Source organism: Somniosus microcephalus, chromosome 15 (assembly GCF_052327205.1).
Source record: "Somniosus microcephalus isolate GS21.2 chromosome 15, FLI_Smic_1.0, whole genome shotgun sequence".
Taxonomy (NCBI): domain Eukaryota; kingdom Metazoa; phylum Chordata; class Chondrichthyes; order Squaliformes; family Somniosidae; genus Somniosus; species Somniosus microcephalus.
The window spans coordinates 3,744,267-3,816,355 of record NC_141001.1 but is presented as its reverse complement, the minus strand read 5'-3'; positions in this window follow the sequence as shown (position 1 = coordinate 3,816,355).

Genomic DNA, 72,089 nt, shown 5'->3' with positions numbered 1-72,089 from the left:
TGGATTCTGCTTACTACGAGACATTGGTCTGGATTCTCCTTATTACCAGAGATTGGTCAGATTCTACTTATTACCAGACATTGGTCTGGATTCTGCTTATTACCAGATATTGGTCTGAATTCTGCTTATTACCAGAAATTGCTCTGGATTTTCTCCTTATTACCAGACATTGGTCTGGATTCTGCTTATTACCAGATATTGGTCTGGATTCTGCTTATTACCAGACATTGGTCTGGATTCTGCTTATTACCAGACGTTGGTCTGGATTCTGCTTATTACAAGATATTGGTCTGGATTCTGCTTATTACCAGACGTTGGTCTAGATTCTGCTTATTACCAGAGATTGGTCTGGATTCTGCTTATTACCAGACGTTGTTCTGGATTCTGCTTATTACCAGACATTGGTCTGGATTCTACTTATTACCAGACATTGGTCTGGATTCTGCTTAATACCAGACGTTGGTCTGGATTCTGCTTAATACCAGACATTGGTTTGGATTCTGCTTATTACCAGACGTTGGTTTGGATTCTGCTTATTACCAGACGTTGGTCTGGATTCTGCTTAATACCAGACATTGGTTTGGATTCTGCTTATTACCAGACGTTGGTTTGGATTCTGCTTATTACCAGACATTGGTCTGGATTCTGCTTATTACCAGACATTGTTCTGGATTCTACTTATTACCAGACGTTGGTCTGGATTCTGCTTTTTACAAGATATTGGTCTGGATTCTGCTTATTACCAGACGTTGGTCTAGATTCTGCTTATTACCAGAGATTGGTCTGGATTCTGCTTATTACCAGACGTTGTTCTGGATTCTGCTTATTACCAGACATTGGTCTGGATTCTACTTATTACCAGACATTGGTCTGGATTCTGCTTAATACCGGACATTGGTCTGGATTCTGCTTATTACCAGACGTTGGTCTGGATTCTGCTTAATACCAGACATTGGTTTGGATTCTGCTTATTACCAGACATTGGTCTGGATTCTGTTTATTACCAGACGTTGGACTGGATTCTGCTAATTACCAGACATTGGTCTGGATTCAGTTCATTACCAGACGTTGGTCTGGATTCTGTTTATTACCAGACATTGGTCTGGATTCTGTTTATTACCAGACATTGGTCTGGATTCTGTTTATTACCAGACATTGGTCTGGATTCTGTTTATTACCAGACATGGGTCTGGATTCTGCATATTACCAGACATTGGTCTAGATTCTGCTTAATACCAGACATTGTTCTGAATTCTGCTTATTACCAGACATTGGTCTAGATTCTGCTTAATACCAGACATTGTTCTGGATTCTGCTTATTACCGGACATTGGTCTGGATTCTGCGTATTACCAGACGTTGGTCTGGATTCTGCTTATTACCAGACATTGGTCTGGATTCTGCTTAATACCAGACATTGGTCTGGATTCTGCTTATTACTAGACATTGGTCTGGAATCTGTTTGTTACCAGACGTTGGTCTGGATTCTGCTTATTACCAGACATTGGCCTGGCTTCTGTTTATTACCAGACATTGGTCTGGATTCTGCTTATTACCAGACATTGATCTGGATTCTGCTTATTACCAGACATTGGTCTGGATTCTGCTTATTTCCAGACATTGGTCTGGATTCTGTTTATTACCAGACATTGGTCTGGATTCTGTTTATTACCAGTCATTGGTCTGGATTCTGCTTAATACCAGACATTGGTCTGAATTCTGCTTAATACCAGACATTGGTCTGGATTCTGTTTATTACCAGACACTGGTCTGGATTCTGTTTATTACCAGACGTTGGTCTGGATTCTGCTTAATACCAGACATTGGTCTGGATTCTGCTTATTACCAGATGTTGATCTGGATTCTGTTTATTACCAGACTTTGGTCTGGATTCTGTTTATTACCAGACGTTGGTCTGGATTCTGCTTATTACCAGACATTGGTCTGGATTCTGTTTAATACCAGACATTGATCTGGATTCTGCTTAATACCAGACATTGTGTGGATGATGCTTATTACCAGATATTGGTCTAGCTTGCTGCTTAATACCAGACATTGGTCTGGAGTCTGCTTATTACCAGACATTGCCTGGATTCTGCTTATTACCAGACATTGGTCTGGATTCTGCTTAATACCAGACGTTGGTCTGGATTCTGCTTATTACCAGACATTGGTCTGCATTCTGCTTATTAACCGACATTGGTCTGGATTCTGCTAATTACCAAATATTGGTCTGGATTCTGCTTATTACCAGACATTAGTCTGGATTCTACTTATTACCAGACATTGGTCTGGATTCTACTTATTACCAGACATTGGTCTGAATTCTGCTTATTACCAGACATTGGACTGGATTCTGCTTATTACCAGATATTGGTCTCGATTCTGCTTATTACCAGACATTGGTCTGGATTCTGCTTATTACCAGACGTTGGTCTGGATTCTGCTTATTACAAGACATTGGTCTGGATTCTGCTTATGACCAGACGTTGGTCTAGATTCTGCTTATTACCTGAGATTGGTCTGGATTCTGCTTATGACCAGACGTTGTTCTGGATTCTGCTTATTACCAGACATTGGTCTGGATTCTGCTTATTACCAGACATTGGTCTGGATTCTGCTTAATACCGGACATTGGTCTGGATTCTGTTTATTACCAGACATTGGTCTGGATTCTGTTTATTACCAGACGTTGGTCTGGATTCTGTTTAATATCAGACTTTGGTCTGGATTCTGTTTATTACCAGACGTTGCTCTGGATTCTGTTTAATATCAGACTTTGGTCTGGATTCTGTTTATTACCAGACGTTGCTCTGGATTCTGTTTAATATCAGACATTGGTCTGGATTCTGTTTATTACCAGACGTTGCTCTGGATTCTGTTTAATATCAGACTTTGGTCTGGATTCTGTTTATTACCAGACGTTGGTCTGGATTCTGCTTATTACCAGACATTGGTCTGGATTCTGTTTATTACCAGACATTGGTCTGGATTCTGTTTATTACCAGACGTTGGTCTGGATTCTGTTTATTACCAGACATGGGTCTGGATTCTGCATATTACCAGACATTGGTCTAGATTCTGCTTAATACCAGACATTGTTCTGAATTCTGCTTATTACCAGACATTGGTCTAGATTCTGCTTAATACCAGACATTGTTCTGGATTCTGCTTATTACCAGACATTGGTCTGGATTCTGCTTATTACCAGACATAGGTCTGGATTCTGCTTAATACCAGACATTGGTCTGGATTCTGCTTATTACTAGACATTGGTCTGGAATCTGTTTGTTACCAGACGTTGGTCTGGATTCTGCTTATTACCAGACATTGGCCTGGATTCTGCTTATTACCAGACATTGGTCTGGAATCTGCTTAATACCAGATATTGGTCTGGATTCTGCTTATTACCAGACATTGGTCTGGATTCTGCTTATTACCAGACATTGGTCTGGATTCTACTTAATACCAGACATTGGTCTGGATTCTGCTTATTACCAGACGTTGTTCTGGATTCTGCTTATTACCAGACATTGGTCTGGATTCTGCTTATTACCAGACATTGGTCTGGATTCTGCTTATTACCAGACATTGGTCTGGATTCTGCTTATTACCAGACATTGGTCTGGATTCTGCTTATTACCAGACGTTGTTCTGGATTCTGCTTATTACCAGACATTGGTCTGGATTCTGCTTATTACCAGACGTTGGTCTGGATTCTGCTTAATACCAGACATTGTTTTGGATTCTGCTTATTACCAGACATTGGTCTGGATTCTGCTTATTACCAGACATTGGTCTGGATTCTGCTTATTACCAGACGTTGTTCTGGATTCTGCTTATTACCAGACGTTGGTCTGGGTTCTGCTTATTACCAGACATTGGTCTGGATTCTGCTTATTACCAGACATTGGTCTGGATTCTGCTTATTACCAGACATTGGTCTGGATTCTACTTATTACCAGACATTGGTCTGGATTCTACTTACTACCAGACATTGGTCTGGATTCTGCTTATTACCAGAGATTGGTCTGGATTCTGCTTATTACCAGAGATTGGTCTGGCTTCTGCTTATTACGAGACGTTGGTCTGGATTCTGCTTATTACCAGACATTGGTCTGGATTTTACTTATTACCAGACATTGGCCTGGATTCTACTTATTACCAGACATTGGTCTGGATTCTGCTTATTACCAGAAATTGGTCTGGATTCTCTCCTTATTGCCAGACATTGGTCTGGATTCTGCTTATTACCAGACATTGGTCGGGATTCTACTTAATACCAGACATTGGTCTGGGTTCTGCTTAATACCAGATATTGGTCTGGATTCTGCTTATTACCAGACATTGGTCTGGATGCCGCTTATTACCAGACACCGGTCTGGATTCTGTTTATTACCAGACATTGGTCTGGATTCTGTTTATTAGCAGACATTGGTCTGGATTCTGCTTAATACCAGACATTGGTCTGGAATCTGCTTATTACCAGATATTGGTCTGGATTCTACTTAGTACCAGACATTCGTCTGGATTCTGCTTAATACCGGATATTGGTCTGGATTCTGCTTATTACCAGACATTGGTCTGGATTCTGCTTATTATCAGACATCAGTCTGGATGCCGCTTATTACAAGACATCGGTCTGGATTCTGCATATTACCAGACATTGGTCTGGATTCTGTTTATTACCAGACATTGGTCTGGATTCTGTTTAATACCAGACATTGGTCTGGAATCTGCTTATTACCCGACATTGGTCTGTATTCTGCTTATTACCAGACATTGGTCTGGATTCTGTTTATTACCTGACGTTGGTCTGGATTCTGCTAATTACCAGACATTGGTCTGGATTCAGTTCATTACCAGACGTTGGTCTGGATTCTGTTTAATATCAGACTTTGGTCTGGATTCTGTTTATTACCAGACGTTGGTCTGGATTCTGCTTATTACCAGACATTGGTCTGGATTCTGTTTATTACCAGACATTGGTCTGGATTCTGTTTATTACCAGACGTTGGTCTGGATTCTGTTTATTACCAGACATGGGTCTGGATTCTGCATATTACCAGACATTGGTCTAGATTCTGCTTAATACCAGACATTGTTCTGGATTCTGCTTATTACCAGACATTGGTCTAGATTCTGCTTAATACCAGACATTGTTCTGGATTCTGCTTATTACCAGACATTGGTCTGGATTCTGCATATTACCAGACATTGGTCTGGATTCTGCTTATTACCAGACATTGGTCTGGATTCTTCTTAATACCAGACATTGGTCTGGATTCTGCTTATTACTAGACATTGGTCTGGAATCTGTTTGTTACCAGACGTTGGTCTGGATTCTGCTTATTACCAGACATTGGTCTGGCTTCTGTTTATTACCAGACATTGGTCTGGATTCTGCTTATTACCAGACATTGATCTGGATTCTGCTTAATCCCAGACATTGGTCTGTATTCTGCTTATTACCAGACATTGGTCTGCATTCTGCATATTACCAGGCATTGGTCTGGATTCTGTTTATTACCAGACGTTGGTCTGGATTCTGCTTAATACCAGACATTGGTCTGGATTCTGCTTATTACCAGATGTTGATCTGGATTCTGTTTATTACCAGACTTTGGTCTGGGTTCTGTTTATTACCAGACATTGGTCTGGATTCTGCTTATTACCAGATATTGGTCTGGCTGCTGCTTAATACCAGACATTGGTCTGGAGTCTGCTTATTACCAGACATTGCCTGGATTCTGCTTATTACCAGACATTGGTCTGGATTCTGCTTATTCCCAGATGTTGGTCTGGATTCTGCTTATTACCTGACATTGGTCTGCATTCTGCTTATTACCAGACATTGGTCTGGATTCTGCTTATTACCAAACATTGGTCTGGATTCTGCTTATTACCAGACATTAGTCTGGATTCTACTTATTACCAGACATTGGTCTGGATTCTGCTTGCTACCAGACATTGGTCTGGATTCTCCTTATTACCAGAGATTGGTCTGGATTCTGCTTACTTCCAGACATTGGTCTGGATTCTGTTTATTACCAGACATTGGTCTGGATTCTGTTTATTACCAGACATTGGTCTGGATTCTGCTTATTACCAGACGTTGGTCTGGATTCTGCTTATTACCAGACATTGGTCTGGATTCTGCTTATTACCAGACATTGGTCTGGATTCTGCTTATTACCAGACATTGGTCTGGATTTTACTTATTACCAGACATTGGTCTGGATTCTGCTTATTACCAGAAATTGGTCTGGATTCTCTCCTTATTACCAGACATTGGTCTGGATTCTACTTAATACCAGACATTGGTCTGGATTCTGCTTAATACCAGGCATTGGTCTGGATTCTGCTTATTACCAGATATTGGTCTGGATTCTGCTTATTGCCAGACATTGGTCTGGATTCTGCTTATTACCAGACATCAGTCTGGATGCCGCTTATTACCAGACATCAGTCTGGATTCGGTTTATTACCAGACATTGGTCTGGATTCTGTTTATTACCAGACATTGGTCTGGATTCTGCTTAATACCAGACATTGGTCTGGATTCTGCTTAATACCAGATATTGGTCTGGATTCTGCTTATTACCAGACATTGGTCTGGATTCTGCTTTATACCAGACATTGGTCTGGATTCTGCTTATTACCAGACATTGGTCTGGATTCTGCTTATTACCAGACATTGGTCTGGATTCTGCTGCATACCAGACATTGGTGTGGATTCTGCTTATTACCAGATGTTGGTCTGGATTCTGCTTAATACCAGATGTTGGTCTGGATTCTGCTTATTACCAGACGTTGGTCTGGATTCTGCTTACTACCAGACATTGGTCTGGATTCTGCTTATTCCCAGAGATTGGTCTGGATTCTGCTTATTACCAGAAATTGGTCTGGATTCTGTTTATTACCAGACATTGGTCTGGATTCTGCTTCTTACCAGACGTTAGTCTGGATTCTGCTTATTACCGGACATTGGTCTGGATTCTGCTTATTTCCAGACATTGGTCTGGATTCTGCTTATTACCAGACATTGGTCTGGATTTTACTTATTACCAGACATTGGTCTGGATTCTACTTATTAACAGACATTGGTCTGGATTCTGCTTATTACCAGACATTGGTCTGGATTCTACTTATTACCAGACATTGGTCTGGATTCTGCTTCTTACCAGATGTTAGTCTGGATTCTGCTTATTACCGGACATTGGTCTGGATTCTGCTTATTTCCAGACATTGGTCTGGATTCTGCTTATTACCAGACATTGGTCTGGATTTTACTTATTACCAGACATTGGTCTGGATTCTACTTATTAACAGACATTGGTCTGGATTCTGCTTATTACCAGACATTGGTCTGGATTCTACTTATTACCAGACATTGGTCTGGATTCTGCTTATTACCAGACATTGGTCTGGATTCTACTTATTACCAGACATTGGTCTGGATTCTGCTTATTACCAGACATTGGTCTGGATTCTACTTTATACCAGACATTGGTCTGGATTCTACTTATTAACAGACATTGGTCTGGATTCTGCTTATTACCAGACATTGGTCTGGATTCTACTTATTACCAGACATTGGTCTGCATTCTGCTTATTACCAGACATTGGTCTGGATTCTGCTTATTACCAGACATTGGTCTGCATTCTGCTTATTACCAGACATTGGTCTGGATTCTGCTAATTACCAGACATTGATCTGGATTCTGTTCATTACCAGGTGTTGAGCTGGATTCTGTTTATTACCAGACTTTGGTCTGGATTCTGTTTATTACCAGATGTTGGTCTGGATTCTGCTTATTACCAGACATTGGTCTAGATTCTGTTTAATACCAGACATTGGTCTGGAGTCTGCTTATTACCAGACGTTGGTCTGGATTCTGCTTATTACCAGACGTTGGTCTGGATTCTACTTAATACCAGACATTGGTCTGGGTTCTGCTTAATACCAGATATTGGTCTGGATTCTGCTTATTACCAGACATTGGTCTGGATTCTGCTTATTACCAGACATCAGTCTGGATGCCGCTTATTACCAGACATCGTTCTGGATTCTGTTTATTACCAGACATTGGTCTGGATTCTGTTTATTAGCAGACATTGGTCTGGATTCTGCTTAATACCAGACATTGGCCTGGAATCTCCTTATTACCAGAGATTGGTCTGGATTCTACTTAATACCAGACATTCGTCTGGATTCTGCTTAATGCCGGATATTGGTCTGGATTCTGCTTATTACCAGACATTGGTGTGGTTTCTGCTTATTATCAGACATCAGTCTGGATGCCGCTTATTACAAGACATCGGTCTGGATTCTGATTATTCCCAGACATTGGTCTGTATTCTGCTTATTACCAGACATTGGTCTGGATTCTGTTTATTACCAGACGTTGTTCTGGATTCTGCTGATTACCAGACATTGGTCTGCATTCAGTTCATTACCAGACGTTGGTCTGGATTCTGTTTAATATCAGACTTTGGTCTGGATTCTGTTTATTACCAGACGTTGGTCTGGATTCTGCTTATTACCAAACATTGGTCTGGATTCTGTTTATTACCAGACATTGGTCTGGATTCTGTTTATTACCAGAAGTTGGTCTGGATTCTGTTTATTACCAGACATGGGTCTGGATTCTGCATATTACCAGACATTGGTCGAGATTCTGCTTAATACCAGACATTGTTCTGGATTCTGCTTATTACCAGAAATTGGTCTGGATTCTGCATATTACCAGACATTGATCTGGATTCTGCATTTTACCAGGCATTGGTCTGGATTCTGATTATTACCAGACATTGGTCTGGATTCTGCTTAATACCAGACATTGGTCTGGATTCTGCTTATTACCAGACATTGGTCTGCATTCTGCTTATTACCAGACATTGGTCTGCATTCAGTTCATTACCAGATGTTGGTCTGGATTCTGTTTAATATCAGACTTTGGTCTGGATTGTGTTTATTACCAGACGTTGGTCTGAATTCTGCTTATTACCAAACATTGGTCTGGATTCTGTTTATTACCAGAAGTTGGTCTGGATTCTGTTTATTACCAGACATGGGTCTGGATTCTGCATATTACCAGACATTGGCCTAGATTCTGCTTGATACCAGATATTGTTCTGGATTCTGCTTATTACCAGACATTGTTCTGGATTCTGCTTATTACCAGACATTGGTCTGGATTCTGCTTAATACCAGACATTGGTCTGGATTCTGCTTATTACTAGACATTGGTCTGGAATCTGTTTGTTACCAGACGTTGGTCTGGATTCTGCTTATTACCAGACATTGGTCTGGCTTCTGTTTATTACAGACATTGGTCTGGATTCTGCTTATTACCAGACATTGGTCTCGATTCTGCTTTTTACCAGACATTGGTCTGGATTCTGCTTATTTCCAGACATTGGTCTGGATTCTGTTTATTACCAGACATTGGTCTGGATTCTGTTTATTACCAGTCATTGGTCTGCATTCTGCTTAATACCAGACATTGGTCTGTATTCTGCTTATTACCAGACATTGGTCTGCATTCTGCTTATTACCAGACATTGGTCTGGATTCAGCTTATTACCAGACGTTGGTCTGGATTCAGCTTATTACCAGACGTTGGTCTGGATTCTGTTTATTACCAGTCATTGGTCTGCATTCTGCTTAATACCAGACATTGGTCTGTATTCTGCTTATTACCAGACATTGGTCTGCATTCTGCTTATTACCAGACATTGGTCTGGATTCAGCTTATTACCAGACATTGGTCTGGATTCTGCTTATTACCAGACGTTGGTCTGGATTCTGCTTAATACCAGACATTGGTCTGGATTCTGCTTATTACCAGATGTTGAGCTGGATTCTGTTTATTACCAGACTTTGGTCTGGATTCTGTTTATTACCAGATGTTGGTCTGGATTCTGCTTATTACCAGACATTGGTCTAGATTCTGTTTAATACCAGACATTGGTCTGGAGTCTGCTTATTACCAGACGTTGGTCTGGATTCTGCTTATTACCAGACGTTGGTCTGGATTCTACTTAATACCAGACATTGGTCTGGGTTCTGCTTAATACCAGATATTGGTCTGGATTCTGCTTATTACCAGACATTGGTCTGGATTCTGCTTATTACCAGACATCAGTCTGGATGCCGCTTATTACCAGACATCGTTCTGGATTCTGTTTATTACCAGACATTGGTCTGGATTCTGTTTATTAGCAGACATTGGTCTGGATTCTGCTTAATACCAGACATTGGCCTGGAATCTGCTTATTACCAGATATTGGTCTGGATTCTGCTTATTACCAGACATCAGTCTGGATGCCGCTTATTACCAGACATCGTTCTGGATTCTGTTTATTACCAGACATTGGTCTGGAATCTGCTTATTAGCAGACATTGGTCTGGATTCTGCTTAATACCAGACATTGGCCTGGAATCTGCTTATTACCAGACATTGGTCTGGATTCTGTTTATTAGCAGACATTGGTCTGGATTGTGCTTAATACCAGACATTGGCCTGGAATCTGCTTATTACCAGACATTGGTCTGGATTCTGCTTATTACCAGACATCAGTCTGGATGCCGCTTATTACCAGACATCGTTCTGGATTCTGTTTATTACCAGACATTGGTCTGGATTCTGTTTATTAGCAGACATTGGTCTGGATTCTGCTTAATACCAGACATTGGCCTGGATTCTGCTTATTACCAGAGATTGGTCTGGATTCTACTTAATACCAGACATTCGTCTGGATTCTGCTTAATGCCGGATATTGGTCTGGATTCTGCTTATTACCAGACATTGGTGTGGTTTCTGCTTATTATCAGACATCAGTCTGGATGCCGCTTATTACAAGACATCGGTCTGGATTCTGATTATTCCCAGACATTGGTCTGTATTCTGCTTATTACCAGACATTGGTCTGGATTCTGTTTATTACCAGACGTTGTTCTGGATTCTGCTGATTACCAGACATTGGTCTGCATTCAGTTCATTACCAGACGTTGGTCTGGATTCTGTTTAATATCAGACTTTGGTCTGGATTCTGTTTATTACCAGACGTTGGTCTGGATTCTGCTTATTACCAAACATTGGTCTGGATTCTGTTTATTACCAGACATTGGTCTGGATTCTGTTTATTACCAGAAGTTGGTCTGGATTCTGTTTATTACCAGACATGGGTCTGGATTCTGCATATTACCAGACATTGGTCGAGATTCTGCTTAATACCAGACATTGTTCTGGATTCTGCTTATTACCAGAAATTGGTCTGGATTCTGCATATTACCAGACATTGATCTGGATTCTGCATTTTACCAGGCATTGGTCTGGATTCTGATTATTACCAGACATTGGTCTGGATTCTGCTTAATACCAGACATTGGTCTGGATTCTGCTTATTACCAGACATTGGTCTGCATTCTGCTTATTACCAGACATTGGTCTGCATTCAGTTCATTACCAGATGTTGGTCTGGATTCTGTTTAATATCAGACTTTGGTCTGGATTGTGTTTATTACCAGACGTTGGTCTGAATTCTGCTTATTACCAAACATTGGTCTGGATTCTGTTTATTACCAGAAGTTGGTCTGGATTCTGTTTATTACCAGACATGGGTCTGGATTCTGCATATTACCAGACATTGGCCTAGATTCTGCTTGATACCAGATATTGTTCTGGATTCTGCTTATTACCAGACATTGTTCTGGATTCTGCTTATTACCAGACATTGGTCTGGATTCTGCTTAATACCAGACATTGGTCTGGATTCTGCTTATTACTAGACATTGGTCTGGAATCTGTTTGTTACCAGACGTTGGTCTGGATTCTGCTTATTACCAGACATTGGTCTGGCTTCTGTTTATTACAGACATTGGTCTGGATTCTGCTTATTACCAGACATTGGTCTCGATTCTGCTTTTTACCAGACATTGGTCTGGATTCTGCTTATTTCCAGACATTGGTCTGGATTCTGTTTATTACCAGACATTGGTCTGGATTCTGTTTATTACCAGTCATTGGTCTGCATTCTGCTTAATACCAGACATTGGTCTGTATTCTGCTTATTACCAGACATTGGTCTGCATTCTGCTTATTACCAGACATTGGTCTGGATTCAGCTTATTACCAGACGTTGGTCTGGATTCAGCTTATTACCAGACGTTGGTCTGGATTCTGTTTATTACCAGTCATTGGTCTGCATTCTGCTTAATACCAGACATTGGTCTGTATTCTGCTTATTACCAGACATTGGTCTGCATTCTGCTTATTACCAGACATTGGTCTGGATTCAGCTTATTACCAGACATTGGTCTGGATTCTGCTTATTACCAGACGTTGGTCTGGATTCTGCTTATTACCAGACATTGGTCTGGATTCAGCTTATTACCAGACGTTGGTCTGGATTCAGCTTATTACCAGACGTTGGTCTGGATTCTGTTTATTACCAGTCATTGGTCTGCATTCTGCTTAATACCAGACATTGGTCTGTATTCTGTTTAATACCAGACATTGGTCTGGATTCTGTTTATTACCAGACATTGGTCTGGATTCTGTTTTTTACCAGACGTTGGTCTGGATTCTGTTTATTACCAGACATGGGTCTGAATTCTGCATATTACCAGACATTGGTCTAGATTCTGCTTAATACCAGACATTGGTCTGGATTCTGCTTAATACCAGACATTGTACTGGATTCTGCTTATTACCAGACATTGGTCTGGATTCTGCTTAATACCAGACATTGGTCTGGATTCTGTTTATTACCAGACATTTGTCTGGATTCTGCTTATTACCAGACATTGGTCTGGAGTCTGCTTATTACCAGACATTGGTCTGGATTCTGCTTATTTCCAGACTTTGGTCTGGATTCTGTTTATTACCAGACATTGGTCTGGATTCTGTTTATTACCAGTCATTGGTCTGGATTCTGCTTAATACCAGACATTGGTCTGGATTCTGCTATTACCAGACATTGGTCTGGATTCTGTTTATTACCAGATGTTGGTCTGGATTCTGCTAATTACCCGACATTGATCTGGATTCTGTTCATTACCAGATGTTGAGCTGGATTCAGTTTATTACCAGACTTTGGTCTGGATTCTGTTTATTACCAGATGTTGGTCTGGATTCTGCTTATTACCAGACATTGGTCTGGATTCTGTTTAATACCAGACATTAGTCTGGAATCTGCTTAATACCAGACATTGTCTGGATTCTGTTTATTACCAGACATTGTGTGGATGATGCTTATTACCAGATATTGGTCTGGCTGCTGCTTAATACCAGACATTGGTCTGGAGTCTGCTTATTACCAGACATTGCCTGGATTCTGCTTATTACCAGACGTTGGTCTGGATTCTGCTTATTACCAGACGTTGGTCTGGATTCTACTTAATACCAGACATTGGTCTGGGTTCTGCTTAATACCAGATATTGGTCTGGATTCTGCTTATTACCAGACATTGGTCGGGATTTTGCTTATTACCAGACATCAGTCTGGATGCCGCTTATTACCAGACATCGGTCTGGATTCTGTTTATTCCCAGACATTGGTCTGGATTCTGTTTTTAGCAGACATTGGTCTGGATTCTGCTTAATACCAGACATTGGTCTGGAATCTGCTTATTACCAGACATTGGTCTGGATTCTGCTTATTACCAGGCATTGGTCCTGGATTCTACTTAATACCAGACATTCGTCTGGATTCTGCTTAATACCGGATATTGGTCTGGACTCTGCTTATTACCAGACATTGCTCTGGTTTCTGCTTATTATCAGACATAAGTCTGGATGCCGCTTATTACAAGACATCGGTCTGGATTCTGCTTATTACCAGACATTGGTCTGGATTCTGTTTATTACCAGACATTGGTCTGGATTCTGCTTATTACCAGACATTGGTCTGGATTCTGTTTATTACCAGACGTTGGTCTGGAATCTGCTAATTACCAGAGATTGGTCTGGATTCAGTTCATTACCAGACGTTGGTCTGGATTCTGTTTATTATCAGACTTTGGTCTGGATTCCGTTTATTACCAGACGTTGGTCTGGATTCTGCTTATTGCCAGACATTGGTCTGGATTCTGTTTATGACCAGACATTGGTCTGGATTCTGTTTATTACCAGACGTTGGCCTGGATTCTGTTTATTATCAGACATGGGTCTGGATTCTGCTTAATACCAGACATTGTTCTGGATTCTGCTTATTACCAGACATTGGTCTAGATTCTGCTTAATACCAGACATTGTTCTGGATTCTGCTTATTCCAGACATTGGGTCTGGATTCTGCATATTACCAGACATTGGTCTGGATTCTGCTTATTAACAGACATTGGTCTGGATTCTGCTTAATACCAGACATTGGTCTGGATTCTGCTTATTACTAGACATTGGTCTGGAATCTGTTTGTTACCAGACGTTGGTCTGGATTCTGCTTATTACCAGACATTGGTCTGGATTCTGTTTATTACCAGACATTGGTCTGGATTCTGCTTATTACCAGACATTGGTCTGGATTCTGCTTATTACCAGGACATTGGTCTGGATTCTGCTTATTTCCAGACATTGGTCTGGATTCTGTTTGTTACCAGACATTGGTCTGGATTCTGTTTATTACCAGACGTTGGTCTGGATTCTGCTTATTACCAGACATTGATCTGGATTCTGCTTAATACCAGACATTGTCTGGATTCTGTTTATTACCAGACATTGTGTGGATGATGCTTATTACCAGATATTGGTCTGGCTGCTGCTTAATACCAGACATTGGTCTGGAGTCTGCTTTTTCCAGACATTGCCTGGATTCTGCTTATTACCAGACATTGGTCTGGATTCTGCTTATTACCAAATATTGGTCTGGATTCTGCTTATTACCAGACATTAGTCTGGATTCTGCTTATTACCAAATATTGGTCTGGATTCTGCTTATTACCAGACATTAGTCTGGATTCTACTTATTACCAGACATTAGTCTGGATTCTCCTTATTGCCAGACATTGGTATGGATTCTGCTTAATACCAGATATTGGTCTGGATTCTGCTTATTACCAGACATTGGTCTGGATTCTGCTTATTACCGGACATTGTCTGGATTCTTCTTATTACCAGACATTGGTCTGGATTCTGCTTATTACCAGACATTGGTCTGGATTCTGCTTATTACCAGACATTGGTCTGGATTCTGCTTATTTCCAGACATGGGTCTTGATTCTGCTTATTACGAGACGTTGGTCTGGATTCTGTTTATTACCAGACATTGGTCTGTATTCTGCTTATTACCAGACATTGGTCTGGACTCTGCTTTTAACAGACATTGGTCTGGATTCTGCTTATTACCAGACGTTGGTCTGGATTCTGCATATTACCTGACATTGGTCTGGATTCTGCTTAATACCAGACATTGGTCTGGATTCTGCTTAATACCAGACATTGGTCGGGATTCTGCTTATTACCAGACATTGGTCTGGATTCTGCTTAATACCAGACATTGGTCTGGATTCTGCTTATTACCAGACATTGGTCTGGATTCTGTTTAATACCAGACATTGGTCTGGATTCTGCTTAATACCAGACATTGTCTGGATTCTGCTTATTACCAGACATTGGTCTGGATTCTGCTTATTACCAGACATTGGTCTGGATTCTGCTTATTACCAGACATTGGTCTGGATTCAGCTTATTACCAGACGTTGGTCTGGATTCTGCTTATTACCAGACATTGGTCTGGATTCTGCTTATTACCAGACATTGGTCTGGATTCAGCTTATTACCAGACATTGGTCTGGATTCTGCTTATTACCAGACATTGGTCTGGATTCTGCTTATTACCAGACATTGGTCTGGATTCTGCTTATTACCAGACATTGGTCTGGATTCAGCTTATTACCAGACATTGGTCTGGATTCTGCTTATTACCAGACGTTGGTCTGGATTCTGCTTATTACCAGACATTGGTCTGGATTCTGCTTATTACCAGACATTGGTCTGGATTCTGCTTATTACCAGACATTGGTCTGGATTTTACTTATTACCAGACATTGGTCTGGATTCTACTTAATACCAGACATTGGTCTGAATTCTGTTTATTACCAGACATTGGTCTGGATTCTGCTTATTACCAGACATTGGTCTGGATTCTGCTTATTACCAGACGTTGGTCTGGATTCTGCTTAATACCAGACGTTGGTCTGGATTCTGCTTAATACCGGGCATTGGTCTGAATTCTGTTTATTACCAGACATTGGTCTGGATTCTGCTTATTACCAGACATTGGTTTGGATTCTGCTTATTACCAGACGTTGGTCTGGATTCTGCTTATTACCAGAGATTGGTCTGGATTCTACTTAATACCAGACATTGGTCTGGATTCTGCTTAATACCAGATATTGGTCTGGATTCTGCTTATTACCAGACATTGGTCTGGATTCTACTTAATACCAGACATTGGTCTGGATTCTGCTTTATACCAGACAATGGTTTGGATTCTCTGCATGTTACCAGACATTAGTCTGGATTCTGCTTATTACCAGCCATTGGTCTGGATCCTGCTTATTACCAGACATTGGTCTGGATTCTGCTTATTACCAGACACTGGTCTGGATTCTGCTGAATACCAGACATGTGTCTGCATCTAGTTTATTATCAGACATTGGTCTGGATTCTGCTTATTACCAGACATTGGTCTGGAATCTGCTTAATACCAGACATTGGTGTGGATTCTGTTTATTACCAGACGTTGGTCTGGATGCTGCTTATTTCCAGACATTGGTCTGGATTCTGTTTAATACCAGACATTGGTCTGGATTCTGCTTAATACCAGAAATTGTCTGGATTCTGTTTATTACCAGACATGTTGTGGATGATGCTTATTACCAGATATTGGTCTGGCTGCTGCTTAATACCAGACATTGGTCTGGTGTCTGCTTATTACCAGACATTGCCTGGATTCTCCTTATTACCAGACATTGGTCTGGATTCTGCTTATTACCAGACGTTGGTCTGGATTCTGCTTATTACCAGACATTGGTCTGGATTCTGCTTATTACCAGACATTGGTCTGGATTCTGCTTATTACCAGACGTTGGTCTGGATTCTGTTTATTACCAGACATTGGTCTGGATTCTGCTTATTACCAGACATTAGTCTGGATTCTACTTATTACCAGACATTGGTCTGGATTCTGTTTATTACCAGACATTGGTCTGGATTCTGCTTATTACCAGACGTTGGTCTGGATTCTGCTTATTACCAGACAATGGTCTGGATTCTGCTTATTACCAGACATTGGTCTGGATTCTGCTTATTACCAGACAATGGTCTGGATTCTGCTTATTACCAGACATTGGTCTGGATTTTACTTATTACCAGACATTGGTCTGGATTCTACTTATTACCAGACATTGGTCTGGAATCTGCTTAATACCAGACATTGGTCTGGATTCTGCTTAATACCAGACATTGGTCTGGATTCTGCTTCTTACTAGACGTTGTTCAGGATTCTGCTTATTACCAGACATTGGTCTGGATTCTGCTTATTACCAGACATTGGTGTGGATTCTGCTTATTACCAGACATTGGTCTGGATTCTGCTTATTACCAGACATTGGTCTGGATTCTGCTTAATACCGGACATTGGTCTGGATTCTGCTTATTACCAGACGTTGGTCTGGATTCTGCTTAATACCAGACATTGGTTTCGATTCTGCTTATTACCAGACATTGGTCTGGATTCTGCTTATTACCAGACATTGGTCTGGATTCTGCTTATTACCAGACATTGGTCTGGATTCTGCTTATTACCAGACGTTGGTCTGGATTCTGCTTATTACCAGACATCGGTCTGGATGCTGCTTATTACCAGACATTGGTCTGGATTCTGCTTATTACCAGACATTGGTCTGGATTCTGCTTATTACCAGACATTGGTCTGGATTCTGCTTATTACCAGACATTGGTCTGGATTCTGCTTATTACCGGACATTGTCTGGATTCTTCTTATTAACAGACGTTGGTCTGGATTCTGCTTAATACCAGACATTGGTTTGGATTCTGCTTATTACCAGACGTTGGTCTGGATTCTGCTTATTACCAGACATTGGTCTGGATTCTGCTTATTACCAGACGTTGGTCTGGATTCTGCTTATTACCAGACTTTGGTCTGGATTCTGCTTATTACCAGACGTTGGTCTAGATTCTGCTTATTACCAGACATTGGTCTGGATTTTACTTATTACCAGACATTGGTCTGGATTCTGTTTATTACCAGACATTGGTGTGGATTCTGTTTATTACCAGACGTTGGTCTGGATTCTGTTTATTTCCAGACATTGGTCTGGATTCTGTTTAATACCAGACATTGGTCTGGATTCTGCTTATTACCAGACATTGGTCTGGATTCTGCTTATTACCAGACATTGGTCTGGATTCTGCTTATTACCGGACATTGTCTGGATTCTTCTTATTAACAGACGTTGGTCTGGATTCTGCTTATTACCAGACGTTGGTCTGGATTCTGCTTATTACCAGACTTTGGTCCGGAATCTGCTTAATACCAGACATTGGTCTGTATTCTGCTTATTACCAGACATTGGTCTGGACTCTGCTTCTTAACAGACATTGGTCTGGATTCTGCTTATTACCAGACGTTGGTCTGGATTCTGCATATTACCAGACATTGGTCTGGATTCTGCTTAATACCAGACATTGGTCTGGATTCTGCTTAATACCAGACATTGGTCGGGATTCTGCTTATTACCAGACATTGGTCTGGATTCTGCTTAATACCAGACATTGGTCTGGATTCTGCTTATTACCAGACATTGGTCTGGATTCTGTTTAATACCAGACATTGGTCTGGATTCTGCTTAATACCAGACATTGTCTGGATTCTGCTTATTACCAGACATTGGTCTGGATTCTGCTTATTACCAGACATTGGTCTGGATTCTGCTTATTACCAGACGTTGGTCTGGATTCTGCTTATTACCAGACATTGGTCTGGATTCTGCTTATTACCAGACATTGGTCTGGATTCTGCTTATTACCAGACATTGGTCTGGATTTTACTTATTACCAGACATTGGTCTGGATTCTACTTAATACCAGACATTGGTCTGAATTCTGTTTATTACCAGACATTGGTCTGGATTCTGCTTATTACCAGACGTTGGTCTGGATTCTGCTTAATACCAGACGTTGGTCTGGATTCTGCTTAATACCGGGCATTGGTCTGAATTCTGTTATTACCAGACATTGGTCTGGATTCTGCTTATTACCAGACATTGGTTTGGATTCTGCTTATTACCAGACGTTGGTCCTGGATTCTGCTTATTACCAGAGATTGGTCTGGATTCTGCTTATTACCAGACATTGGTCTGGATTCTGCTTATTACCAGACATTGGTCTGGATTCTGCTTATTACCAGACATTGGTCTGGATTCTGCTTATTACCAGACATTGGTCTGGATTTTACTTATTACCAGACATTGGTCTGGATTCTATTATTACAGACATTGGTCTGGATTCTGCTTAATACCAGATATTGGTCTGGATACTGCTTATTGCCAGACATTGGTCTGGATTCTGCTTATTACCAGACATCAGTCTGGATGCCGCTTATTACCAGACATCAGTCTGGATTCTGTTTATTACCAGACATCGGTCTAGATTCTGTTTATTACCAGACATTGGTCTGGATTCTGCTTAATACCAGACATTGGTCTGGATTCTGCTTAATACCAGACATTGGTCTGGAATCTGCTTATTACCAGACATTGGTCTGGATTCTACTTAATACCAGACATTGGTCTGGATTCTGCTTAATACCAGATATTGGTCTGGATTCTGCTTATTACCAGACATTGGTCTGGATTCTACTTAATACCAGACATTGGTCTGGATTCTGCTTTATACCAGACAATGGTTTGGATTCTCTGCATGTTACCAGACATTAGTCTGGATTCTGCTTATTACCAGCCATTGGTCTGGATCCTGCTTATTACCAGACATTGGTCTGGATTCTGCTTATTACCAGACACTGGTCTGGATTCTGCTGAATACCAGACATGTGTCTGCATCTAGTTTATTATCAGACATTGGTCTGGATTCTGCTTATTACCAGACATTGGTCTGGAATCTGCTTAATACCAGACATTGGTGTGGATTCTGTTTATTATCAGACATTGGTCTGGATGCTGCTTATTTCCAGACATTGGTCTGGATTCTGTTTAATACCAGACATTGGTCTGGATTCTGCTTAATACCAGAAATTGTCTGGATTCTGTTTATTACCAGACATGTTGTGGATGATGCTTATTACCAGATATTGGTCTGGCTGCTGCTTAATACCAGACATTGGTCTGGTGTCTGCTTATTACCAGACATTGCCTGGATTCTCCTTATTACCAGACATTGGTCTGGATTCTGCTTATTACCAGACGTTGGTCTGGATTCTGCTTATTACCAGACATTGGTCTGGATTCTGCTTATTACCAGACATTGGTCTGGATTCTGCTTATTACCAGACATTGGTCTGGATTCTGCTTATTACCAGACGTTGGTCTGGATTCTGCTTATTACCAGACTTTGGTCTGGATTCTGCTTATTACCAGACGTTGGTCTAGATTCTGCTTATTACCAGACATTGGTCTGGATTCTGCTTATTACCAGACGTTGGTCTAGATTCTGCTTATTACCAGACATTGGTCTGGATTCTGCTTATTACCAGACATTGGTCTGGATTCTGCTTATTACCAGACATTGGTCTGGATTCTGCTTAATACCGGACATTGGTCTGGATTCTGCTTATTACCAGACGTTGGTCTGGATTCTGCTTAATACCAGACATTGTTTTGGATTCTGCTTATTACCAGACATTGGTCTGGATTCTGCTTATTACCAGACATTGGTCTGGATTCTGCTTATTACCAGAGATTGGTCTGGATTTTACTTATTACCAGACATTGGTCTGGATTCTGCTTACTACCAGACATTGGTCTGGATTCTGTTTATTACCAGACATTGGTCTGGAATCTGTTTAATACCAGACATTGGTCTGGATTCTGCTTATTACCAGACGTTGTTCTGGATTCTGCTTATTACCAGACATTGGTCTGGATTCTGCTTATTACCAGACATTGGTCTGGATTCTACTTATTAACAGACATTGGTCTGGATTCTGCTTATTACCAGACGTTGTTCTGGATTCTGCTTATTACCAGACATTGGTCTGGATTCTGCTTATTACCAGACATTGGTCTGGATTCTACTTATTAACAGACATCGGTCTGGATTCTGCTTATTTCCACACATTGGTCTGGATTCTACTTAATACCAGACATTGGTCTGGATTCTGCTTAATACCAGACATTGGTCTGGATTCTGCTTAATACCAGATATTGGTCTGGATTCTGCTGATTACCAGACATTGGTCTGGATTCTGCTTATTACCAGACATTGGTCTGGATTCTACTTAATACCAGACATTGGTCTGGATTCTGCTTATTACCAGACATTGGCCTGGATTCTGCTTATTACCAGACATTGGTCTGGATTCTGCTTATTACCAGACATTGGTCTGGATTCTGCTGAATACCCGACATGTGTCTGCATCCAGTTTATTATCAGACATTGGTCTGGATTCTGCTTATTACCAGACGTTGGTCTGGATTCTGCTTATTACCAGATATTGGTCTGGCTTCTGCTTATTACCTGACATTGGTCTGGATTCTGTTTATTACCAGACATTAGTCTGGATTCTGCTTATTACCAGACGTTGGTCTGGATTCTGCTTATTACCAGACATTGGTCTGGATTCTGCTTATTAACAGACATTGGTCTGGATTCTGCTTATTACCAGACATTGGCCTGGATTCTACTTATTACCAGACATTGGTCTGGATTCTGCTTATTACCAGACATTGGTCTGGATTCTACTTAATACCAGACATTGGTCTGGGATCTGCTTAATACCAGATATTGGTCTGGATTCTGCTTATTACAAGACATCGGTCTGGATTCTGCTTATTACCAGACATTGTTCTGGATTCTGTTTATTACCAGACATTGGTCTGTATTCTGCTTATTACCAGACATTGGTCTGGATTCTGTTTATTACCAGACGTTGGTCTGGATTCTGCTAATTACCAGACATTGGTCTGGATTCAGTTCATTACCAGACGTTGGTCTGGATTCTGTTTATTACCAGACATTGGTCTGGATTCTGTTTATTACCAGACATTGGTCTGGATTCTGTTTATTACCAGACGTTGGTCTGGATTCTGTTTATTACCAGACATGGGTCTGGTTTCTGCATATTAGCAGACATTGGTCTAGATTCTGCTTAATACCAGACATTGTTCTGAATTCTGCTTAATACCAGACATTGTTCTGGATTCTGCTTATTACCAGACATTGGTCTGGATTCTGCATATTACCAGACATTGGTCTGGATTCTGCTTATTACCAGACATTGGTCTGGATTCTGCTTAATACCAGACATTGGTCTGGATTCTGCTTATTACTAGACATTGGTCTGGAATCTGTTTGTTACCAGACGTTGGTCTGGATTCTGCTTATTACCAGACATTGGCCTGGCTTCTGTTTATTACCAGACATTGGTCTGGATTCTGCTTATTACCAGACATTGGTTTGGATTCTGCTTATTTCCAGACATTGGTCTGGATTCTGTTTATTACCAGACATTGGTCTGGATTCTGTTTATTACCAGTCATTGGTCTGGATTCTGCTTAATACCAGACATTGGTCTGTATTCTGCTTTTTACCAGACATTGGTCTGCATTCTGCTTATTACCAGACATTGGTCTGGATTCTGTTTATTACCAGACATTGGTCTGGATTCTGCTTAATACCAGACATTGGTCTGGATTCTGCTTATTACCAGATGTTGATCTGGATTCTGTTTATTACCAGACTTTGGTCTGGATTCTGTTTATTACCAGACGTTGGTCTGGATTCTGCTTATTACCAGACATTTGTCTGGATTCTGTTTAATACCAGATATTGATCTGGATTCTGCTTAATACCAGACATTGTCTGGATTCTGTTTAGTCCCAGACATTGTGTGGATGATGCTTATTACCAGATATTTGTCTAGCTTGCTGCTTAATACCAGACATTGGTCTGGAGTCTGCTTATTACCAGACATTGCCTGGATTCTGCTTATTACCAGACATTGGTCTGGATTCTGCTTACTACGAGACATTGGTCTGGATTCTCCTTATTACCAGAGATTGGTCAGATTCTACTTATTACCAGACATTGGTCTGGATTCTGCTTATTACCAGATATTGGTCAGATTCTACTTATTACCAGACATTGGTCTGGATTCTACTTATTACCAGACATTGGTCTGAATTCTGCTTATTACCAGATATTGGTCTGGATTCTGCTTATTACCAGATATTGGTCTGGATTCTGCTTATTACCAGACATTGGTCTGGATTCTGCTTATTACCAGACATTGGTCTGGATTCTGCTTATTACCAGACATTGGTCTGGATTCTGCTTATTACCAGATATTGGTCTGGATTCTGCTTATTACCAGACATTGGTCTGGATTCTGCTTATTACCAGACGTTGGTCTGGATTCTGCTTATTACAAGATATTGGTCTGGATTCTGCTTATTACCAGACGTTGGTCTAGATTCTGCTTATTACCAGAGATTGGTCTGGATTCTGCTTATTACCAGACGTTGTTCTGGATTCTGCTTATTACCAGACATTGGTCTGGATTCTACTTATTACCAGACATTGGTCTGGATTCTGCTTAATACCAGACGTTGGTCTGGATTCTGCTTAATACCAGACATTGGTTTGGATTCTGCTTATTACCAGACGTTGGTTTGGATTCTGCTTCTTACCAGACGTTGGTCTGGATTCTGCTTAATACCAGACATTGGTTTGGATTCTGCTTATTACCAGACGTTGGTTTGGATTCTGCTTATTACCAGACATTGGTCTGGATTCTGCTTATTACCAGACGTTGGTCTAGATTCTGCTTATTACCAGAGATTGGTCTGGATTCTGCTTATTACCAGACATTGTTCTGGATTCTACTTATTACCAGACGTTGGTCTGGATTCTGCTTTTTACAAGATATTGGTCTGGATTCTGCTTATTACCAGACGTTGGTCTAGATTCTGCTTATTACCAGAGATTGGTCTGGATTCTGCTTATTACCAGACGTTGTTCTGGATTCTGCTTATTAGCAGACATTGGTCTGGATTCTACTTATTACCAGACATTGGTCTGGATTCTGCTTAATACCGGACATTGGTCTGGATTCTGCTTATTACCAGACGTTGGTCTGGATTCTGCTTATTACCAGACATTGGTCTGGATTCTACTTATTACCAGACATTGGTCTGGATTCTGCTTAATACCAGACGTTGGTCTGGATTCTGCTTAATACCAGACATTGGTTTGGATTCTGCTTATTACCAGACGTTGGTTTGGATTCTGCTTATTACCAGACGTTGGTCTGGATTCTGCTTATTACCAGACATTGGTCTGGATTCTGCTTATTACCAGACATTGGTCTGGATTCTGCTTATTACCAGATATTGGTCTGGATTCTGCTTATTACCAGACATTGGTCTGGATTCTGCTTATTACCAGACGTTGGTCTGGATTCTGCTTATTACAAGATATTGGTCTGGATTCTGCTTATTACCAGACGTTGGTCTAGATTCTGCTTATTACCAGAGATTGGTCTGGATTCTGCTTATTACCAGACGTTGTTCTGGATTCTGCTTATTACCAGACATTGGTCTGGATTCTACTTATTACCAGACATTGGTCTGGATTCTGCTTAATACCAGACGTTGGTCTGGATTCTGCTTAATACCAGACATTGGTTTGGATTCTGCTTATTACCAGACGTTGGTTTGGATTCTGCTTCTTACCAGACGTTGGTCTGGATTCTGCTTAATACCAGACATTGGTTTGGATTCTGCTTATTACCAGACGTTGGTTTGGATTCTGCTTATTACCAGACATTGGTCTGGATTCTGCTTATTACCAGACGTTGGTCTAGATTCTGCTTATTACCAGAGATTGGTCTGGATTCTGCTTATTACCAGACATTGTTCTGGATTCTACTTATTACCAGACGTTGGTCTGGATTCTGCTTTTTACAAGATATTGGTCTGGATTCTGCTTATTACCAGACGTTGGTCTAGATTCTGCTTATTACCAGAGATTGGTCTGGATTCTGCTTATTACCAGACGTTGTTCTGGATTCTGCTTATTAGCAGACATTGGTCTGGATTCTACTTATTACCAGACATTGGTCTGGATTCTGCTTAATACCGGACATTGGTCTGGATTCTGCTTATTACCAGACGTTGGTCTGGATTCTGCTTATTACCAGACATTGGTCTGGATTCTACTTATTACCAGACATTGGTCTGGATTCTGCTTAATACCAGACGTTGGTCTGGATTCTGCTTAATACCAGACATTGGTTTGGATTCTGCTTATTACCAGACGTTGGTTTGGATTCTGCTTATTACCAGACGTTGGTCTGGATTCTGCTTAATACCAGACATTGGTTTGGATTCTGCTTATTACCAGACGTTGGTTTGGATTCTGCTTATTACCAGACATTGGTCTGGATTCTGCTTATTACCAGACATTGTTCTGGATTCTACTTATTACCAGACGTTGGTCTGGATTCTGCTTTTTACAAGATATTGGTCTGGATTCTGCTTATTACCAGACGTTGGTCTAGATTCTGCTTATTACCAGAGATTGGTCTGGATTCTGCTTATTACCAGACGTTGTTCTGGATTCTGCTTATTACCAGACATTGGTCTGGATTCTACTTATTACCAGACATTGGTCTGGATTCTGCTTAATACCGGACATTGGTCTGGATTCTGCTTATTACCAGACGTTGGTCTGGATTCTGCTTAATACCAGACATTGGTTTGGATTCTGCTTATTACCAGACATTGGTCTGGATTCTGTTTATTACCAGACGTTGGTCTGGATTCTGCTAATTACCAGACATTGGTCTGGATTCAGTTCATTACCAGACGTTGGTCTGGATTCTGTTTATTACCAGACATTGGTCTGGATTCTGTTTATTACCAGACATTGGTCTGGATTCTGTTTATTACCAGACATTGGTCTGGATTCTGTTTATTACCAGACATGGGTCTGGATTCTGCATATTACCAGACATTGGTCTAGATTCTGCTTAATACCAGACATTGTTCTGAATTCTGCTTATTACCAGACATTGGTCTAGATTCTGCTTAATACCAGACATTGTTCTGGATTCTGCTTATTACCGGACATTGGTCTGGATTCTGCGTATTACCAGACGTTGGTCTGGATTCTGCTTATTACCAGACATTGGTCTGGATTCTGCTTAATACCAGACATTGGTCTGGATTCTGCTTATTACTAGACATTGGTCTGGAATCTGTTTGTTACCAGACGTTGGTCTGGATTCTGCTTATTACCAGACATTGGCCTGGCTTCTGTTTATTACCAGTCATTGGTCTGGATTCTGCTTATTACCAGACATTGATCTGGATTCTGCTTATTACCAGACATTGGTCTGGATTCTGCTTATTTCCCGACATTGGTCTGGATTCTGTTTATTACCAGACATTGGTCTGGATTCTGTTTATTACCAGTCATTGGTCTGGATTCTGCTTAATACCAGACATTGGTCTGAATTCTGCTTTTTACCAGACATTGGTCTGCATTCTGCTTAATACCAGACATTGGTCTGGATTCTGTTTATTACCAGACACTGGTCTGGATTCTGTTTATTACCAGACGTTGGTCTGGATTCTGCTTAATACCAGACATTGGTCTGGATTCTGCTTATTACCAGATGTTGATCTGGATTCTGTTTATTACCAGACTTTGGTCTGGATTCTGTTTATTACCAGACGTTGGTCTGGATTCTGCTTATTACCAGACATTGGTCTGGATTCTGTTTAATACCAGACATTGATCTGGATTCTGCTTAATACCAGACATTGTGTGGATGATGCTTATTACCAGATATTGGTCTAGCTTGCTGCTTAATACCAGACATTGGTCTGGAGTCTGCTTATTACCAGACATTGCCTGGATTCTGCTTATTACCAGACATTGGTCTGGATTCTGCTTAATACCAGACGTTGGTCTGGATTCTGCTTATTACCAGACATTGGTCTGCATTCTGCTTATTAACCGACATTGGTCTGGATTCTGCTAATTACCAAATATTGGTCTGGATTCTGCTTATTACCAGACATTAGTCTGGATTCTACTTATTACCAGACATTGGTCTGGATTCTACTTATTACCAGACATTGGTCTGAATTCTGCTTATTACCAGACATTGGACTGGATTCTGCTTATTACCAGATATTGGTCTCGATTCTGCTTATTACCAGACATTGGTCTGGATTCTGCTTATTACCAGACGTTGGTCTGGATTCTGCTTATTACAAGACATTGGTCTGGATTCTGCTTATGACCAGACGTTGGTCTAGATTCTGCTTATTACCTGAGATTGGTCTGGATTCTGCTTATGACCAGACGTTGTTCTGGATTCTGCTTATTACCAGACATTGGTCTGGATTCTGCTTATTACCAGACATTGGTCTGGATTCTGCTTAATACCGGACATTGGGCTGGATTCTGTTTATTACCAGACGTTGGTCTGGATTCTGCTTAATACCAGACATTGGTTTGGATTCTGCTTATTACCAGACGTTGGTCTGGATTCTGCTTATTACCAGACATTGGTCTTTATTCTGCTTATTACCAGACATTGGTCTGGATTCTGTTTATTACCAGACATTAGTCTGGATTCTGCTTATTACCAGACGTTGGTCTGGATTCTGCTTATTACCAGACATTGGTCTGGATTTTACTTATTACCAGACATTGGTCTGGATTCTACTTATTAACAGACATTGGTCTGGATTCTGCTTATTTCCAGACATTGGCCTGGATTCTACTTATTACCAGACATTGGTCTGCATTCTGCTTATTACCAGACATTGGTCTGGATTCTACTTAATACCAGACATTTGTCTGGGATCTGCTTAATACCAGATATTGGTCTGGATTCTGCTTATTACCTGACATCAGTCTGGATGCCGCTTATTACCAGACATCGGTCTGGATTCTGTTTATTACCAGACATTGGTCTGGATTCTGCTTATTACCTGACATCAGTCTGGATGCCGCTTATTACCAGACATCGGTCTGGATTCTGTTTATTACCAGACATTGGTCTGGATTCTGTTTATTAGCAGACATTGGTCTGGATTCTGCTTAATACCAGACATTGGTCTGGAATCTGCTTATTACCAGATATTGGTCTGGATTCTGCTTAAAACCGGATATTGGTCTGGATTCTGCTTATTACCAGACATTGGTCTGGATTCTGCTTATTATCAGACATCAGTCTGGATGCCGCTTATTACAAGACATCGGTCTGGATTCTGTTTATTACCAGACATTGGTCTGGATTCTGTTTATTACCAGACATTGGTCTGGATTCTGTTTAATACCAGACATTGGTCTGCAATCTGCTAATTACCAGACATTGGTCTGTATTCTGCTTATTACCAGACATTGGTCTGGATTCTGTTGATTACCAGACGTTGGTATGGATTCTGCTAATTACCAGACATTGGTCTGGATTCATTTCATTACCAGACGTTGCTCTGGATTCTGTTTAATATCAGACTTTGGTCTGGATTCTGTTTATTACCAGACATTGGTCTGGATTCTGTTTATTACCAGACATTGGTCTGGATTCTGTTTATTACCAGACGTTGGTCTGGATTCTGTTTATTACCAGACATGGGTCTGGATTCTGCATATTACCAGACATTGGTCTAGATTCTGCTTAATACCAGACATTGTTCTGGATTCTGCTTATTACCAGACATTGGTCTGGATTCTGCTTATTACCAGACATAGGTCTGGATTCTGCTTAATACCAGACATTGGTCTGGATTCTGCTTATTACTAGACATTGGTCTGGAATCTGTTTGTTACCAGACGTTGGTCTGGATTCTGCTTATTACCAGACATTGGCCTGGATTCTGCTTATTACCAGACATTGGTCTGGAATCTGCTTAATACCAGATATTGGTCTGGATTCTGCTTATTACCAGACATTGGTCTGGATTCTGCTTATTACCAGACATTGGTCTGGATTCTACTTAATACCAGACATTGGTCTGGATTCTGCTTATTACCAGACGTTGTTCTGGATTCTGCTTATTACCAGACATTGGTCTGGATTCTGCTTATTACCAGACATTGGTCTGGATTCTGCTTATTACCAGACATTGGTCTGGATTCTGCTTATTACCAGACGTTGTTCTGGATTCTGCTTATTACCAGACATTGGTCTGGATTCTGCTTATTACCAGACGTTGGTCTGGATTCTGCTTATTACCAGACGTTGGTCTGGATTCTACTTAATACCAGACATTGGTCTGGATTCTGCTTATTACCAGACGTTGTTCTGGATTCTGCTTGTTACCAGACATTGGTCTGGATTCTGCTTATTACCAGACATTGGTCTGGATTCTGCTTATTACCAGACATTGGTCTGGATTCTGCTTATTACCAGACGTTGTTCTGGATTCTGCTTATTACCAGACATTGGTCTGGATTCTGCTTATTACCAGACATTGGTCTGGATTCTGCTTATTACGAGACGTTGGTCTGGATTCTGCTTATTACCAGACATTGGTCTGGATTTTACTTATTACCAGACATTGGTCTGGATTCTGCTTATTACCAGAAATTGGTCTGGATTCTCTCCTTATTGCCAGACATTGGTCTGGATTCTGCTTATTACCAGACATTGGTCGGGATTCTACTTAATACCAGACATTGGTCTGGGTTCTGCTTAATACCAGATATTGGTCTGGATTCTGCTTATTACCAGACATTGGTCTGGATGCCGCTTATTACCAGACATCGGTCTGGATTCTGTTTATTACCAGACATTGGTCTGGATTCTGTTTATTAGCAGACATTGGTCTGGATTCTGCTTAATACCAGACATTGGTCTGGAATCTGCTTATTACCAGATATTGGTCTGGATTCTACTTAGTACCAGACATTCGTCTGGATTCTGCTTATTATCAGACATCAGTCTGGATGCCGCTTATTACAAGACATCGGTCTGGATTCTGCATATTACCAGACATTGGTCTGGATTCTGTTTATTACCAGACATTGGTCTGGATTCTGTTTAATACCAGACATTGGTCTGGAATCTGCTTATTACCCGACATTGGTCTGTATTCTGCTTATTACCAGACATTGGTCTGGATTCTGTTTATTACCTGACGTTGGTCTGGATTCTGCTAATTACCAGACATTGGTCTGGATTCAGTTCATTACCAGACGTTGGTCTGGATTCTGTTTAATATCAGACTTTGGTCTGGATTCTGTTTATTACCAGACGTTGGTCTGGATTCTGCTTATTACCAGACATTGGTCTGGATTCTGTTTATTACCAGACATTGGTCTGGATTCTGTTTATTACCAGACGTTGGTCTGGATTCTGTTTATTACCAGACATGGGTCTGGATTCTGCATATTACCAGACATTGGTCTAGATTCTGCTTAATACCAGACATTGTTCTGGATTCTGCTTATTACCAGACATTGGTCTAGATTCTGCTTAATACCAGACATTGTTCTGGATTCTGCTTATTACCAGACATTGGTCTGGATTCTGCATATTACCAGACATTGGTCTGGATTCTGCTTATTACCAGACATTGGTCTGGATTCTTCTTAATACCAGACATTGGTCTGGATTCTGCTTATTACTAGACATTGGTCTGGAATCTGTTTGTTACCAGACGTTGGTCTGGATTCTGCTTATTACCAGACATTGGTCTGGCTTCTGTTTATTACCAGACATTGGTCTGGATTCTGCTTATTACCAGACATTGGTCTGGATTCTGCTTAATCCCAGACATTGGTCTGTATTCTGCTTATTACCAGACATTGGTCTGCATTCTGCATATTACCAGGCATTGGTCTGGATTCTGTTTATTACCAGACGTTGGTCTGGATTCTGCTTAATACCAGACATTGGTCTGGATTCTGCTTATTACCAGATGTTGATCTGGATTCTGTTTATTACCAGACTTTGGTCTGGTATCTGTTTATTACCAGACATTGGTCTGGATTCTGCTTATTACCAGATATTGGTCTGGCTGCTGCTTAATACCAGACATTGGTCTGGAGTCTGCTTATTACCAGACATTGCCTGGATTCTGCTTATTACCAGACATTGGTCTGGATTCTGCTTATTCCCAGATGTTGGTCTGGATTCTGCTTATTACCTGACATTGGTCTGCATTCTGCTTATTACCAGACATTGGTCTGGATTCTGCTTATTACCAAACATTGGTCTGGATTCTGCTTATTACCAGACATTAGTCTGGATTCTACTTATTACCAGACATTGGTCTGGATTCTGCTTGCTACCAGACATTGGTCTGGATTCTCCTTATTACCAGAGATTGGTCTGGATTCTGCTTATTACCAGATATTGGTCTGGATTCTGCTTACTTCCAGACATTGGTCTGGATTCTGTTTATTACCAGACATTGGTCTGGATTCTGTTTATTACCAGACATTGGTCTGGATTCTGCTTATTACCAGACGTTGGTCTGGATTCTGCTTATTACCAGACATTGGTCTGGATTCTGCTTATTACCAGACATTGGTCTGGATTTTACTTATTACCAGACATTGGTCTGGATTCTACTTATTACCAGACACTGGTCTGGATTCTGCTTATTACCAGAAATTGGTCTGGATTCTCTCCTTATTACCAGATATTGGTCTGGATTCTGCTTATTACCTGACATTGGTCTGGATTCTACTTAATACCAGACATTGGTCTGGATTCTGCTTAATACCAGGCATTGGTCTGGATTCTGCTTATTGCCAGACATTGGTCTGGATTCTGCTTATTACCAGACATCAGTCTGGATGCCGCTTATTACCAGACATCAGTCTGGATTCGGTTTATTACCAGACATTGGTCTGGATTCTGTTTATTACCAGACATTGGTCTGGATTCTGCTTAATACCAGACATTGGTCTGGATTCTGCTTAATACCAGATATTGGTCTGGATTCTGCTTATTACCAGACATTGGTCTGGATTCTGCTTTATACCAGACATTGGTCTGGATTCTGCTTAATACCAGATATTGGTCTGGATTCTGCTTATTACCAGACATTGGTCTGGATTCTGCTTTATACCAGACATGTGTCTGCATTCAGTTTATTATCAGACATTGGTCTGGATTCTGCTTATAACCAGACATTGGTGTGGATTCTGCTTATTACCAGATGTTGGTCTGGATTCTGCTTAATACCAGATGTTGGTCTGGATTCTGCTTATTACCAGACGTTGGTCTGGATTCTGCTTACTACCAGACATTGGTCTGGATTCTGCTTATTCCCAGAGATTGGTCTGGATTCTGCTTATTACCAGAAATTGGTCTGGATTCTGTTTATTACCAGACATTGGTCTGGATTCTGCTTCTTACCAGACGTTAGTCTGGATTCTGCTTATTACCGGACATTGGTCTGGATTCTGCTTATTTCCAGACATTGGTCTGGATTCTGCTTATTACCAGACATTGGTCTGGATTTTAATTATTACCAGACATTGGTCTGGATTCTACTTATTAACAGACATTGGTCTGGATTCTGCTTATTACCAGACATTGGTCTGGATTCTACTTATTACCAGACATTGGTCTGGATTCTGCTTCTTACCAGATGTTAGTCTGGATTCTGCTTATTACCGGACATTGGTCTGGATTCTGCTTATTTCCAGACATTGGTCTGGATTCTGCTTATTACCAGACATTGGTCTGGATTTTACTTATTACCAGACATTGGTCTGGATTCTACTTATTAACAGACATTGGTCTGGATTCTGCTTATTACCAGACATTGGTCTGGATTCTACTTATTACCAGACATTGGTCTGGATTCTGCTTATTACCAGACATTGGTCTGGATTCTACTTATTACCAGACATTGGTCTGGATTCTACTTATTAACAGACATTGGTCTGGATTCTGCTTATTACCAGACATTGGTCTGGATTCTACTTATTACCAGACATTGGTCTGGATTCTGCTTATTACCAGACATTGGTCTGCATTCTGCTTATTACCAGACATTGGTCTGGATTCTGCTAATTACCAGACATTGATCTGGATTCTGTTCATTACCAGGTGTTGAGCTGGATTCTGTTTATTACCAGACTTTGGTCTGGATTCTGTTTATTACCAGATGTTGGTCTGGATTCTGCTTATTACCAGACATTGGTCTAGATTCTGTTTAATACCAGACATTGGTCTGGAGTCTGCTTATTACCAGACGTTGGTCTGGATTCTGCTTATTACCAGACGTTGGTCTGGATTCTACTTAATACCAGACATTGGTCTGGGTTCTGCTTAATACCAGATATTGGTCTGGATTCTGCTTATTACCAGACATTGGTCTGGATTCTGCTTATTACCAGACATCAGTCTGGATGCCGCTTATTACCAGACATCGTTCTGGATTCTGTTTATTATCAGACATTGGTCTGGATTCTGTTTATTAGCAGACATTGGTCTGGATTCTGCTTAATACCAGACATTGGCCTGGAATCTGCTTATTACCAGACATTGGTCTGGATTCTGCTTATTACCAGAGATTGGTCTGGATTCTACTTAATACCAGACATTCGTCTGGATTCTGCTTAATGCCGGATATTGGTCTGGATTCTGCTTATTACCAGACATTGGTGTGGTTTCTGCTTATTATCAGACATCAGTCTGGATGCCGCTTATTACAAGACATCGGTCTGGATTCTGATTATTCCCAGACATTGGTCTGTATTCTGCTTATTACCAGACATTGGTCTGGATTCTGTTTATTACCAGACGTTGTTCTGGATTCTGCTGATTACCAGACATTGGTCTGCATTCAGTTCATTACCAGACGTTGGTCTGGATTCTGTTTAATATCAGACTTTGGTCTGGATTCTGTTTATTACCAGACGTTGGTCTGGATTCTGCTTATTACCAAACATTGGTCTGGATTCTGTTTATTACCAGACATTGGTCTGGATTCTGTTTATTACCAGAAGTTGGTCTGGATTCTGTTTATTACCAGACATGGGTCTGGATTCTGCATATTACCAGACATTGGTCGAGATTCTGCTTAATACCAGACATTGTTCTGGATTCTGCTTATTACCAGAAATTGGTCTGGATTCTGCATATTACCAGACATTGATCTGGATTCTGCATTTTACCAGGCATTGGTCTGGATTCTGATTATTACCAGACATTGGTCTGGATTCTGCTTAATACCAGACATAGGTCTGGATTCTGCTTATTACCAGACATTGGTCTGCATTCTGCTTATTACCAGACATTGGTCTGCATTCAGTTCATTACCAGATGTTGGTCTGGATTCTGTTTAATATCAGACTTTGGTCTGGATTGTGTTTATTACCAGACGTTGGTCTGAATTCTGCTTATTACCAAACATTGGTCTGGATTCTGTTTATTACCAGAAGTTGGTCTGGATTCTGTTTATTACCAGACATGGGTCTGGATTCTGCATATTACCAGACATTGGCCTAGATTCTGCTTGATACCAGATATTGTTCTGGATTCTGCTTATTACCAGACATTGTTCTGGATTCTGCTTATTACCAGACATTGGTCTGGATTCTGCTTAATACCAGACATTGGTCTGGATTCTGCTTATTACTAGACATTGGTCTGGAATCTGTTTGTTACCAGACGTTGGTCTGGATTCTGCTTATTACCAGACATTGGTCTGGCTTCTGTTTATTACAGACATTGGTCTGGATTCTGCTTATTACCAGACATTGGTCTCGATTCTGCTTTTTACCAGACATTGGTCTGGATTCTGCTTATTTCCAGACATTGGTCTGGATTCTGTTTATTACCAGACATTGGTCTGGATTCTGTTTATTACCAGTCATTGGTCTGCATTCTGCTTAAAAGCAGACATTGGTCTGTATTCTGCTTATTACCAGACATTGGTCTGCATTCTGCGTATTACCAGACATTGGTCTGGATTCAGCTTATTACCAGACGTTGGTCTGGATTCAGCTTATTACCAGACGTTGGTCTGGATTCTGTTTATTACCAGTCATTGGTCTGCATTCTGCTTAATACCAGACATTGGTCTGTATTCTGCTTATTACCAGACATTGGTCTGCATTCTGCTTATTACCAGACATTGGTCTGGATTCAGCTTATTACCAGACATTGGTCTGGATTCTGCTTATTACCAGACGTTGGTCTGGATTCTGCTTAATACCAGACATTGGTCTGGATTCTGCTTATTACCAGATGTTGGTCAGGATTCTGTTTATTACCAGACTTTGGTCTGGATTCTGTTTATTACCAGACGTTGGTCTGGATTCTGCTTATTACCAGACATTGGTCTGGATTCTGTTTAATACCAGACATTGGTCTGGATTCTGTTTATTACCAGACATTGGTCTGGATTCTGTTTTTTACCAGACGTTGGTCTGGATTCTGTTTATTACCAGACATGGGTCTGAATTCTGCATATTACCAGACATTGGTCTAGATTCTGCTTAATACCAGACATTGGTCTGGATTCTGCTTAATACCAGACATTGTACTGGATTCTGCTTATTACCAGACATTGGTCTGGATTCTGCTTAATACCAGACATTGGTCTGGATTCTGTTTATTACCAGACATTGGTCTGGATTCTGCTTATTACCAGACATTGGTCTGGAGTCTGCTTATTACCAGACATTGGTCTGGATTCTGCTTATTTCCAGACTTTGGTCTGGATTCTGTTTATTACCAGACATTGGTCTGGATTCTGTTTATTACCAGTCATTGGTCTGGATTCTGCTTAATACCAGACATTGGTCTGGATTCTGCTTATTACCAGACATTGGTCTGGATTCTGTTTATTACCAGATGTTGGTCTGGATTCTGCTAATTACCCGACATTGATCTGGATTCTGTTCATTACCAGATGTTGAGCTGGATTCAGTTTATTACCAGACTTTGGTCTGGATTCTGTTTATTACCAGATGTTGGTCTGGATTCTGCTTATTACCAGACATTGGTCTGGATTCTGTTTAATACCAGACATTAGTCTGGAATCTGCTTAATACCAGACATTGTCTGGATTCTGTTTATTACCAGACATTGTGTGGATGATGCTTATTACCAGATATTGGTCTGGCTGCTGCTTAATACCAGACATTGGTCTGGAGTCTGCTTATTACCAGACATTGCCTGGATTCTGCTTATTACCAGACGTTGGTCTGGATTCTGCTTATTACCAGACGTTGGTCTGGATTCTACTTAATACCAGACATTGGTCTGGGTTCTGCTTAATACCAGATATTGGTCTGGATTCTGCTTATTACCAGACATTGGTCTGGATTTTGCTTATTACCAGACATCAGTCTGGATGCCGCTTATTACCAGACATCGGTCTGGATTCTGTTTATTCCCAGACATTGGTCTGGATTCTGTTTTTAGCAGACATTGGTCTGGATTCTGCTTAATACCAGACATTGGTCTGGAATCTGCTTATTACCAGATATTGGTCTGGATTCTGCTTATTACCAGGCATTGGTCTGGATTCTACTTAATACCAGACATTCGTCTGGATTCTGCTTAATACCGGATATTGGTCTGGACTCTGCTTATTACCAGACATTGCTCTGGTTTCTGCTTATTATCAGACATAAGTCTGGATGCCGCTTATTACAAGACATCGGTCTGGATTCTGCTTATTACCAGACATTGGTCTGGATTCTGTTTATTACCAGACATTGGTCTGGATTCTGCTTATTACCAGACATTGGTCTGGATTCTGTTTATTACCAGACGTTGGTCTGGAATCTGCTAATTACCAGAGATTGGTCTGGATTCAGTTCATTACCAGACGTTGGTCTGGATTCTGTTTATTATCAGACTTTGGTCTGGATTCTGTTTATTACCAGACGTTGGTCTGGATTCTGCTTATTGCCAGACATTGGTCTGGATTCTGTTTATGACCAGACATTGGTCTGGATTCTGTTTATTACCAGACGTTGGCCTGGATTCTGTTTATTATCAGACATGGGTCTGGATTCTGCTTAATACCAGACATTGTTCTGGATTCTGCTTATTACCAGACATTGGTCTAGATTCTGCTTAATACCAGACATTGTTCTGGATTCTGCTTATTCCAGACATTGGTCTGGATTCTGCATATTACCAGACATTGGTCTGGATTCTGCTTATTAACAGACATTGGTCTGGATTCTGCTTAATACCAGACATTGGTCTGGATTCTGCTTATTACTAGACATTGGTCTGGAATCTGTTTGTTACCAGACGTTGGTCTGGATTCTGCTTATTACCAGACATTGGTCTGGATTCTGTTTATTACCAGACATTGGTCTGGATTCTGCTTATTACCAGACATTGGTCTGGATTCTGCTTATTACCAGACATTGGTCTGGATTCTGCTTATTTCCAGACATTGGTCTGGATTCTGTTTGTTACCAGACATTGGTCTGGATTCTGTTTATTACCAGACGTTGGTCTGGATTCTGCTTATTACCAGACATTGATCTGGATTCTGCTTAATACCAGACATTGTCTGGATTCTGTTTATTACCAGACATTGTGTGGATGATGCTTATTACCAGATATTGGTCTGGCTGCTGCTTAATACCAGACATTGGTCTGGAGTCTGCTTTTTCCAGACATTGCCTGGATTCTGCTTATTACCAGACATTGGTCTGGATTCTGCTTATTACCAAATATTGGTCTGGATTCTGCTTATTACCAGACATTAGTCTGGATTCTGCTTATTACCAAATATTGGTCTGGATTCTGCTTATTACCAGACATTAGTCTGGATTCTACTTATTACCAGACATTAGTCTGGATTCTCCTTATTGCCAGACATTGGTATGGATTCTGCTTAATACCAGATATTGGTCTGGATTCTGCTTATTACCAGACATTGGTCTGGATTCTGCTTATTACCAGACATCAGTCTGGATGCCGCTTATTACCAGACATCGGTCTGGATTCTGTTTATTACCAGACATTGGTCTGGATTCTGTTTATTAGCAGACATTGGTCTGGATTCTGCTTAATACCAGACATTGGTCTGGAATCTGCTTATTACCAGATATTGGTCTGGATTCTGCTTATTACCAGACATTGGTCTGGATTCTACTTAATACCAGACATTCATCTGGATTCTGCTTAATACCGGATATTGGTCTGGATTCTGCTTATTACCAGACATTGGTCTGGTTTCTGCTTATTATCAGACATCAGTCTGGATGCCGCTTATTACAAGACATCGGTCTGGATTCTGCTTATTACCAGACATTGGCCTGGTTTCTGTTTATTACCAGACATTGGTCTGGATTCTGCTTATTACCAGACATTGGTCTGTATTCTGCTTATTACCAGACATTGGTCTGGATTCTGTTTATTACCAGACGTTGGTCTGGATTCTGCTAATTACCAGACATTGGTCTGGATTCAATTCATTACCAGACGTTGGTCTGGATTCTGTTTATTATCAGACTTTGGTCTGGATTCTGTTTATTACCAGATGTTGGTCTGGATTCTGCTTATTACCAGACATTGGTCTGGATTCTGCATATTACCAGACATTGGTCTAGATTCTGCTTAATACCAGACATTGTTCTGGATTCTGCTTATTACCAGACATTGGTCTAGATTCTGCTTAATACCAGACATTGTTCTGGATTCTGCTTATTACCAGACATTGGTCTGGATACTGCATATTACCAGACATTGGTCTGGATTCTGCTTATTACCAGACATTGGTCTGGATACTGCATATTACCAGACATTGGTCTGGATTCTGCTTATTAACAGACATTGGTCTGGATTCTGCTTAATACCAGACATTGGTCTGGATTCTGCTTATTACTAGACATTGGTCTGGAATCTGTTTGTTACCAGATGTTGGTCTGGATTCTGCTTATTATCAGACATTGGTCTGGCTTCTGTTTATTACCAGACATTGGTCTGGATTCTGCTTATTACCAGACATTGGTCTGGATTCTGCTTATTACCAGACATTGGTCTGGATTCTGCTTTATACCAGACATTGGTCAGGATTCTGCTTATTACCAGACATTGGTCTGGAATCTGTTTATTACCAGATGTTGGTCTGGATTCTGCTTATTACCAGACATTGGTCTGGATTCTGCTTATTACCAGACGTTGGTCTGGCTTCTGTTTATTACCAGACATTGGTCTGGAGTCTGCTTATTACCAGACATTGGTCTGGATTCTGTTTATTACCAGTCATTGGTCTGGATTCTGCTTAATACCAGACATTGGTCTGTATTCTGCTTATTACCAGACATTGGTCTGCATTCTGCTTATTACCAGACATTGGTCTGGATTCTGTTTATTACCAGACATTGATCTGAATTCTGCTTAAAAGCAGACATTGTCTGGATTCTGTTTATTACCAGACATTGTGTGGATGATGCTTATTACCAGATATTGGTCTGGCTGCTGCTTATTTCCAGACATTGCCTGGATTCTGCTTATTACCAAATATTGGTCTGGATTCTGCTTATTACCAAATATTGGTCTGGATTCTGCTTATTACCAGACATTAGTCTGGATTCTACTGATTACCAAACATTGGTCTGGATTCTGCTTACTACCAGACATTGGTCTGGATTCTCCTTATTACCAGAGATTGGTCTGGATTCTGCTTATTACCAGACATTGGTCTGGATTCTACTTATTACCAGACATTGGTCTGGATTCTGCTTTCTACCAGACATTGGTCTGGATTCTGCTTCTTACCAGACGTTGGTCTGGATTCTGCTTATTACCAGACATTGGTCTGGATTCTGCTTATTACCAGACATTGGTCTGGATTCTGCTTATTACCAGACATTGGTCTGGATTTTACTTATTACCAGACATTGGTCTGGATTCTACTTATTAACAGACATCGGTCTGGATTCTCTCCTTATTACCAGATTTTGGTCTGGATTCTGCTTATTACCAGACATTGGTCTGGATTCTGTTTATTACCAGATAATGGTCTGGATTCTGTTTATTACCAGACATTGGTTTGGATTCTGCTTAATACCAGACATTGGTCTGGATTCTCCTTATTACCAGACATTGGTCTGGATTCTGCTTATTACCAGACATTGGTCGGGATTCTGCTGAATACCAGACATGTGTCTGCATCCAGTTTATTATCAGACATTGGTCTGGATGCTGCTTATTACCAGATGTTGGTCTGGATTCTGCTTATTACCAGACATTGGTCTGGATTCAGTTCATTACCAGACGTTGGTCTGGATTCTGTTTATTATCAGACTTTGGTCTGGATTCTGTTTATTACCAGACGTTGGTCTGGATTCTGCTTATTGCCAGACATTGGTCTGGATTCTGTTTATGACCAGACATTGGTCTGGATTCTGTTTATTACCAGACGTTGGCCTGGATTCTGTTTATTATCAGACATGGGTCTGGATTCTGCTTAATACCAGACATTGTTCTGGATTCTGCTTATTACCAGACATTGGTCTAGATTCTGCTTAATACCAGACATTGTTCTGGATTCTGCTTATTCCAGACATTGGTCTGGATTCTGCATATTACCAGACATTGGTCTGGATTCTGCTTATTAACAGACATTGGTCTGGATTCTGCTTAATACCAGACATTGGTCTGGATTCTGCTTATTACTAGACATTGGTCTGGAATCTGTTTGTTACCAGACGTTGGTCTGGATTCTGCTTATTACCAGACATTGGTCTGGATTCTGTTTATTACCAGACATTGGTCTGGATTCTGCTTATTACCAGACATTGGTCTGGATTCTGCTTATTACCAGACATTGGTCTGGATTCTGCTTATTTCCAGACATTGGTCTGGATTCTGTTTGTTACCAGACATTGGTCTGGATTCTGTTTATTACCAGACGTTGGTCTGGATTCTGCTTATTACCAGACATTGGTCTGGATTCTGTTTAATACCAGACATTGATCTGGATTCTGCTTAATACCAGACATTGTCTGGATTCTGTTTATTACCAGACATTGTGTGGATGATGCTTATTACCAGATATTGGTCTGGCTGCTGCTTAATACCAGACATTGGTCTGGAGTCTGCTTTTTCCAGACATTGCCTGGATTCTGCTTATTACCAGACATTGGTCTGGATTCTGCTTATTACCAAATATTGGTCTGGATTCTGCTTATTACCAGACATTAGTCTGGATTCTGCTTATTACCAAATATTGGTCTGGATTCTGCTTATTACCAGACATTAGTCTGGATTCTACTTATTACCAGACATTAGTCTGGATTCTCCTTATTGCCAGACATTGGTATGGATTCTGCTTAATACCAGATATTGGTCTGGATTCTGCTTATTACCAGACATCAGTCTGGATGCCGCTTATTACCAGACATCGGTCTGGATTCTGTTTATTACCAGACATTGGTCTGGATTCTGTTTATTAGCAGACATTGGTCTGGATTCTGCTTATTACCAGACATTGGTCTGGATTCTGCTTATTACCAGACATTGGTCTGGATTCTACTTAATACCAGACATTCATCTGGATTCTGCTTAATACCGGATATTGGTCTGGATTCTGCTTATTACCAGACATTGGTCTGGTTTCTGCTTATTATCAGACATCAGTCTGGATGCCGCTTATTACAAGACATCGGTCTGGATTCTGCTTATTACCAGACATTGGCCTGGTTTCTGTTTATTACCAGACATTGGTCTGGATTCTGCTTATTACCAGACATTGGTCTGTATTCTGCTTATTACCAGACATTGGTCTGGATTCTGTTTATTACCAGACGTTGGTCTGGATTCTGCTAATTACCAGACATTGGTCTGGATTCAATTCATTACCAGACGTTGGTCTGGATTCTGTTTATTATCAGACTTTGGTCTGGATTCTGTTTATTACCAGATGTTGGTCTGGATTCTGCTTATTACCAGACATTGGTCTGGATTCTGCATATTACCAGACATTGGTCTAGATTCTGCTTAATACCAGACATTGTTCTGGATTCTGCTTATTACCAGACATTGGTCTAGATTCTGCTTAATACCAGACATTGTTCTGGATTCTGCTTATTACCAGACATTGGTCTGGATACTGCATATTACCAGACATTGGTCTGGATTCTGCTTATTAACAGACATTGGTCTGGATTCTGCTTAATACCAGACATTGGTCTGGATTCTGCTTATTACTAGACATTGGTCTGGAATCTGTTTGTTACCAGATGTTGGTCTGGATTCTGCTTATTATCAGACATTGGTCTGGCTTCTGTTTATTACCAGACATTGGTCTGGATTCTGCTTATTACCAGACATTGGTCTGGATTCTGCTTATTACCAGACATTGGTCTGGATTCTGCTTTATACCAGACATTGGTCAGGATTCTGCTTATTACCAGACATTGGTCTGGAATCTGTTTATTACCAGATGTTGGTCTGGATTCTGCTTATTACCAGACATTGGTCTGGATTCTGCTTATTACCAGACGTTGGTCTGGCTTCTGTTTATTACCAGACATTGGTCTGGATTCTGCTTATTACCAGACATTGGTCTGGAGTCTGCTTATTACCAGACATTGGTCTGGATTCTGTTTATTACCAGTCATTGGTCTGGATTCTGCTTAATACCAGACATTGGTCTGTATTCTGCTTATTACCAGACATTGGTCTGCATTCTGCTTATTACCAGACATTGGTCTGGATTCTGTTTATTACCAGACATTGATCTGAATTCTGCTTAAAAGCAGACATTGTCTGGATTCTGTTTATTACCAGACATTGTGTGGATGATGCTTATTACCAGATATTGGTCTGGCTGCTGCTTAATACCAGACATTGGTCTGGAGTCTGCTTATTTCCAGACATTGCCTGGATTCTGCTTATTACCAGACATTGGTCTGGATTCTGCTTATTACCAAATATTGGTCTGGATTCTGCTTATTACCAAATATTGGTCTGGATTCTGCTTATTACCAGACATTAGTCTGGATTCTGCTTTCTACCAGACATTGGTCTGGATTCTGCTTCTTACCAGACATTGGTCTGGATTCTGCTTACTACCAGACATTGGTCTGGATTCTCCTTATTACCAGAGATTGGTCTGGATTCTGCTTATTACCAGACATTGGTCTGGATTCTACTTATTACCAGACATTGGTCTGGATTCTGCTTTCTACCAGACATTGGTCTGGATTCTGCTTCTTACCAGACGTTGGTCTGGATTCTGCTTATTACCAGACATTGGTCTGGATTCTGCTTATTACCAGACATTGGTCTGGATTCTGCTTATTACCAGACATTGGTCTGGATTTTACTTATTACCAGACATTGGTCTGGATTCTACTTATTAACAGACATCGGTCTGGATTCTCTCCTTATTACCAGATTTTGGTCTGGATTCTGCTTATTACCAGACATTGGTCTGGATTCTGCTTGTTGCCAGACATTGGTCTGGATTCTGCTTATGACCAGACATCAGTCTGGATGCCGCTTATTACCAGACATCAGTCTGGATTCTGTTTATTACCAGATAATGGTCTGGATTCTGTTTATTACCAGACATTGGTTTGGATTCTGCTTAATACCAGACATTGGTCTGGATTCTGCTTAATACCAGATATTGGTCTGGATTCTGCTTATTACCAGAAATTGGTCTGGATTCTACTTAATACCAGACATTGGTCTGGATTCTGCTTAATACCAGATATTCGTCTGGATTCTGCTTATTATCAGACATTGGTCTGGATTCTGCTTATTACCAGACATTGGTCGGGATTCTGCTGAATACCAGACATGTGTCTGCATCCAGTTTATTATCAGACATTGGTCTGGATGCTGCTTATTACCAGATGTTGGTCTGGATTCTGCTTATTACCAGATGTTGGTCTGGATTCTGCTTATTACCAGACATTGGTCTGGATTCTGCTTATTACCAGACATTGGTCTGGCTTATGCTTATTACCAGACATTGGTCTGGATTCCGTTTATTACCAGACATTGGTCTGGATTCTGCTTATTACCAGACATTGGTCTGGATTCTGCTTCTTACCAGACATTGGTCTGGATTTTACTTATTATCAGACATTGGTCTGGATTCTACTTATTAACAGACATTGGTCTGGATTCTGCTTATTACCAGACATTGGCCTGGATTCTACTTATTACCAGACATTGGTCTTGTTGTGTATGTAACCGTTTACCTTTAAGGGAACTATAGAATGTAACCGTTCGCCTTTAAGAGCACTACTTTAGGGTGGCACTATCTATTGGCTCATGTATACTGTAATACCGATCGTGACCACACCAGTATATAAGGGTTGTGATACGTTAACTAGGGCAGAATCGCCCGAGCCTCTGAATCGTAAAGACGTGTTTTATTTTGTTAACAGTGGAGTCTGTGATTATTTATAATACAACCCACAGACTTAACATTGGCGACGAGTCAGGATTCGAACCCTGTGGCAGTTGTTCCACGGCGGCTTCGTCCGAAGACAGGACGTTGAAGAGAGGTTTCAATCCTCACCAGTCTGGAACCGACAGGCTGGAAGCGACAGGCATTAGGACCCTGAAGCCTCCATAACCTCGTGGGTAAGCCGCAGCGTTGGCTGCAAAGACAGTGCCACCGATCGGGAGATAAGGGCGATCGCAATCCCTGATAAGAGCCGCGGTGAAACGCGCGAGCGGGTAAGCCAGAGCCCGGGAGGGAGCGAGCAAGATCCGCGTGAGCGGGTGAGCCAGAGGCCGGGGCCCGCTTTCAAGTGCGAGGCGCAGCCGGGCCATCGATCGCATCCGCTGATAAGAGCCGCACTCAGGCTGAAAGTCAGCATCGGGGAACGGGTGATAACCGCCATTGAAGTGGGCGGAGAGCGCCGAGAAGCGCGGGAAAACCGCCATCGAAGTGGGCGGGGAGAGCGAGAAGCGCGGGAAAGCCGCCATTTTTCGCGGGGAAACCGCTGAAGAAGAAGGAAGAAGCGGGAAACCGCCATCTTGGAAATTATTAAGAATTTCAGGAAAGTAATAAGATTTTCAGAAAGGCTGGTGTGTTCTCAAGAAGAGAGGGAAAATAAGTATAAGTACAGCAATACTTGTGGTGTTCTCAAGAAGAGAGAAGAAAATTAATAATAAGTAAAGTAATACTTGTACTGTACTCGAAAAGAGAAGAAGATGCCTAAGCGAGGAAATATTAATGACTTTAATGCTGAAATAGAAGACTGGGCCACGTATGTGGAACGCATAGAAATATATTGCGTAGCCAACGACATTGAGGATGACGACAAGGCAATAACTTTGTTAAATTCGATGGGAGCAAAAACATACGGGCTTTTGAAACATCTAATAGCACCAGTTAAACCAGTGGACCAGACCTTCGAAGAGATCGTAGCAGTGCTGAAGGATCACTTGAACCCCACACCGTTGATGCTGGCTGAACGATTTAAATTTTACGCCAGAACCCAGAGGCAAGATGAAAGCAATGCGGAATACTTAGTCGAACTGCGTAAGCTAGCGAAATACTGCCAGCTTGGAGGGAATTTGACAGAGGCGCTGCGGGACAAGTTCGTATGCGGCTTGGCCAAAGAAGGAACGCAGAAGCGACTCCTGGAGGAAAACGACCTCACACTGGACAGGGCTGTCCTCATAGCTTCATCGCACGAAGCCGCAGTGAAAGGAACGGCGGAAATGCAGCTAAAGGCGGCGGCACTCGGGGTGGACCAAATGACTGCAAGCATTTCCAAATGCTACCGTTGTGGAAAGACAACGCACGACCAGAATCAGTGCTGGTTTAAGAATCAAGAGTGCAGGAAATGTGGCAAACTGGGTCACATCGCGAAGGTATGCAGGTCCAGAAAGAAGACCAACAAACAAAGGAAGCCACCACCACAAGAAAAGTACAACAAGGTGCATCAGGTGGCTGAAAAGAGTTCAGACGAACAAAATTCAGACTCAGACCCAAACAGCCAGGAGTTGGATAGTCTGAGAATCCACAATGTGGGTAAAGTAACTGATCTACAGACGATCTGGGTCACACTAAAAATAGCTGGAGTCCAAGTACGAATGGAGCTGGACACGGGATCAGCTGTATCAGTCATCAACCAAAAGGACTACCACCGACTATTCTCTCACATACCCTTAAGAAATACCAAGTTCGTATTACAGACATACACGGGGCATCGCGTATACCCCATGGGGAAAATAAGAGTCAAGGTGAGAGATAGGGGTAAAGTACACCCAAGAATGAATTTGTCCGTACTACCTGAGGGAGGACCACCACTTCTAGGATGGGAGTGGATCAAGAAAATAGACATGGAATGGCACTACCGACAAGCAATGACGAGTGAGGACTCGGTGCAGACAAGCAGCTCAGACTCTGAGCCGGAAGACGATAAGTCCAGCTTATGTATGAAAAACAAGGTTAACATTAACTCACAGACTAAGGTTGGAAAATCGATGGCGTGCATAAAGACAGAGAATTCTGAGTCTGTTCAAGCTACAGACATATGCATTACGGAGGAACACCGGGCTCGAACTCAACGCTATTTCAAAGTACAACAACAATTAGAACAATTAAGTTACCGCCTCGTACAAGAGATGAAAACAATGAAAAAGTTCTATGACACCGAATGGGAGAGTCTGGAAAGACAACAGAACCTACTGGCTCAAGCAGAGAGCGACCATAGAGCCATCATGACCAATTACCGATCACATCTCCCTGATGATGTTCAGGGGTTAGAATATTTGCATGATCTAGAGATACAGCAGAAGGGCAAATCACGCTGCACTGAGGATTTTGTTCTGCAATTAGAGACGGAGCTAGTGCAGGCAAAGTTAAGAGAAGTTGAATCACAGGGTGCTCTTAAGGAGATGCAGAAACAAATCTTGGACATGGAAAAGAGAAACGCTTCTTTACCTGATGAGAATAATGTGGCCATGTTGCAAGAGGAGCTTATAGGGGCGAAACTGAAAGAAGCTAAGCAAAGGATGTTGGAACTTGAAACGCAGAACCAAATCAGCGGTAATCAGCTATGTCAAGCAGAGAAGGAGTGCAAGGGTCTACATGAGAAGGTGCAATATCTCTCAGCCCAAAATAAGGGACTACTCACTCAGTTAAATGAAAGTAAACGGGAAATGGCTGAGATGGACTGCAAGAATAAAGAAGAGTTGATGGCAGTGAGACTTCGAGAGGCAGATAGCATAGCAGCCTTGGCTGAACTCCAACAGGAAATTGCGAAAGAAACAAATGAAGAGGAATCTTCAGGAAGCCAGGATTTTATTCCAGTTCTTCTCTACGACTCCTTACAAGCAGAGTGCGAGAAGTTGAAAAAACAGTATGAACAGGCCCAGACTACAATTCTGGAGGGGGTTAACTCAGCAACCTCCGAAAAGCTAGTTTCGTTGGAAGTATATGAGCAACTAAAGGTTGAACATGAGCAAGAAGTCCAAAGGCTGCAGGAAATTCTTGAGGAGCTCAGGGCCAAGACAGACTCATCGGTAGAAGTTCCATCCATAGATGAGGATGTAGAGGTGAAAGACATGGCAGAACTCATAAAAATATGGAAGGAAGCCCAAGACAAATATGAGGCGGCAATTACCGAGGTTGACCGACTTGAAGAACAGTTTCAACTGGGAATGGGCCCTGAACATGAGCTAGAGAGCATCGAGGCGCAACTTCTCCAAGCACTGGAAGCCAAAGTACAAGAGGAAGAGAAGATGAAAGCATTGGAGAAAATGATGGATGAAATGGAGGAGTACGCTGAATTACGTCCAGGGGAACAGGAGAATGGGGAAACAGCTACTTCAGTAGAAGGATTAAATAGCCTGATAACGAAATCCCTGAAGGAAGGGAAAGGATTGAACGCACAAATGAGGCCAGGAGGGAAGGAAGGGCAGACATCCGAGGAAGAGCAGGATGAATATGATTGCTTGAAGAAGGGTTTTGACCTGTTGAGTGACACCGAATGTTATGAGGATGTGGTCCGCCCAAATTGTGATGGGAACTCCCAAAGTGCTGAAATCCTGAGGAAGCACTTAAGGTCTAAGGAACATAGAGAGTTGGTGGCGCTACAGATGGCAGCCGGGAAAAGAGCTCGGAGAGTTTCAAAAAGGCAGAAAAGAAAAAGAAGAAGCAGAAAATAATAACTGTTTAAAATATTATTACTTCTACTACCTCAGTCCGAACACTACGAAAGGTGCTAAATTTGTAAAAAAAATCCAGGGACATTATCAAGACAGCCAGTGGGTTGTATAAGTCCGCACTGCTGGTTCAACAGGACGAAAGTACAAGCTGTTAAAAAAAAAAAAAAAAAGGCTATGGAGGATGCTGTCTGGAACGAATTAATACCAGAGACTGAATTTATGAACTGTTCCCACAGAGACTGAACCTGTAAACTGATTCCACTGAGAGTATGTTTGTAAACTGTTATATGACGTTGACTCCATTGAGAGTATATCTGTAAATTGTTATATGACGACTCCATCGAGAGTATATCTGCAAACTGTTTATATAAAGTTGAAGATTGTATGTTTAACGGGATTCTGTAAGTAATAAGCTAGGAAGGGAGGAGTGTTGTGTATGTAACCGTTTACCTTTAAGGGAACTATAGAATGTAACCGTTCGCCTTTAAGAGCACTACTTTAGGGTGGCACTATCTATTGGCTCATGTATACTGTAATACCGATAGTGACCACACCAGTATATAAGGGTTGTGATACGTTAACTAGGGCAGAATCGCCCGAGCCTCTGAATAGTAAAGACGTGTTTTATTTTGTTAACAGTGGAGTCTGTGATTATTTATAATACAACCCACAGACTTAACAGGTCTGGATTCTGCTTATTACCAGAAATTGGTCTGGATTCTACTTAATACCAGACATTGGTCTGGGTTCTGCTTAATACCAGACATTGGTCTGGATTCTGTTTATTACCCGACATTGGTCTGGATTCTGTTTATTACCAGACGTTGGTCTGGATTCTGTTTATTACCAGACATGGGTCTGGATTCTGCATATTACCAGACATTGGTCTAGATTCTGCTTAATACCAGACATTGTTCTGGATTCTGCTTATTACCAGACATTGGTCTAGATTCTGCTTAATACCAGACATTGTTCTGGATTCTGCTTATTACCAGACATTGGTCTGGATTCTGCATATTACCAGACATTGGTCTGGATTCTGCTTATTACCAGACATTGGTCTGGATTCTGCTTATTACCAGACATTGGTCTGGATTCTGCTTATTACCAGACATTGGTCTGGATTCTGTTTATTACCAGACATTGGTCTGGATTCTGTTTAATACCAGACATTGGTCAGGAATCTGCTTATTACCAGACATTGGTCTGTATTCTGCTTATTACCAGACATTGGTCTGGATTCTGTTTATTACCAGACGTTGGTCTGGATTCTGCTAATTACCAGACATTGGTCTGGATTCTGTTTATTACCAGACATGGGTCTGGATTCTGCATATTACCAGACATTGGTCTAGATTCTGCTTAATACCAGACATTGTTCTGGATTCTGCTTATTACCAGACATTGTTCTAGATTCTGCTTAATACCAGACATTGTTCTGGATTCTGCTTATTACCAGACGTTGGTCTGGATTCTGCTTATTACCAGACATTGTTCTAGATTCTGCTTAATACCAGACATTGGTCTGGATTCTGCATATTACCAGACATTGGTCTGGATTCTGCTTATTACCAGACATTGGTCTGGATTCTGCTTAATACCAGACATTGGTCTGGATTCTGCTTATTACTAGACATTCATCTGGAATCTGTTTGTTACCAGACGTTGGTCTGGATTCTGCTTATTACCAGACATTGGTCTGGCTTCTGTTTATTACCAGACATTGGTCTGGATTCTGCTTATTACCAGACATTGGTCTGGATTCTGCTTATTACCAGTCATTGGTCTGGATTCTGCTTATTTCCAGACATTGGTCTGGATTCTGTTTATTACCAGACATTGGTCGGGATTCTGTTTATTACCAGTCATTGATGTGGATTCTGCTTAATACCAGACATTGGTCTGTATTCTGCTTATTACCAGACATTGGTCTGCATTCTGCTTATTACCAGACATTGGTCTGGATTCTGTTTATTACCAGACGTTGGTCTGGATTCTGCTTATTACCAGACATTGCTCTGGATTCTGTTTAATACCAGACATTGATCTGGATTCTGCTTAATACCAGACATTGCCTGGATTCTGTTTATTACCAGACATTGTGTGGATGATGCTTATTACCAGATATTGGTCTGGCTGCTGCTTATTACCAGACATTGCCTGGATTCTGCTTATTACCAGACATTGGTCTGGATTCTGCTTATTACCAGACGTTGGTCTGGATTCTGCTTATTACCAGACATTGGTCTGGATTCTCCTTATTACCAGACATTGGTCTGGATTCTGCTTATTACCAGACGTTGATCTGGATTCTGTTTATTACCAGACATTGGTCTGGATTCTGCTTACTACCAGACATTGGTCTGGATTCTGTTTATTACCAGACATTGGTCTGGATTCTGCTTATTACCAGACATTGGTCTGGATTCTGCTTACTACCAGACATTGGTCTGGATTCTGTTTATTACCAGACATTGGTCTGGATTCTGCTTATTACCAGACGTTGATCTGGATTCTGCTTATTACCAGACATTGGTCTGGATTCTGCTTATTACCAGACATTGGTCTGGATTCTGCTTATTACCAGAAATTGGTCTGGATTCTGCTTATTACCAGACGTTGATCTGGATTCTGCTTATTACCAGACATTGGTCTGGATTCTGCTTATTACCAGACATTGGTCTGGATTCTGCTTATTACCAGACATTGGTCTGGATTCTGCTTATTACCAGACATTGGTCTGGATTCTACTTATTACCAGACATTGGTCTGGATTCTGCTTATTACCAGAAATTGGTCTGGATTCTGCTTATTGCCAGACATTGGTCTGGATTCTGCTTATTACCAGACATTGGTCTGGATTCTGCTTATTACCAGACATTGGTCTGGATTCTGCTTATGACCAGACATTGGTCTGGATTCTACTTAATACCAGACATTGGTCTGGATTCTGCTTATTGCCAGACATCAGTCTGGATGCAGCTTATTACCAGACATCAGTCTGGTTTCGGTTTATTACCAGACATTGGTCTGGATTCTGTTTATTACCAGACATTGGTCTGGATTCTGCTTAATACCAGACATTGGTCTGGATTCTGCTTAATACCAGACATTGGTCTGGATTCTGCTTAATACCAGACATTGGTCTGGATTCTACTTAATACCAGACATTGGTCTGGATTGTGCTTAATACCAGACATTGGTCTGGATTCTGCTTAATACCAGACATTGGTCTGGATTCTGCTTAATACCAGGTATTGGTCTGGATTCTGCTTAATACCAGACATTGGTCTGGATTCTACTTAATACCAGACATTGGTCTGGATTCTACTTAATACCAGACATTGGTCTGGATTGTGCTTAATACTAGACATTGGTCTGGATTCTACTTTATACCAGACATTGGTCTGGATTCTGCTTAATACCAGATATTGGTCTGGATTCTGCTTATTACCAGACATCAGTCTGGATGCCGCTTATTACCAGACACCGGTCTGGATTCTGTTTATTACCAGACACTGGTCTGGATTCTGTTTATTACCAGACATTGGTCTGGATACTTATTAATACCAGACATTGGTCTGGATTCTGCTTATTACCAGACATTGGTCTGTATTCTGCTTATTACCAGACATTGGTCTGGATTCTGTTTATTACCAGACGTTGGTCTGGATTCTGCTAATTACCAGACATTGGTCTGGATTCAGTTCATTACCAGACGTTGGTCTGGATTCTGTTTAATATCAGACTTTGGTCTGGATTCTGTTTATTACCAGACGTTGGTCTGGATTCTGTTTATTACCAGACATTGGTCTGGATTCTGTATTTTACCAGACGTTGGTCTGGTTTCTGTTTATTACCAGACATGGGTCTGGATTCTGCATATTACCAGACATTGTTCTAGATTCTGCTTAATACCAGACATTGTTCTAGATTCTGCTTAATACCAGACATTGTTCTGGATTCTGCTTATTACCAGCAATTGGTCTGGATTCTGCATATTACCAGACATTGGTCTGGATTCTGCACATTACCAGACATTGGTCTGGATTCTGCTTATTACCAGACATTGGTCTGGATTCTGCTTAATACCAGACATTGGTCTGGATTCTGCTTATTACCAGACATTGGTCTGGAATCTGTTTATTACCAGACGTTGGCCTGGATTCTGCTTATTACCAGACATGGGTCTGGCTTCTGTTTATTACCAGACATTGGTCTGGATTCTGCTTATTACCAGACATTGGTCTGGATTCTGCTTATTTCCAGACATTGGTCTGGATTCTGCTTATTACCAGACATTGGTCTGGATTCTGCTTATTACCAGACATTGGTCTGGATTCTGCTTATTTCCAGACATTGGTCTGGATTCTGTTTATTACCAGACATTGGTCTGGATTCTGTTTATTACCAGTCATTGGTCTGGATTCTGCTTAATACCAGACATTGGTCTGGATTCTGCTTATTACCAGACATTGGTCTGCATTCTGCTTCTTACCAGACATTGGTCTGGATTCTGTTTATTACCAGACGTTGGTCTGGATTCTGCTAATTACCAGACATTGATCTGGATTCTGTTCATTACCAGATGTTGAGCTGGATTCTGTTTATTACCAGACTTTGGTCTGGATTCTGTTTAATACCAGACATTGGTCTGGATTCTGCTTAATACCAGACATTGTCTGAATTCTGTTTATTACCAGACATTGTGTGGATGATGCTTATTACCAGATTTTGGTCTGGCTGCTGCTTAATACCAGACATTGGTCTGGAGTCTGCTTATTACCAGACATTGCCTGGATTCTGCTTATTACCAGACGTTTGTCTGGATTCTGCTTATTACCAGACATTGGTCTGGATTCTGCTTATTACCAGACGTTGGTCTGGATTCTGCTTAATACCAGACATTGGTTTGGATTCTCTGCTTATTACCAGACATTAGTCTGGATTCTGCTTATTACCAGACATTGGTCTGGATTCTGCTTATTACCAGACATTGGTCTGGATTCTGCTTATTACCAGACATGTGTCTGGATTCTGCTTAATACCAGACATTGGTCTGGATTCTGCTTATTACCAGACATTGGTCTGGATTCTGCTTATTACCAGACATGTGTCTGGATTCTGCTTAATACCAGACATTAGTCTGGATTCTGCTTATTATCAGACATTGGTCTGGATTCTGCTTATTACCAGACATGTGTCTGGATTCTGCTTAATACCAGACATTGGTCTGGATTCTGCTTATTACCAGACATTGGTCTTGATACTGCTTATTACCAGACATTGTTCTGGATTCTGCTTAATACCAGGCGGAGGATGAGCCCGGTATAAAAACAGGCGACCAGCGAGGCCCGAGAGCACTCGGAGCAGCGGGAGCAGCGGAGGAGGAGCCCGGTATAAAAACCGGCGACCAGCGAGGCGAGACCAACTCAGCAGCGGGGAGAGAGGTAAAAAGAAATCAGTGTGTGACATCATCAGGGAGCAGGTAAGTGATTGGTTGGTGAGTATTTCTCTTTTTTTAACTTTTACTCTGTAGTTTATAGTTCCTAGGGTCTTTTCTGGTGTAGCAGGTACTGTTGGTAGACTATGCAAGCGCCTTAGAGATATCTTTAATTTGTGATAGTAAATTAATTAAAATTAATTAAAAGGTAAGTCATGCCAGGAGAGCCCAGCCCCGTGATGTGCTCCTCCTGCTCCATGTGGGAATTCAGGGACACTGCCCCTGGTGACTACGTGTGCAGGAAATGCATCCATCTGCAGCTACTAGCAGACCGCATTGAGGAGCTGGAGCTGCGGGTGGATGGGTTGTGGAGCATTCACGATGCTGAGAAGTTCGTGGATAGCAAGTTTAGTGAGTTGGTCACACCGCAGGGAAGGGCTGCACAGGAAGAAAGGAAAGGGGTGACCATCAGGCGGAGCAATAGAAGTAGGCAGGTAGTGCAGAAAACCCCTGTGACCATTCCCCTCTCAAACAAGTATACCGCTTTGTATACTGTTGAGGGGGATGACTCACCAGGGGAAGGCGGCAGCAGCCAGCTTCCTGGCACTGGAGGTGCTCCTGCTGCCCAGGAAGGGAGGAAAAAGAGTGGGAGAGCAATAGTGGTAGGGGATTCTATAGTAAGGGGAACAGATAGGCATTTCTGTGGCCATAGACGTGAATCCAGGATGGTTTGTTGCCTCCCTGGTGCCAGGGTCAAGGATGCCACTGAGCGGCTGCAGGGCATTCTGGAGGGGGAGGGTGAACAGCCAGAGGTCGTGGTCCACATTGGTACCAACGACATAGGTAAAAAGAGGGATGAGGTCCTGCAGCAAGAATTTAGGGAGCTAGGTGGAAGATTAAAGAGCAGGACCTCAAGGGTTGTAATCTCTGGATTACTCCCGGTGCCACGTGCCAGTGAGTATAGGAATAGGAAGATAGAACAGATGAATGCGTGGCTAAAGGGATGGTGCAGGAGGGAGGGCTTTAGTTTCCTGGATCACTGGGTCTGCTTCTGGGAAAGGTGGGACTTGTACAAGTCGGACGGTTTACACCTGAACCAGAGGGGAACCAATATCCTTGCGGGGAGGTTTGCTAGCCCTGCTGGGGGGGGTTTAAACTAACTTGGCAGGGGGATGGGGTACAGAGTGGAGCTATAGTAGGGGGTGATTTGCAGCCAAATATGGAGGAAAAAACAAGTCAGCAGGGAAGGCAGAGCAAATATGTGAAGGCAAAAGAGAATATGGCAGGGCTGGAAGGCATTTATTTTAATGCAAGGAGTCTTGCAAATAAGATGGATGAACTGAAGTTGTTGTTGAACACATGGGAGTACGATATTGTTGCTATCACGGAGACATGGTTGAGGGAGGGTCAGGACTGGCAGCTGAATATTCCGGGGTATAGAATCTTCAGGCGAGACAGAGGGGGGTGTAAGAGGGGAGGGGGTGTTGCAATATTAATTAAGGAGTCAATTACTGCTGTAAGGAGGGATGATATATTAGCGGGTTCCTCTAATGAGGCCATATGGGTAGAACTTAAAAACAAAAAGGGGTCAAGCACTTTGCTGGGAGTGTACTATAGGCCCCCAAACAGTCAGGGGGAGATAGAGGAACAGATATGTCGGCAAACCTCAGAAAAGTGTGAAAATAATAGGGTAATAATAGTGGGGGATTTCAACTTCCCCAATATAAATTGGGATAGTCAGAGTGTGAAAGGCTTAGAGGGTGCAGAATTCTTAAAGTGCATCCAGGAGAGTTTTTTGAGCCAACATGTAGAAAGTCCTACAAGAGAGGGGGCGGTACTGGACCTAATTCTAGGGAATGTAGCCGGGCAAGTGGTGGAAGTGTCAGTAGGAGAGCATTTTGGTGATAGTGACCATAATTCGGTGAGATTTAAGGTGGTCATGGAAAAAGACAAAGACGGCCCGGAAATAAGGGTTCTAAATTGGGGGAAGGCCGATTTTAATAAGATAAGACAGGATCTGGCCAAAGTGGACTGGGAGCAGCTACTTATAGGAAAATCCACATCAAAACAGTGGGAGGCTTTCAGAAGGGAAATAGAGAGAGTACAACACCAACATGTTCCGGTAAAGGTCAAGGGTGGGACCAACAAGCAAAGGGAACCTTGGATGACAAGGGATATACAAAAATGCATTAGGAAAAAAAGGGGGGCTTTTGGCAGTTACAAAAGACAAAAGACGGAGGAAGCCCTAGAGGAGTATAAAAGGTGCAGGGGCATACTTAAAAAGGAAATTAGGAGGGCGAGGAGGGGCCATGAAATAACACTGGCGAGCAAAATAAAGGAAAATCCTAAGATGTTTTATAAGTATATTAAGGGCAAGAGGATAACCAGGGAAAGGGTAGGGCCCATTAGGGACCAAACTGGCAAGCTGTGTGTAGAGCCAGATGAAGTAGGTGGGGTTTTAAATGAATTTTTTGCCTCTGTGTTCACTATGGAGAAAGACGAGGTAGACATAGAATTCGGGCAAGGGGACTGTGACATACTTGAACATATTAGCATCGGGAGGGAGGAGGTACTAGCGGTTTTAGCAGGCCAAATGTGGATAAATCCCCAGGCCCGAACAAGATGTATCCCAGGCTGTTGTGTGAGGCAAAGGAGGAGATTGCAGCGGCTCTGACACAAATTTTCAGAACCTCTCTGGCCACAGGGGATGTACCAGAGGACTGGAGAACAGCTAACGTAGTACCATTATTCAAGAAGGGTAGCAGGGATAAACCAGGGAATTACAGGCCAGTGAGCCTAACATCTGTGGTAGGGAAATTATTGGAAAAAATTCTGAGGGACAAAATTAGTCTCCACTTGGAGAGGCAAGGATTAATCAGGGATAGTCAGCATGGCTTTGTCAAGGGTAAATCATGTCTGACCAATCTGATTGAATTTTTCGAGGGGGTGACTAGGTGTGTGGATGAGGGAAATGCTGTGGATGTGGTTTACATGGACTTCAGTAAAGCTTTTGACAAAGTCCCGCATAGGAGACTGGTCAAGAAGGTAAGAGCCCATGGGATCCAGGGGGCCTTGGCGCGTTGGATCCTAAACTGGCTGAGTGGCAGGAGGCAGAGGGTGATGGTCGAAGGTTGCTTTTGTGACTGGAAGCCTGTGTCCAGTGGGGTACCTCAGGGATCGGTGCTGGGTCCCTTGCTGTTTGTGATCGACATAAATGATTTGGATGAGAATGTAAAGGGTATGATCAGTAAGTTCACGGATGACACGAAAATTGGTGGGGTGGTAAATTGCGAGGAGGAAAGCCTCAGGCTACAGGACGATATTAACGGGTTGGTCAGGTGGGCGGAAAAGTGGCAAATGGAATTTAACCCGGCAAAGTGCGAGGTGATGCATTTTGGATGGACAAATAAGGCAAGGGAATACACAATGAGTGGTAGGACCCTAGGAAGTACAAAGGGTCAGAGGGACCTTGGTGTACATGTACATAGATCCCTGAAGGCAGCGGAACAGGTAGATAAGGTGGTTAAAAAGGCATATGGGATACTTGCCTTCATTAGCAGAGGCATAGAATATAAGAGCAGGGAGGTTATGATGGAGCTGTACAAAACGCTGGTGAGGCCACAGCTGGAGTATTGTGTGCAGTTCTGGTCGCCTCACTATAGGAAGGATGTGATTGCTTTGGAGAGGATGCAGAGAAGATTCACCAGGATGTTACCTGGGATGGAGCGCCTCAGCTATGAAGAAAGACTCAACAGGCTGGGGTTGTTTTCCTTGGAGCAAAGAAGGCTGAGGGGGGACCTGATTGAGGTGTACAAAATGATGAGGGGCATAGATAGGGTAGATAAAGAGGAACTTTTCCCCTTGGTAGGGGGGTCAATAACAAGGGGGCATAGATTCAGGGTAAGGGGCAGGAGATTTTGAGGGGATTTGAGGAGGAACTTTTTCACCCAGAGGGTGGTTGGAAGCTGGAACTCACTGCCTGAAAGGGTGGTAGAGGCAGGAACCCTCACAACATTCAAGAAGCATTTGGATGGGCACTTGAAATGCCATTGCATACAAGGCTATGGACCAAATGCTGGAAAATGGGATTAGACTGGACAGGGATTGATGGACGGCGCAGACACGATGGGCCGAAGGTCCTCATTCTGCGCTGTAAAACTCTATGGCCTTGAAATTCAGTTTGCACAGTTTTGGGGCGCTAAAGTCGGGTGCTCGGTAAATCTAGCGCCCGCCGGAAACTGCAGGCCAACTCGCCGAAATTCAGTGAAGTTGGACCAGATTCTGGCCGAGCGCTGAAACTGGCGCTGCAATGCTGTGTACAGGCGCTAATCCGGCGATGCGGCTTGATATCGCCGATTCCGGGCGCAGCGCAGGTGCGGTCATGTGTTGAGTGTCAGCAGACACCCTGACGCCGGCCAGCTCTTAAAGGGGGAAGGGTCAACTTTGACTGCTGCCACGCCCTGCATGCTGTAGCGCTGCAACTAGGCCTCAGCACTGGTGGTGTGCCAAAACAGCGCCTGGAGGAATGGAGAGGGCCCGTGACAGAGCACAGCGCTTCTCTGAGCATGCGCTGAGTGTGCTCATCCATGGGGTACACAAGAAAAGATGGATTGTGTGCCCGGCTAGTGGCAGGAAGGCTCCCAGGAGCCAGTTCAGGAACGCCTGGAGCAGAATTGCCCGCAGGGTCTCATCCAACTGCGATGTTCCCAGAAGTGTGGACCAGTGCCGCAAGAAATTCAATGACCTCAGTCGGATGGTGAAGGTGAGTACCCTTTCCACTGTCCCCCTCATCCTTGCATGTGCACCTCCCATTAGGGCCAAAGGGACATCAAAGGCCTAATGCCCAGCCCTCCTCCCGCTGCAATGGCACTTGCATGTTAATCAAAGCTCTTTCTGCACTTATCACACTGTCCAAGCTATTCAGCCATGGGAGGGCTCCCACACAGCAACAGGGCAGCACACTGTCCAAGCTATTCAGCCATGGGAGGGCTCCCACACAGCAACAGGGCAGCACACTGTCCAAGCTATTCAACCATGGGAGGCCTCACACACAGCAGCAGGGCACCACACTGTACTTAGAGGCCCTCCTTTCTCTTGCAGGCCAAGCTGGCGAGGAATGCCAGGAGCCAGGTAGCGACTGGTGGAGGGCGTCCCGACTACCAGGAGCTGACTGATCTGGAGGAGAGGGTGGCACGACTCCTGCGTGCCCGGGTGACAGGCCCTGTCGCGATCGGCGATGCGGACCCTGTACTGGAACCCACTGGTAAGGACATGACCGGGTGCACCTCTCTCCTTGCCCTCGCGCATCAGATGTACATCCTTCCCCACTGACCGCAAAATGCGCATAATGCACCACTGCGGCCTCCCTGGCTGTCGGCCTGTCCTCACTCTAAAGCTACACTTGTGCCTTCCTGCTTTCAGCTGCTGAGGAGGAGGTGCTCCCTGAAGCACAGAGAGCCAGGCCCTCGGAGGAGGAGGACGTGGAGGACCAGGAGGAAGGCGGCACCTCCGGGGAACCCTCCTCCGCGCCAGCAGATGGCAATGGAGGGGAGACGTCTGGCGTGCAGGAGAGCCGGGGGGAGGCGGTGGAGGGAAGGCCAGAACCTGGTACCAGTGGCGTGGACGCACGCGGCAAGGGCCCGGCAGCAGGGCAGCCTTCTGGCCAGAGGGGGGAGGCGGTGGAGGGGAGGCCAGAACCTGGTACCAGTGGCGTCGACGCACGCGGGAAGGGTCCGGCACCACGCCGCCCTTCTGCCCAGAGGGGGCAGGTGGTGGAGGGGAGGGGAGAACCTGGTCCCAGTAGGGTGGTCGAACGCGGCAAGGGTCCGGCGCCACGCCAGCCTTCTGCCCAGAGGGCGAGTCCGCCCTCCAGTCCGGAGTCGGACATCGCCCAGGAGGTGCGCCTCCTGCACGACATGTCGGCGGCGTCGGAGCGGCGCCACGTGGAGTTTATGCAGGTGGTGGAGCAGATGCCTCGTGCCATGGAGAGCCTGGCACATAGTGTGGTGGCTTTCGCCGAATCACAGGCCAGGGGCCTGGAACAATTCGCGGCAGCGCACGCCAGGGGGGTGGACCTACTTGTGGCAGCGCACACCAGCGGGGTGGACCTACTTGTGGCAGCGCACGACAGGGGGGTGCAGCAACTCGCCGCAGTGCAGCACGCCAGTCGCCACATGAGAGGTGCTGGGCAGACACTGGCACAGCAGCTGCGGGCACATGCCAGGGCAGTTGGGGCACTAACTTCTGCCACCCTCGCACTGGCGCGGAGGCGTCGCCAGGCGAGCCGCCACCCTGCTGCAGCACAGCGGTCTGGCGGCCAACACATTGGTGCGCTTGCTCCCCTGCCAGGCCGGCCGAGTGCCAGTGTCTCTGGCGAGCAGCGCGCGCCTGCCATCAGCCAGCTTGTCCCCATTGGTGCAGGCGACACTGCCACTCCCCCAGCCAGGGTGCGACGAGCTGCTGCAGGAACTGAAGATGGCCACCCACAGCTGCAGCAGCCACCAGCCGGCCCCTCCCGGGCCGGCCCTCGTGTAGGGCGACCCCCAAGGGCATCTGGTGAGACGCATTGTCGCCCTGATGAGCCTTCCCCCAGCCTCAGGGCCCAGCTTGAGGCGCAGCTGCAGGTCGGGCCGGGGCAAGAGAACGCTCTCTAAGGACTCGCCCTCTCGGCACGCCGAGTAGAGTGTGGCGAGCGCGGGTTTTGGTCATGCGGGGGCTTCTGTTCTGGGGGGCATTATCTTGTTTGTTTTTATGGAGGTGTTTGTGTTGGGGGGGGGACGTTTTTTTGTAAGGCCGGTGAGGAAGGCCATTTGCATGTGGAAGTTTTGTTAGTCCCCCCCAGGTTTTGGGAGTGACAGAAGTTTTCGACTGTTTTTTGGAGGTCTTCTCTGTTTTGCTGCTCCATGTGGGAAGGGCCCTGAGTTTGTGAAATAAGGATTTTTATTTTTTCACCATGTGCAGGTGTCATGTTTCAACTGGTTGTTGGGTTAAGCGGCTGAGGGCTTGCGGAGCGGCTGCCTTCAGCTGCGTTCATTGGCCCAGTCCATTCCCTGACAGGGGGCCTAGAAGTGTCGAACAATAAGCCACCGGCGGACGGCCCTTGGACCTTGTCGCTCCCTCCTAGGCTGCTCCTCCTCCTCCTCCTCCTCATGGTCCTCCAGCTCATCCTCTTGAGGTGGTGGGGCAATGTCAGGTGGCAGTGCCTGAGTCCTGCGGATCGCCAGGTTGTGGAGCATGCAGCACACGATGACGAACTGGGAGACTCTATCCGGCGAATACTGAAGAGCTCCTCCGGAACGATCCAGGCAGCGGAACCGTTGCTTGAGGATGCCTATCGTTTGCTCTATTAGGTTCCTTGTGGCTTGATGGCTTTCGTTGTATGCCACCTCCGCTGGGGTCATGGGCGCACGGAGCGGGGTCATGAGCCATGTACACAAAGGGTAGCCCTTGTCCCCGATAAGCCATCCCCTTGGTGGAGGCTGTGCCTCGAACATGTCAGCCACAGTAGTCTGGCGCAGGATAAATGCATCGTGGCTGCTTCCTGGGAAGCGGGCATTGACAGCTAGGATGCGCTGCCTGTGGTCACACACCAGCTGCACATTTAGGGAATGGTAGCCCTTGCGGTTGCGGTAATGCTCAGCATTGTGGATAGGTGCCCGCATAGCCACATGCATGCAGTCAATGGCGCCCTGCACCATGGGGAAGCCCGCGATCCTGCCAAATCTGACTGCACGCTGCTCCTGCTTGTGTTGGGTCATGGGGAAGGAGATGAATTGGTGTCTCCTCGCGTAAAGTGCATCGGTGACCTGCCGGATGCAGCGATGCGCGGCGAACTGGGAGATGTTCGCTATGTCCGCAGCAGCGGCTTGGAAGCTGAGAGCCACCGTGACCTTCACTTCCACCGAGAGAGATGTCCTGCACATGAGCTGTGGCCGCAAATCTGCGTGAAGCAGCTGGCAGATCTCTGCAACCACCTCCCTCCTGAAGCGCAGCCTCTTCACACAATGCGCCGCAGTCATGGTGAGATAGGACACCTGCTGCCGGTATTGCCTGACTGGGTAAGGCCTACGTTGGCGACGCCTGATGGCCCCTCTGCGTCTAGGCATGGCTGGCCCTCTGTCACAGCGTCTGCGAGCCCTTCGCACAAAATGCTGCAACTGAGGGTTGGCCCCCCATGCAGCCCCCATTATAAAGTTCCAAACAGCCAAATCACAAGGATGCAAATGTCAAAGCACTGGCTAGAAGCCAAAAATACCTCTCCTATGTTGTCCGAAATCAGAAATCTCTGTGCCTTGCTCTCTGTCCAGAAATCCAAAGCAGTAAAGTCATTGCAGCGAAATGGCTGGCCTTTATGGATGAGTGGATGTGCCCTTTAATTAGCGCTCCCCGAATCCCACAGGGCCTCTGTTGAGTTCCACTTCACAGTTCTTAACAGCGCCATGCCCACATTGGGCGGGCGCCACTGAATTTCCGGTTTGGGGCGCACAAACGGCGTTGCACACCCAAATGACGTCATAAGATGCGCGCGCAGCTGAGCGGGCGCTAACACTTTGCGCCGGCGCTAAATCCCAACTGAATTTCTGCGTAGGTGCAGATCCGGCGGTGCCCGGGCGCTAAGTGGCTAGCGCCGGAAATATACCATTTTCTGGCGCTAACGGCTGGCGCAAACAACTGAATTTCTAGGCCTATGACTCTATGGCCTAGAAATTCAGTTGGCGCCGCGCCAGGGCTTCAGCGCCGGAAAGTTAGCGCCGGCGCTAAGTCCCCCTGCGCGCGCCAAAAATTCAGTAGCGCCGCGCCCAAACGGCTGCCGGCGCTACTGAAGGGTGTTTGCGCCTGAAAATGGGCGCTACCTGCTGCATTGCGGCGCTATTCCGGCGCTGCGGCGCCCGATGCGGTGCGGCAGGCTCGGGAAGTGCAGGCCTCCTCCTTCAGTTAAGGAGGAGCTGCCTGCACCCGCCCGCTGGCCGGTAAAATCTTCACAAAAATGAACCCGGCACCTCGGGGAAGTGCCGGGCTCGCAGCCCAGAAGCATCTGTTCCGCGGGGGGGGTGGAGGAGTCCGGGGAGGGAGGTGCGGGCAGGCGGCCGGCGGGAAAGCGGCCGGCCGCCACGCGACCTTAATGCGCCGGCGCAAACTCCTGTAAGACTCGGTTGCCAGAGTCTTAGTTGCGGCTGCCACAGGCGAGGCGGCCGCAACTCAATATCGGCGCTGGGGCCCGTCACCACGGCAACCGGGACGCTGCGCACACCGATGACCTCATCGGTGCCGACGCAGCGCAACCGGTCTACCGCCGATGGTAGGGCCCCAGGGAATTTCTGAACCGGCAGTAAGTCCAGCGCAATGACCTCTAGCGCCGCAAAATGGGCGCAAAGCCCACTCAATTTCTAGGCCTATGTGTCTGGATTCTGCTTAATACCAGACATTGGTCTGGGTTCTGCTTAATACCAGACATTGGTCTGGATTCTACTCATTAACAGACATTGGTCTGGATTCTGCTTATTACCAGACATGTGTCTGGATTCTGCTTAATACCAGACATGGTCTGGATCCTGCTTATTACCAGACATTGGTCTGGATTCTTCTTAATACCAGACATTGGTCTGGATTCTGCTTATTACCAGACGTTGGCCTGGATTCTGCTTAATACCAGACATGGTCTGGATTCTGCTTATTACCAGACATTGGTCTGGATTCTTCTTAATACCAGACATTGTCTGGATTCGGTTTATTACCAGACATTGTCTGGATTATGCTTATTACCAGACATTGGTCTGGCTGCTGCTTAATATCAGACATTGATCTGGAGTCTGCTTATTACCAGACATTGATCTGGATTCTGCTTATTACCAGACATTGATCTGGAGTCTGCTTATTACCAGACATTGATCTGGAGTCTGCTTATTACCAGACATTGCCTGGATTCTGCTTATTACCAGACATTGGTCTGGATTCTGCTTATTGCCAGATGTTGGTCTGGATTCTGCTTAATACCAGACATTGTCTGGATTCTGCTTATTACCAGACATTGGTCTGGATTCAGCTTATTGCCAGACATTGGTCTGGATTCTGCTTATTGCCAGACATTGGTCTGGATTCTGCTTCATACCAGGCATTGGTTTGGATTTTGCTTATTACCAGACGTTGGTCTGGATTCTGCTTATTACCAGACATTGGTCTGGATTCTGTTTATTACCAGACGTTGGTCTGGATTCTGCTTATTACCAGACATTGGTCTGGATTCTGCTTAATACCAGACATTGGTATGGATTCTGTTTATTGACAGACATTGGTCTGGAATCTGTTTATTACCAGACATTGGTCTGGATTCTGCTTATTACCAGACATTGTTCTGGATTCTGATAATTACCAGACATTGGTCTGGATTCTGTTTATTACCAGACTTTGGTCTGGATTCTGTTTATTACCAGACGTTGTTCTGGATTCTGCTTATTACCAGACATTGGTCTGGATTCTGTTTATTACCGGACATTGGTCTGGATTCTGTTTATTACCAGACATTGGTCTGGATTCTGTTTATTACCGGACATTGGTCTGGATTCTGTTTATTACCAGACGTTGGTCTGGATTCTGTTTATTACCAGACGTTGGTCTGGATTCTGTTTATTACCAGACATTGGTCTGGATTCTGCTTATACCAGACATTGGTCTGGATTCTGCTTAATACCAGACATTCACAGAAATCACAGAAACCCCACAGTGCAGATAGAGGCCATTTCGGCCCATCGAGCCTGCACCGACACATATCCCACCCGATCCCCGTAACCCCTGCACCAACACATATCCCACCCTATCCCCGTAACCCCATGTATTTAATCCCCCTAACACTAAGGGTCAATTTATCATAGCCAATCAACCTAACCTGCACATCTTTGGACTGTGGGAGGAAACCGGAGCACCCGGAGGAAACCCACGCAAACACGGGGAGAATGTGCAAACTCCACACAGACAGTCACCCGAGGCCGGATTTGAACCCGGGTCCCTGGCGCTGTGAGACAACAGTGCTAACCACTATGCCACATTGTCTGGATTCTGCTTATTGCCAGACATTGGCTGGATTATGCTTATTACCAGACATTGGTCTGGCTGCTGCTTATTACCAGACAGTGGTCTGGAGTCTGCTTATTACCAGACGTTGGTCTGGATTCTGCTTATTACCAGACGTTGCTCTGGATTCTGCTTATTACCGGACATTGTCTGGATTCTGCTTAAAACCAGACATTGGTTTGGATTCTGCTTATTACCAGACATTGGTCTGGATTCAGTTTATTACCAGACATTGGTCTGGATTCAGTTTATTACCAGACATTGGTCTGGATTCTGCTTATTACCAGACATTGGTCTGGATTCAGTTTATTACCAGACATTGGTCTGGATTCTGCTTAATAGCAAACATTGGTCTGGATTCTGCTTAATACCAGACATTGGTCTGGATTCTGCTTTTTACCAGACATTGTTCTGGATTCTGCTTATTACAAGTGATTGTTCTGGATTCTCTGCTGATTACCAGAGATTCTTCTGGATTCTGCTTATTACCAGACATTGCCTGGATTCTGCTTAATAGCAAACATTGGTCTGGATTCTGCTTAATACCAGACATTGGTCTGGATTCTGCTTTTTACCAGACATTCTTCTGGATTCTGCTTATTACCAGAGATTGGTCTGGATTCTCTGCTGATTACCAGACATTCTTCTGGATTCTGCTTATTACCAGACATTGCCTGGATTCTGCTTATTAACAGACATTGGTCTGGGTTCTGCTTATTACCAGACATTGCCTGGATTCTGCTTAATACCAGACATTGGTCTGGATTCTGTTTATTACCAGACATTGGTCTGGATTCTGCTTAAGACCAGACATTGGTCTGGATTCTGTTTATTACCAGACATTGGTCTGGATTCTGTTTATTACCAGACATTGGTCTGGATTCTGCTTAAGACCAGACATTGGTCTGGATTCTGCTTAATACCAGACATTGGTCTGGATTCTGCTTAAGACCAGACATTGGTCTGGATTCTGCTTATTTCCAGACATTGGTCTGGATCCTGTTTATTACCAGGCATTGTTCTGGATTCTGTTTATTACCAGACATTGGTCTGGATTCTGCTTAATACCAGACATTGGTCTGGATTCTACTTATTGCCAGACATTGGTCTGCATTCTGCTTATCACCAGACATTGGTCTGCATTCTTTTTATGACCAGATATTGGTCTGGATTCTGCTTAATACCAGACATTGTCTGGATTCTGCTTATTACCAGACATTGGTCTGGATTCTGCTTAATACCAGACATTGTCTGGATTCTGTTTATTACCAGACATTGTCTGGATTATGCTTATTACCAGACATTGGTCTGGATTCTGCTTAATACCAGACATTGGTCTGGATTCTGCTTATTACCAGACATTGGTCTGGATTCTGTTTATTACCGGACATTGGTCTGGATTCTGTTTATTACCAGACGTTGGTCTGGATTCTGTTTATTACCAGACATTAGTCTGGATTCAGCTTAATACCAGACATTGTCTGGATTCTGCTTATTGCCAGACATTGGCTGGATTATGCTTAATACCAGACATTGTCTGGATTCTGCTTATTGCCAGACATTGGCTGGATTATGCTTATTACCAGACATTGGTCTGGCTGCTGCTTATTACCAGACAGTGGTCTGGATTCTGCTTATTTCCAGACATTCGTCTGGATTCTGCTTAATACCAGACATTGGTATGGATTCTGTTTATTAACAAACATAGGTCTAGATTCTGCTTATTACCAGACATTGGTCTGCATTCTGTTTATTACCAGTCATTGGTCTGGATTCTGTTTATTACCAGACGTTGATCTGGATTTTGCATATTACCAGACATTGGTCTAGATTCTGCTTATTACCAGACATTGGTCTGGATTCTACTTATTACCAAACATTTGTCTGGATTCTGCATATTACCAGACAATGGTCTGGATTCTGCATATTACCAGACGTTGGTCTGGATTCTGCTTATTACCAGACATTGGTCTGGATTCTGCTTAATACCAGACGTTGGTCTGGATTCTGTTTATTGCCAGACATTGGTCTGGATTCTGCTTAATAAGTGACTTTGGTCTGGATTCTGCTTATTACCAGACATTTGTCTGGATTCTGTTTATTACCAGACGTTGGTCTGGATTCTGCTTAATACCAGACGTTGGTCTGGATTCTGTTTATTGCCAGACATTGGTCTGGATTCTGCTTAATACCAGACATTGGTCTGGATTCTGCTTATTAGCAGACATTGGTCTGGAATCTGCTTATTACCAGACATTGGTCTGGATTCTGCTTAATACTAGACATTGGTCTGGAATCTGCTTATTACCAGACATTGGTCTGGAGTCTGCTTATTACCAGACATTGGTCTGGAGTCTGCTTATTCCAGACATTGGTCTGGATTCTGCTTATTACCAGACATTGGTCTGGATTCTGCTCATTACCAGACATTGGTCTGGATTGTGCTTATTACCAGACATTGGTCTGGATTCTGCTCATTACCAGACGTTGGTCTGGATTCTGCTTATTACCAGACGTTGGTCTGGATTCTGCTCATTACCAGACATTGGTCTGGATTCTGCTTATTACCAGACATTGGTCTGGATGCTGCTTATTACCAGACATTGGTCTGGATTCTTCTTAATACCAGACATTGGTCTGGATTCTTCTTAATACCAGACATTGGTCTGGATTCTGTTTATTACCAGACATTGGTCTGGATTCTGCTTATTACCAGACATTGGTCTGGATTCTGCTTATTACCAGACATTGGTCTGGATTCTGCTTATTTCCAGACAGTGGTCTGGCTTCTGCTTATTACCAGACATTGATCTGGAATCTGCTTATTACCAGACATTGGTCTGGAATCTGCTTATTACCAGACATTGGTCTGGATTCTGTTTATTACCAGACGTTGGTCTGGATTCTGTTTATTACCAGACATTGGTCTGGATTCTGCTTATTTCCAGACATTGGTCTGGATCCTGTTTATTACCAGGCATTGGTCTGGATTCTGTTTATTACCAGACATTGGTCTGGATTCTGCTTAATACCAGACATTGGTCTGGATTCTGCTTATTGCCAGACATTGGTCTGCATTCTGCTTATTACCAGACATTGGTCTGGATTCTGCTTAATACCAGACATTGGTCTGCATTCTGTTTATTACCAGACATTGGTCTGGATTCTGCTTATTGCCAGACATTGGTCTGCATTCTGTTTATTACCAGACATTGGTCTGGATTCTGCTTAATACCAGACATTGTCTGGATTCTGCTTATTACCAGACATTGGTCAGGATTCTGCTTAATACCAGACATTGTCTGGATTCTGTTTATTACCAGACATTGTCTGGATTCTGCTTATTACCAGACGTTGGTCTGGATTCTGCTTATTACCAGACATTGGTCTGGATTCTGCTTATTACCAGACATTGGTCTGGATTCTGCTTATTACCAGTCGTTGGTCTGGATTCTGCTTATTACCAGACATTGGTCTGGATTCTGCTTATTACCAGACATTGGTCTGGATTCTGCTTATTACCAGACATTGGTCTGGATTCTGCTTTTGAACAGACATTGTCTGGATTCTGCTTATTGCCAGACATTGGTCTGGATTTTGCTTATTGCCAGACATTGGTCTGGATCCTGCTTCATACCAGGCATTGGTCTGGATTCTGCTTAATACCAGACATTGGTCTAGATTCTGTTTATTACCAGACATTGGTCTGGATTCTGTTTATTACCAGACGTTGGTCTGGATTTTGCTTATTACCAGACATGGGTCTGGATTCTGCATATTACCAGACATTGGTCTAGATTCTGCTTATTACCAGACATTGGTCTGGATTCTACTTATTACCAGACATTTGTCTGGAATCTGCTTAATACCAGACATTGGTCTGGATTCTGCTTATTATCATACATTGGTCTGGATTCTGCTTATTACCAGACATTGGTCTGGATTCTGCTTATTAACAGACATTGGTCTGAAATCTGCTTTTTCGCAGACATTGATCTGGATTCTGCTTAATAACTGACTTTGGTCTGGATTCTGCTTATTACCAGACGTTGGTCTGGATTCTGCTTAATACCAGACGTTGGTCTGGATTCTGTTTATTGCCAGACATTGGTCTGGATTCTGTTTATTACCAGATGTTGGGCTGGATTCTGCTTAATACCAGACATTGGTCTGGATTCTGCTTTTTACCAGACATTGGTCTGGATTCTGCTTATAACCAGACATTGGTCTGGATGCTGCTTTTTACCAGACATTGGTCTGGATTCTGCTTATTACCAGACATTGGTCTGGATTCTGCTTAATACCAGACATTGGTCTGGAATCTGCTTATTACCAGACGTTGGTCTGGATTCTGCTTATTACCAGACATTGGTCTGGATTCTGGTTAATACCAGACATTGTTCTGGATTCTGCTTATTACCACACATTGGTCTGGAATCTGCTTATTACCAGACTTTGGTCTGGATTCTGTTTAATACCAGACATTGGTCTGGATTCTGCTTACTATCAGACATTGGTCTGGATTCTTCTTATTACCAGACATTGATCTGGATTCTGTTTATTACCAGACATTGGTCTGGATTCTGCTTAATACCAGACATTGTTCTGGATTCTGCTTATTACCAGATATTGGTCTGGATGCTGCTTATTACCAGACATTGTTCTGGCTTCTGCTTATTACCAGACATTGATCTGGATTCTGCTTATTACCAGACATTGATCTGGATTCTGTTTATTACCAGACATTGGTCTGGATGCTGCTTATTACCAGACATTGATCTGGATTCTGTTTATTACCAGACATTGGTCTGGATGCTGCTTAATACCAGACATTGTTCTGGATTCTGCTTATTACCAGACATTGGTCTGGCTTCTGCTTATTACCAGACATTGGTCTGGGTTCTGCTTATTACCAGACATTGGTCTGGCTTCTGCTTATTACCAGACATTGCTCCGGAATCTGCTTATTACCAGACATTGGTCTGGATTCTTCTTATTACCAGACGTTGGTCTGGATTCTTCTTATTACCAGACGTTGGTCTGGAATCTGCTTATTTCCAGACATTGGTCTGGATTCTGCTTATTACCAGACATTGGTCTGGATGCTGCTTATTACCAGATATTGGCCTGGATTCTGCTTATTACCAGACATAGGTCTGGATTCTGCTTATTGCCAGATATTGGTCTTGATTCTGCTTAATACCACATATTGGCCTGGATTCTGCTTATTACCAGACATAGGTCTGGATTCTGTTTATTACCAGACATTGGTCTGGATTCTGTATTTACCAGACGTTGGTCTGGAGTCCACTTATTACCAGACATTTGTCTGGATTCTGTTTATTGCCAGATATTGGTCTTGATTCTGCTTAATACCAGACATTGGTCTGGATTCTGCTTATTACCAGACATTGGTCTGGATTCAGCTTAATACCAGACATTGGTCTGGATTCTGCATAATTCCAGACATTTGTCTGGATTCTGCTTATTACCAGACATTAGTCTGGATTCTGCTTATTACCAGACATTGGTCAGGATTCTGCTCATTACCAGACATTGGTCTGGATTCTGCTTATTACCAGACATGTGTCTGGATTCTGCTCAGTACCAGACATTGGTCTGGATTCTGCTTATTACCAGACATTGGTCTTGATTCTGCTTATTAACAGACATTGTTCTGGATTCTGCTTATTATCAGACATATGTCTGGATTCTGTTTAATACCAGACATTGGTCTGGATTCTGCTTAATACCAGACATTGGTCTGGATTCTACTCATTACCAGACGTTGGTCTGGATTCTGCTTATTACCAGACGTTGGTGTGGATTCTGCTTAATACCAGACATTGTCTGGATTCTGCTTAGTTCCAGACTTTGGTCTGGATTCTGCTTAATACCAGACATTGTCTGGATTCTGTTTATTGCCAGACATTGTCTGGCTTATGCTTATTACCAGACATTGGTCTGGCTGCAGCTTAATACAGGACATTGGTCTGGAGTCTGCTTATTACCAGACATTGCCTGGATTCTGCTTATTACCAGACATTGGTCTGGATTCTGCTCATTACCAGACGTTGGTCTGGATTCTGCTTATTACCAGACGTTGGTCTGAATTCTGCTTATTACCAGACATTGGTCTGGATTCTGCTTATGACCAGACATTGTCTGAATTCTGCTTATTACCAGACATTGGTCTGGATTCTGCTTATTAACAGACATTGGTCTGGATTCTGCTTATTAACAGACATTGGTCTGGATTCTGCTTATTACCAGACGTTGGTCTGGATTCTGCTTATTACCAGACGTTGGTCTGGATTCTGCTTATTACCAGACATTGGTCTGGATTCTGCTTATTACCAGACATTGGTCTGGATTCTGCTTATTACCAGACATTGGTCTGGATTCTGCATATTACCAGACGTTGGTCTGGATTCTGCTTATTACCAGTCATGGGTCTGGATTCTGCTTATTACCAGACATTGGTTTGGATTCTCTGCTTATTAACAGACATTAGTCTGGATTCTGCTTATTACCAGACATTGGTCTGGATTCTGTTTATTACCAGACGTTGGTCTGGTTTCTGCTTATTACCAGACGTTGGCCTGGATTCTGCTTAATACCAGACATTGGTATGGATTCTGTTTATTAACAAACATAGGTCTAGATTCTGCTTATTACCAGACATTGGTCTGCATTCTGTTTATTACCAGACATTGGTCTAGATTCTGTTTATTACCAGACGTTGATCTGGATTTTGCTTATTACCAGACAGCGGTCTGGATTCTGCTTATTACCAGACATGGGTCTGGATTCTGCTTATTACCAGACATTGGTCTGGATTCTACTTATTACCAGACATTGGTCTAGATTCTGCTTATTACCAGACATTGGTCTGGATTCTACTTATTACCAGACATTTGTCTGGATTATGCTTAATACCAGACAATGGTCTGGATTCTGCTTATTACCATACATTGGTCTGGATTCTGCTTATTACCAGACATTGGTCTGGATTCTGCTTATTAACAGACATTGGTCTGGATTCTGCTTATTACCAGACATTGATCTGGATTCTGCTTAATAACTGACTTTGGTCTGGATTCTGCTTATTACCAGACATTTGTCTGGATTCTGTTTATTACCAGACGTTGGTCTGGATTCTGCTTAATACCAGACGTTGGTCTGGATTCTGTTTATTGCCAGACATTGGTCTGGATTCTGTTTATTACCAGATGTTGGTCTGGATTCTGCTTAATACCAG